The sequence below is a fragment of the Urocitellus parryii genome, chromosome 2, assembly GCF_045843805.1.
Source record: "Urocitellus parryii isolate mUroPar1 chromosome 2, mUroPar1.hap1, whole genome shotgun sequence".
Classification (NCBI taxonomy): Eukaryota; Metazoa; Chordata; class Mammalia; order Rodentia; family Sciuridae; genus Urocitellus; species Urocitellus parryii.
The window spans coordinates 58171950-58244038 of NC_135532.1; positions in this window are offsets into that span (position 1 = coordinate 58171950).

Sequence of the window (72089 nt, forward strand, 5' to 3'; positions counted from 1 at the left end):
AGAAGAAATTGATTCAGAATATCCTTTAATATTGGTGCAGTTCTTTATTCAAGTGCCCTTAGGTATTCTGAGATCTGTACATTGTACCAAACAGCAGGCCTCATGAGAGTGCTTGTGAGCTTTGATTAGGAGCCAGTATATAGTCGTTTTCATTTAATGCATTCCTATAGCAGAAAACCTAAAATGAGCGCACACTGTTATCTGCTCTGAAAACAACATACCATAATAACCAGAGGTCATCTTCCAGACAAGTCTATCAGCAGGAATGTTGGGGTCCAATGAGAATCCGACAGAGAGGCAGTCACGGCATGCAAACCGCAAGCTGAGAACTTCTTCAGTTAAGTGTACTACAGTAGATGTGACCTTGCCTCTGGGTACCAAAATCCCATACTTTACATGAGCTATTTTATGTTAAGCACAGACTCAGTGATTCTCATTGTTTGGTTTAGAGTCTTAATGCTTTTGTGCAGCATATTTCCTTTAAAAGACGTGATTATACAGCAGCAGAATACATTTGGAATACACATTAGAGTGGATACCTGAGATGCAGTTTTCTTTCCATAGTGATAGTGCCCTTAACTTTCAAGTTCCTCGTGAATTTCAGTTACCTTCATGTCTACTGCTGTGCTATTGTAAAAAAAATGATGAATTTTTCATCAGTGATATTTTATCATAGCATAGGTAATGGGTCGCTGGAGTAGATATCAAAATAAATTACTACTTATTTTTTTTATTTTTTATCATCCATGTGACCTTGGGAAATCTCTGACCTACAATTTCTTAGTTTATATGAAAGGGACAGTAATATCTGTTTTGTTTATGTCACAGAGATATGATAAATATTATTTTCTTTGTAAAATGTTAACATATGTGAGGTATTTGAAATACAGTTTTCATTTTTCACTATCTATGCATGAGTGTCACATACATAAATATATTCCTCGATTGAGTAATAAAGTGTAATGTCTTTCAAACATAAAATGTATTCACTTGTTTCAAATATTACCCAGTGCTAACTTGATGAATAACTTCCACAGACATTGCGCTCTGATGCCAGCATTAAATATCTGATATTATTATTACTAATTATATTAATACTTTTTAAAAATATCATCTTGAATAAACAGATGAATACTGAATTAAGATCCTCATGGTTAACTTATGCAGTATCTACCTATCTATGTACAAAATTGTGAGTAAATATTGTTGAATTCATGCATTAGTGAAGCAATTTATGATAATTTCTACAAAGAAATTTGAGGTCTACTACATTGAACTTTTGGCAATATGACCATTGTTTATTTTTTGGACTAGGATCTCAACTTTGATGTATTTTTTAAAACCTGTTAGAGGTGTTTTCATTTAATAAAACACACTGTCTGACTGTCTAATTTCCTGTACTCAAAAACATTTAGGTGGGCACCTCATAAATCTGTGCTTTCTTAAGTTTTTATGTGGCTATATTAATCAAAGTAATTTATAGATTCCAAAGATACCTAAACAATATTTTTTTCTAATGCATTCACATAATCTGTAAAATAAATAAATATGATGAATAATATCTGCAGAATGTGAATTGTGCTTTACATAGATAGTTGAGTAATTCTTTAAAATATTAGATGATTTCATTTTTTGTCTCGAAAGTTTATATAATAGTGAATATATCTGTCTCTTGATGACTAACAGAAATTTATTGATTAAAGGACAATATAAATAAATCTCAACAAAAGTATAGTGAAAAGGTACTCAGAGTTATCCCACTGTATTTGTTAATGTGTGTGAAAATAGAGAATAAATAGTGTTTGTAGAAGTTAATAGTTCTGTTTGACTCCGGAAAGGGTTTCTTTTCTATTGACTATTAACTTTGAAATGCAATATGATGTTTAAACATAATAATAAAATCATCTCATAGTTCATAGTACTTTGCAGTATTTCCATTTTTTTCCTTTTTATGTGAGTAAATTCATCTGTTGTTTTAATTAACTACAAACAGTGATTACTAGGAAAGACCTAAGGAAATATGACTTAATATCTAATTGAGGCTAATATAATTTTGTCAAAATCTGTATTGTTTCCAAATCTATATAAGCTTTAACTTGGCCATTCACAAACTCACATAAAGAATTGTCTTTGTGTGTATATGTGTGTATGATCTCTCTAGAAACATCTGCTTGTTCCCAAGAGTGTAATTGTGACACATGCCACATGTCACCTTCAGTGATTGTGTCCCAACAGTATTGAAAATTAAGAGAACTGGAAGACATCCATATGTTAGCTGAAAGAGAGGCAGAGATGTTTGAGCAGTAATAAATAATTTGTTTAATCCTATTTAGTTATGAGGACAGCTGGTTCAGATTCTAAGCTGATCTCTGAATTCGTTTTGGTGTACTTAGATAAATTAGCTTGGAAACAGCAGAAATAGTTGCCAAAACCTCTAATATAATATTCGTTTCTCTCTAATACTTGCTTCTCTCTACAGGTATTAATAGTAATAGCAATACTTGAAAAAAATCTTCCTTATTTCTTATCTTCTAACATTGAACTCTTTCTCTAGTTATTTTAGTATTTTTATTTCTACTCTGAATTTCTATTAGACCTTCACTATTTATTAGTTTCTCAAGTTTTAAAATGCACAGGAAATTCAGTTTGTTATTCATTACCCATTATGTTATTTATTACACATATTTTACTTCATTATGCTCTCAATTAACAATCATTATCATGGAATAAAAGTTAGATGATTTCTAAAATTATAAAAGTCTATAAATCACTTAATTATTCTTAAATCTTCATTAAATATTAAAAGTTCTGAGCAAAATGTTAGATAAACTTCAAGTTTATTTAAGATATGAAAAAGGAACAGGTGAAACAAAACTGCTTAGGAATATAAGAAATGCACAATTTTTTCTGTATTAAGCAATATAATAGCAAGTTCTTTTTCTAGTCTATGAATTTGCTGAAAAGGACAGAATTGGGTCTGGGATTGTGGCTCAGTGGCTCGCCTAGCATGCACAAGGCACTGGGTTTGATCCTCAGCACCACATACATGTAAAATAAAGATACAGAGTCCACCTAAAACTAAAAAATTAAAAATAAAGGACAGAATTTTATATTTTTTCCCAAATGAATAATACTAGTTACTTGTACTTTAACATACATAGACACATACTTTTTACAAAATATTTATTCTAATAATATGAACAGTATTGTTACTGCATGTATGTATGAATTATTCGGGTGATGAAGAACTGAAGGTCCATACATGTCCAGACCAGCATTATATTGTTTCTTCAGTGTCTGAAAGGGCCAAGCAACACTTCAAGTTCAAAGACCTATGACAAATTGAACACCTTGAGTTTGAAAATGAGCTACAGATTCCCTACTCATGTAAAATTTGAGCATCTTATAATTAAGAGAAAGGGAAAAAAAGTCACAGCCCATATGTCTTTTAAATGCTAGTTACCAACAATTACTAACCCCAAATTAGATGCCCTTCAATAGATGAATGGATAAAAAAAAGTGGCATATATACACAATGGGATATTACTCAGCAATTAAAGTGAATAAAATCATGGTATTTGCAGGTAAATGGATGGAGTTAGAGAAGATAATGCTAAGTGAAGTTAGCTAATTCCCCCCCCCCAAAAAAATGCTAAATGTTTTCTTTGATATAGGGAGGCTGATTCATAGTGGGATAGGGAGAGGGAGCATGGGAGGAATAGACAAACTCTAGATAGGGTAGAGGGGTTGGAGGGAAGGGTGGGGACATGGGGTTATAAATGATGGTAGAATGTAATAATTATTATCCAAAGTACATGTATGAAGACACGAATTGGTGTGAATATACTGTGTATACAGTCAGAGATATGAAAAATTGTGCTCTATATGTGTAATAAGAATTATAATGCATTAAAAATCAAATCCTAGATGTTAATATAGTAAATATAGTAATAATTATCTTCAATTTATTAAGTCATTATCCATTTCTGTCATGTTATCTACTCACAATAAATATAAGCAATAGTCTTATTAAAAGAAGAAAAATAGCTGCACATATAAGGTGCAGTTATGTGTGGGGATACATAGACAAAATATGTGAAAAAATTCAATACATTATAAAAAATCAGTAAACCAATACTTAAATGAAAATATATTATCCCTTAGAGATTGTCTTAATATCTCCGAAATTATGTCAGTTTTTATAATTTCTTTTATGAACGATTTATATTTAAGAATACTTAAACATTCTGCTTTAGTAACTTTCCCAATTTAAAGAGTTAACAAATGGAGATTGTATAGTTTTGTTCTAAAAGCTGGATTTTTTTTTCAACAAGAATTTAGTGAAATAAATAACCATTGTTAAGTCCTTAGTATTGTAACAGCAATCCCATTTGTGAAATAAATTTATGTAGTTCTGGAAATTAATTAAGAAATCTAAATTTGTCATAAAACTAGAGAAGGCTGGGAAGTTATTTTTTAAAATAAATTTTTTTTTCAAATTTCAGTATGGAAGTGTGTTCAGCATTCTTACCAAGCCATCTTAATAAATGATTTATTATATTTGATAATAAAAATTTATTCAAGGAAGAACTGTTGAACTCTGCTACTGGGATATGTATGTTACAAAACTTTTTTTTTTTAAAGTCATACACCAAAACTGTTTTGTCAAGTAATAAAGTGCTTTCCATATGATTTAGCCCCAAAAGTTGTTGTTAATATAAACAGTTACGATCTCCTCTTTATAAATTGTCATGTGTTGAAAATTCTTTAGTGTTTATCTATCACAATTTATCAGAGAAATCAATTACCCATTGTTTTTAAACATACACATTTAAAATGCAATCATTAAAAACCTTGAGCTATTAAATTTGTTGAAGGTTTCCTCAACTTAATAAGTTTATAAAGATGATTTACTAATGATTGTGGACTATTGTATTCAAAGTGAATGGATGTAATCCAGAAAGTTTTCTGTGTGTTTTTATGTTTTTTGTTGAGCAAAGACAACACCCCACTAACAACATCTGGATGCTTTTAATTAAATAACATTGCCTTAAAGTAATTTGTTTTCTTTAACATCCTCCACCCCCAGAGACCACATGTATTTTCCTTTTTTTTTTCACAATAGTTCAAAAATATTTTCCATGGTACATAAATTCTTATAAATTTCCCATAAACCTGAAAAAAATATTAAATTTACAAACTATGTTTTTTAAAGAATATGCCTTGAGGCAAAAATGTAAGCCTATTCAATTTTCCTGAATCTGGAGAATTTTTTTTGCATAATTTTTCCTAAAATACCTTGTGGTATTGGCTGTCATTTTGCATTTTGAGTTTGTTGTGTGAAAACTCAAAATTTGATTCCTCTAATAGATCCTCTCCAGATATTTGGTTGCTAGTAATTTGCATTTATTATACATAGGGCCCAACTTTTGCATAAAATTCATATATAATATTCTGCTAATGCTACATTTTGGAATATTATTTTATTCTTGAATGTCTTGAATGAATATCTTCTAAATAATGATAAAACCTTCGTTAAAATGGTTGACTATTATGTTACTACAGAAAATTGACTTTAGATATACCTTAGAATATTTTTTTATCAGTTTAAGTATCTGTCATTGTTGTTCAAATTTCTTTAACCTCCCTCTTCATCCATATAGATATATTCCTTCCATCAATTATTGTAAAACCTCTGAATGTCTACAATGTAGGAGGATTGATAAGACTATCTTGAATTTCAGTTTCTTTTAACTATTAGTCTGGACAATATTATGAGCCATTTGTGATGGTTCTATTACCCATGGTAGGCTACAGAAATAAATTCCAGGTATTTTCTCTCAAATTATGTGCTTTAGAGTCCAGTTTCCATCTCTGTCTCCAAATACATTTAAGTTAATTCTACTGGATTACATATATATTATAAAATATAAAATGAAAATAATTGTTATCTTATATAAAGATAATGTCTCTAAAACACCTGAAATAGCATTTCATATATTTTTTCTCATTTTTCTCCTAAATTGAACTGAATTTTGCTCTAATCTGTTTTCTTAGTATACAGTAGCCCTCACTCTTACATATAATTACAATGCATCGGTAAAATTACATCATGTCAAAAGAAAAAAAAAGAAGAAAAAAAGGGAATGTCTTCAGACCAATGAGGTTGAGTTTACTTAAGTAGTACAAGTATCTCTTAACTACTTTGGGTATAAATGTGAAGATAAATAAAATATAGATGGAGAATAACTAATCATAGCTGTAATGATAGTGTTAATCACAGAAATGTGAGTGACTCATTGGAAGTCTAAAGTTAAAATGAATTAAATATATTATATGATGCACATTAGGCAGGGAGACATTTTATATTTGTACATTTTTCTGTGTTTTTTTTTCCTTGATTTAGTAATATTTTGGGGATTCTTACAAAGCGCACTCTGAAATTGCCTATCAATGGTGATTTTAAGGGCTGGGGATGTGGCTCAAGCGGTAGCGCGCTCGCCTGGCATGTGTGCGGCCCGGGTTTGATCCTCAGCACTACATACAAAGATGTTGTGTCTGCCGAGAACTAAAGAAATAAATATTAAAATTCTCTGCCTCTCTCTATATCTGCCTCTCTCTCTTTAAAAAAAAAATGGTGATTTTAAGGGGTATTGTAAGCATACAGTACTGTCAAAATAGCGGGAGAACTGCTTTCAGAATGGTATTGTGTGGAGTTCTGTGGATCATTCCCACAGAAAAACAAACTTAGCTGATGAAAGTTATTATACACTCACACAGACATTTTACATCTATGTAATTATTTCTAAGGATATACAGCAAATTAAGAAATATATATTCAAGAGAATCAACTAAATACCAATAGTAAGAACTGCAAAAAATGGTGGTATCTGAGCCACTATGGAGCCCAAACCCATCCCCCATCCATTCATTGTAACGAAAATTCAAGAGCACAGTCTCCTTCTTTGTCTACATATTAGGCAAGAGCTAATTTATCTCAAAGGGTTGAGGGGTACATTGTCAGTTTTTCCTACTCTCCAAGCCCAATGTTATAAATATTCTAAGCAATAATGTCTGAGTTATCTAGGCTTCCTCCTTTCTATACCCAGCTCCTAATCATAAGGCAGAAAATCCAGGCACTAAGAGTACTAAGACCCCAATCACTTGCTCTAGCTTACTGATAGTACAGAGTAAAATCTGAGTACACTAGAACCTAATAACCCAGCCCATGAGAGAAAAGGAAAAATATTGTCATATTACATTAGAACAGAGGATTTTCCCAGAGTGATAGGCAGACTATAAATAAATAAACAAACAAACAAACAAATAAATAAATAAAGTGAGAGACAGACTATGTAAATATCCCCTCATAAAAACTGAATAGGAAAGTTTGAATACAAGAGCATTTTCAAGAAAACAATAGTTTGTTGAAATAGATGTTGAGGAGGTGGCTATTCACTTTATAAGAGCATGAAGCTATACTGTGGACCATCCAGAATTTTAACAAATATAATAAAAGAAAGTGCTACATCAAAGAGAAGTCCCTCCTGAAGTTGGAATAAGTTCTAAACACTCTTCTGAAAATTTCCCTTGTAAAGGGACTAAATTAAATTGGACCACATTTCAAGGAAATTGTGCTATCAGGAAACTGTCAAAACAATCATCGAGTGATTAGTAGGGACTAACAATTTTTTGTAAAATTATCAGAGTCAGACAGTTTAACACACCTGTAAGAGAAAGAGACAAGCAAATATAACAATGCTGCCCAAAGGTTTATCCCAACATAACAGGATGATGGACAGGACTTCTCCATCCAGAGTAGAAGACAAGAAGGTTCTCTCACAAGGGAAAATGAACTACATTAAAATAGCATGTTCAAATAATGGGTTTAAGCAATCAAAGACCAACCATGGGAAGCCACAATGGGGATGGGGAAACAACATCAGTTGTTACAATATATTACCTCAAGTGTCCTATCTTAAAAAAGAAAGACTATGAGATAATCAAAGAATGATATAGTATGATGCATACACACACACGCACACACACACACACAGACACACACGCCCCAAAACAAAAACAAAACAAACACAGGCAATAGAAATTGCATTTGGAAGAGAAAAGAGTTTGGATTAATTATTAAAAAATTTTTTTTCCTTGCTTAACCAATTTAAAACAAAAGAGATAAATGGAAGAAAGAGTGTACTGAAATAAAGAAATAAAACCAGATAGTAACTTGAAACTACAGTAATGATAATGAAACAACAAAGAGACCAAAATGGGATAAGAATACTAAAATAAAAAAAGTGTGTGTGTGTGTGTGTGTGTGTGTGTGTGTGTGTGTGTCTGTGTGTGTTTGTAGATATTTTGGATCTGTAATGTCTCCCAAAGAATCATTGGTCCTAAACGCAGAGGTGGGGCTTCTGGGAAATCATTGTTTCATGAAGGCTCTGTCTGTTTCATAGATGGATTCAGGAATTCCATTAATGTGTTGATAGCTACATGGGCTTTTAGGAGGTAGGGCCCAGTTGGAGAAAATAGGTCCTTGAAGGGTATGTCTTATCTTACCTCTCCCTCTTTCTTGCACTCCTTTGGATTTCCATCTGCCATCAGTCAGCATTTGTACTCAACCATACCTTTCTACCATGATGTTCTACTTCACCACAGGTCCAGAAACAATGGCATCATCTGAACATGGCTGAAACTTTTAAAATTATGAGTCAAAATATATATTCATTTTAAGTTGTTTATGTCAGATATATTAACAAAGCAACAGAAAACTAATACAATTGTTATTATTATTACTTTGACTAGATTTAAAAAATAAAACTTTGTCTAGCTACGTGGTATCTGAAGGAGACACACTTTAGATGCAAAGATATAAATACGTTGAAAGTAAAACTATTTTTTAAATTCATAAACAACATCCATAAAAGTATATGTACATTATAATATCAAACAGAATAAACATTAAAGAAAAGCATTACTACATTTGAACAGGAACATGTTATAATGATAAAATTGTCTGTTGTTTGAGAAGTGATAATAATTATACACCTATATGTACCTGACAACAAAACTATAAACACATTAAGTAAATTAAACAAAAATAAAAGGGCAATTGATAATCCAACATTAAAGATTATAGGATTCAATACTCTAACTTCAATAGTGGACAGGAAACTAGACAGAAAATGAACAAGGAACTAGATGATTAAAAACTATAAACTTACTGGATCCAAAAGACATCTATATAAAACACTCTACTCACCAACAGCAGAATGCACATTTTTCTCAAGTTAATTTGTAATAAGGGATATACTCCAGGATTTCCCACATATTAAGCCACAAAACACTACTAAATATATTTAATTAGATGCAACCATGAAAATATATTCTTCATTTGCAACACAATGAAATTATATATTAATAAAATAAGAAAATCAAGAAAGTTACAAATATGTGAAAATTAAGGAAAACACATCCCTAATCAGTGATTCAGTGAAAAACCAATGCAAAATGTATGACATGTAAACTATGTCTTTATAAATTAAAGAAGGCAGGGTGGAATAACTATTTCAATTTAGTAAGAGCAGACCTTAAAACAGATCTATTTATTAATGTGTAATTTTTACTAAACCACTTTACTCCTCTAATTACTTGAATTCCTTCAGACATCTACTCATTAAAAGAAAATTTATAACCACTTAACAGAAGCATAATAAGTGAATATTAATAGAGGAATGATTAACTATAGTGATTGAAATTTGATAACCATTCTTTTGAACATGGAAATAAATAAACTGACCCATAGATAAACAAATGAACAAACTGGTCCATACTGTTCCCTACTCTCATTCTATAAAGGAAAATTGTTTCTTTGAATATAGTATGGAACCATATGTCCCATCATTGAGAGTGGCCGTATTGGAAGTGTATGCTGGGCTAAGCATCAACATATCATAATGATGATGATTGTTGCTGGAATTTAGGAGTGAAATGTAGATTAAATGCTGGCTATTGATTAAGTTTCAGACAGCAGAAATTAAGTAATTTATTTGAGTTTTAGGTGACTACCACTGCTCCAAATTAAAAGAAAATCTCACCCTGGTGTTTTAGCTATTGATTCCAAGTGCTAATAATGACAAGGGTAGACTGCCTTATCATCATCCTTTCCATTCAATTATTAGCACTAATGGTAAAACTGCATGTATTAATTTTATTTTTCTCATTTTATAAGGGGATATATTTAACTAAGTTTTAGTGTGTCCTATGGCACCATGAAGGGCAAACAGAGCTAAAAGTCTATCGAACTCATTACTGGACAATAAGTATAGAATTGAAAAGTTATCTCCCTAAAATGCTTCTTAGAATACTAAGCTTGTCCACTCAGGGAGAAAGGTTAAAAAAAAAAAAAACAAGCATAAAGGAACAAGTAAAAGAGTCATTGAATTACAAATAACAATAGAATTTTTATTTCCATGAAATAATCATTCTAATCTCTTCTTCAAATCTCCTCAGATGTCACCCAACATCCTGACCAATCTCCAGGGATAAGACTAACATTTCCATCCAACCTTTCAATTATATATTTTTTTCCAGTCGAACATTAAAAAAAAAAAATCTGTCACATTTCTCTCAATACACATAGTAAATTGGAAATCTGCCTCTGGTCACAATCATAGTATTTTAAAATATTTTCATGTAAAATGCATGATTTTATATAACAAAGTCCTGGTCTTTTTCTCAAAAAAATCTCTGAAAATAGTTTTTATCTATTTAAACTTATTCATTAAATGAGACTCTTTAGAAAGTGTTCATAATGTTAGGTGAGATCATATACAGGATGCATTAAAAGAAGAAAGCCAAGGTTCTTCTTGATATCTGGTAAGAATATTGGCCATTATTATATGCTTAAAAAAATAAAAAGTCATTGAAGTTTTTAAAACATAACAGAGACAATACCCTGGAAGTATTGACATCTAGCTAACATTTTAACTGAATTTCTAAAGGCTAATTCACTGCTTTATCAAGCCAGGAGGGTGAGGAACACAGTAAAAGACAGTAAATCCTTGAGCATAAACCTTTTCCCATACCTCTTTGTCTGTGAAGGAAATTTCTTGGTTAGAAGTAATGTGTACAATACAAGGATGATGGATAAAATATTTTGTTAGTATATAAGTGGTAGTTTTGACAGAAGCATTGTGTTCAGGGAGAAATATATATATATATATATATATATATATATGTAAAAATTTCTATTTCAATAGGCCTAAAGTGCTGCGATCTTCCATGATGGATGGAAAGATAACAACCTGCCACCAAGTGACTTGCTGGTCACCCTGAGAAAGAATGCCATATTGGGAGCCTAGTGTTGGCCTCTGCTGCTGCTGGCAGACTGTACACTTAACAATAGCCATACCCAAGTCAGCATTTATGAGTAAAAGTCCATACTATTAATTCTGTGAATTTCCTTCATTGTATTTTTATGGAAACTTTAATTATGAGTTCACTGAGAAATAACAGGCATGACTACTATCCATATTACAGATCATAGCTTTCACTTTATTATCAAAATCTTCCTCTGTGGAGATTACCATTTAAGGAATATTCACATAGAATACAAACATCTTTACATTTTTTCTCATTCCTAGTGATCTATCCACATATTTCTTTCTCTAAATGTTTGTCATCAATTTTCATATTATATATTTTCCAAGTGCTTGATAATTCAATGAACAACAAGATAATTATACATATAACCATTTGTCCTTCCAGAGTTTACAACTAGATGTATTGCTTGGATTTCTTCTGGGAAGATTTCTTTTTATCATTATCCTGTAGGAAAGTCTCAGATAGGTAACCATAATACTGCAGCTGTACATTTTTTGACTGATTCCAGCATATCAAGAAGAACCATCTGTAAACAAGACCCAATTCTTTCCTTCCTTTCAACTGATCATAAATAACCCTCCATGAAATTAAAAGTACTTGCTGGGGTGAAGAAGGTAGTGCAGAAGAGTTAGAAACATAGATATTTTAATCACATTTTTCTATAACTTATTAATGCCTTCAGTGTTATTTAAGCCTGATTATATATACAATACTTTCATTGCATAAGGCATTCTTGACATATATTATGCCTTGGATTTGAGGTTTCTCCCAAAACTCCAATTAATGATGTAATATTTAGAGGTGAAATGATTCAGCTATGAGCATTCCATCCTAATCTCTCCATTCGAGTTTCAATGGACTGACTGGGTACTAACTATAGGCAGGTTGGGTATGGCTGGAGGAATTGGGTCACTGGTGACATGCCATAGAAGACTGAATTTTCCTTATGGCCACTTTTCTGATCTGCTTTCCGACCCTACCAAGAACTGAGTAGCTTTCTTTCACTGAGATCCTCTCCCCACTCCATGATATATTGCTTCATCTTGGGGCCTTAGTGATGAATTTTGCCAATATGAATGGAGACCTCTGAAACCACATGCTCTGAATTTTTCCTCCTCTGATTTTCATTGAGTGGTTTTGTTCACAGTGATGAAAAAGTAACTAAACCAGAAATTGGTACCGAGAAGTATGGTCAATGTGTGACTAATCTGACTGTGGTTAGAAGACTTTGGAGATAGTTTGAAGTAAGAAATTTGAAAGTTTAAAGATGCAAGCTAAAAAAGGTTTAGAATGTTATAATCAAAGCTTAATGCCCAGTTCTCATGGAAACTCAGAACACCAAAGTGCCTACAGGAATATGAACTGTGCTCATGATGTTGCAGAGGGAAATGAGTATCTTTTGGGAATTGGAGAAGAGGCTACTTGTGTCATAATCTGGCAAAGAATTTTATTACATTTCACCCAAGTTCTGAGACTTTGTGTGAGGCTGAAAAGGAGTGTGATGGGAAAATTAAGCTGGCAGAGAAAATGTCAAGGCAGTAGAGTATTCAGGGATTTCCAGGAATATAACCAGCAGATTTTACCAATTTGTTGTGAGAAACAGGAATGAAAACAGAGTTAAAGAATTTAACTTTCAGTTTGTCCAGAAAATGGCTTGTAGAGTTGGGTCCAAAAGAAGATGTACTTGTTGAAGAGATTATAGCCCCTAAAGAGATGCTAAGTATTTTTCACAGAGATAGTAGAAAAGAAACCTCAAGGACATCTCAGGAATTTGCAAGACCACACCCACTAAAGGTTCCAGTTTACAAAAGAGAAAATTCTTTTGAGAAGTTATTATAAGGTGTGTTCTGCTCACACAAAGGGGTCTAGGAAGTTATTTCACCCTGTTGAGCTGCACAGCCACTAAGAAGCTACAGAAATCATTGTTCCTGGGAACCCAGTTACTTCATGAGCTGCCAGCAGACCTTGACATCACCCACATGGTTCTGGTTCTGCAGAAATGGAGAATACTCGAGTTAAGGGATCATGAGGCTTTCACCTTGATTTCAGAGGAAGGCCCAGGAGGCCAGGCAGAATGTGGCAGAGATGGTAGCCATGCTGGCTGTCCCTGAATGGACAATGTGTGAAGCCATGAAGGTGAAGCTGAAGCCGGAATAGAGAACACCAGGAAGTAAGAAATGCCAGAAATATGCACTGTTAGAAAAAACAACAATGACAACAACAACAATAAAACAACCACTGGTTTCAGAAACAGCCAGGCTAAAATAGAGTCCATATGTCGTGAAACTGGTAAGGCTGAAGAGGTAAGGCTTCCCATGTTTTTTGGGGAGCACACTTCAGACCCATTGTGTCCTAGATGCTGCACATGGAATTACTGGAAGAATTCTGGAACCTGTTTTTCTAACTGGGTTTCAGTCTTGTTTTGGTCCCATCCCTTATTACAATGTCTCTATTCCTCTGTTTTAGAATGGGGATGTCTGCTCTATGACTCTACATTTTGGATATAAGTGACTTGCTTTTAATTTTTGCAAGGTCTGACAGACCTTGCCTGTGTCATATAAGAGACTTTGAATTTGGACATTTGTGCAATTCCAGAATTTTTAAGACTCGTATACTCTTGGAGATGGACTAAATGCATTTTCATTTTGTATTATTAAATGGACATAAGCTTTTGGGGGCCAGGGGCAGAAGTTATGTTTTGAATGTGATGTGCCCCCTAAAATTTCCTGGTAATTTCAGAGGTGAAATTATTAGATTATGAGAGCTATAGCCTCATCTGTCCATCCTAGTATGAATGGACTGACTGGGTGGTAAATATAGGCAGATAGGGTATGGCTGGAGGAGGTGGGTCACTGGGAACATAGCCTATAATTTCTTCCTTATGGTGTCTCTCTCTCTCTCTCTCTCTCTCTCTCTCTATCTCTATCTCTCTCTCTCTCTCCATTTCCTCAGCCCACCATGAGATGAACAGCTTTTCTTCACTGGGCCCTTCCTCCATGATGTGCTACCACATCTTGGACCCAGAGCCATGGGTATGGCTGTTTATGGAATGAGACCTCTGAAACCACAAACTCAACATGAACTTTTCATCATCTAAGTTCTTAATCTGGAATATTTTACTCACAGCAACAAAAATATAACTAAAACACATAAATGTTTCACTTTATTTCCTGGTTTTGTAGATAACAACCAGTTTGTAATAGACCATTCGTGTATGGTACGTTGCTGCCCTGGTCAAGTGTTTAATTTCTACTAAGGCACATTTGAAAGTCAAGAGCTATATCTCAAAAGGTGAGTAGTTCTTTACATAAAATGGGAAGAAAATACTCCAAAATTTTTTTAAAAAGCCTCACTGCAGTTGACCTGGGTGGTAGTGTCAAAGGCTCTAACTAGCATCCCTATCTACTACTAATAATTCAAGCATCATTGGATCAGATGGATCTCAGACACATAACAGAGAAGATTTAACAGCAGACTCTAAGTATCAAAAAGCTTTATGTTTTCCAAGCCTCACTCTAAGCTATATGCTTCTCAATTTACTAAATGAAACAAAAATAGGCTTAATAAGTATTGTACTTCTTTCTTAGTGCAAAAGAGTCTTGATGCAATAATTTATCCTTTACCTTAGAAGCGATAATTTACATATTATTAGACCTTTAGAAATTTCACTCAGGTAAATGGCCCCTGAAATTTAGGCATTTTCATATCCCAACCTCTGACAAGAAACTGTCTTGCCAATACATCTAGATCACTTGCTTCTCATTCATTTTGTCTAACCAGCAAAATGTCATCAATATAATTAACCTGTGTGACACACGGTAAAAAGGAAAGATACCAAGATGTTTACTATATAACTAGGTAATGGCATAGATTTAGAGTTGATATATCTATGAATTAAGACAATGGAGGTGTGTTGTTCACTTTGCCAGCTGAAAGTAACTATTTCTGATGGTTCTTATGAATAAGGATAGAGAAAATGATATTTTCCTGGTCAATAGCTATGTGTAAGTTACCAAGAGAATATGTGAATTTTCTTAAGCCATGAAATTACATGTAGTGTTATGGCTGAGATTGGAGTCAATACTTGGTTAATCTTAAAATAACATGTAGTACTTGTTTTAGTCATCTTTCTCACCACTGGGAGTAAAGTATCTGAGCAGAACAATTTTAGGGGAGGAAAAGTTTATTTGAGCATTCCTGTTTTCAAAGGCCTTAGTCCATGGAAGGCTGGATCCATCTCTTGGAGCTTGAAGTAAAACATAGCATCATGGTGAAACAGTGTGGCAGAGGGAAGTAGCTCACATGGTGATCAGGGAGCAGAGAGAGAGAACTCCACTCACCAGATACAAATATATATGCCCAATGTCCCACCTCCTCTGGCCACTCCCTACCAGCCTTTAGTTAATACTCAGTTAATTCCTATCAGGGGATTAAGTCACTGTGAAGGCTCTCACATCCCAATCATTTATTTTCTGAACCTTCTTGCATTGTCTCACATGTGAGATTTTGGAGGACACCACATCTAAACCATAACAGTTGTTTTAAAAATCCATCTATCTTGGGGCTGGGGATGTGGCTCAATCGGTAGCGCGCTCGCCTGGCATGCGTGCGGCCCGGGTTCGATCCTCAGCACCACATACCAACAAAGATGTTGAGTCCGCCGAGAACTAAAAAAAAAAAAATAAATATTAAAAATTCTCTCTCTCTCTAAAAAAAAAAAAAAAATCCATCTATCTTGTGCATAATAGATATATTGAATGGGAATATAGTGAGAATCATTGCCCCTGCATCTTTCAAACCCTTTGTGGTAACACTGATCTCTCAAAGCCTTCCAGGAATGTATTACTACATTTGGTTTACTACTTTCCTAGGTTGAGGGAGTTTTAATACTTTCCATTTTGCCTTTATCACCATATAATAAATGTTCTCATTCCACAGGTCAGGAAACTAATGTGGGGATTCTGCCAGCTTGTATGTGTCTCTATTCCACTTATGACTTCTGGAACCAGGACAATAGCAACATGATGAGTTTGGGGCTCCACTATGAGATGATCCTGAGTTAAAAATTTGATTGAATTCCATAAGCTCTTGTTGTGAATGGAGGGCGATAATGTTTCTCAGTTTTTCTGGAATCAGTGTTCCAGTGCTCTACAGCACAGTGATTGATTACAGTTAGTTCACAATGACCTATTATATTTTTTTGTATAAGTAAGTGGAGGTTAAACTTTGCAAACATAAAGGAGATAGAAACAGATGAATGATTTTTTTTCCTGTAACTGCTGTATAGAATATTCTGTAAATATTATTTAGATCACATTGATTTGAAGTGATATTCTGGCCATCAATGTTCTTTATGCCTTTGTTAGAAACATCCATGTTTGAGGACTGTTTTAGTCAACATTTTGTTCACTGCGACCAAAAAGCTTGTCAAGAACAATATTAGAGGAGAAGAAGTTTATTTGAGATTCATGGTTTCAGAGGTCTCAGTCCATACGTGGACAGCTCCATTGCTCAGGGCCTAAAATGAGGCAGTGCATCCTGGCAGAAAAGTATTGTGGAAGAAAGTCGGTTAGGACATGGCCCCAAGAAACACAAAGAGAACGAGAGCAGCATTCTCTCACCACAGACAAGATACATAACCCAATGGCAGGTCCCCAGTTACCCACCTCTTCCAGCCAAACCTGCTTACAGCTACTACCCAGTTAATCCCTACTAGGGGAATTAATGTACTGATTAGGTGAAGACTCTCATAACCCAATCATTTTACCTCTAAATTTTCTTGCATTGTCTCAAATTTGAGCTTTTGAGAGCTATATCACATCCAAACCATAGTAGGGACTGTTACTTATTATAAGAAAATGAACTTCTATATCATTATATAATGCTTCTCTTCCTTGATGATATTCCAAGTTTTAAAAATGTCTTTGATTGAAATTAATATTGTTAATATTAGTTTAATATTAATTGTTTTCACCTGAAACCAATATTACTAAAGGACTTTTGTAAATTTAAGCATTGTATAGATCTCTGAATTACCTTTCTTTTAATTTCTATGGGGTTTTATATTGAAAAAGATTTACACAAGACAGAATATACTTGAGTTTATATTCATCTACTTTGAAAATCTCTTTTATATTGGTACATTTAGAAACAGTCTACATTTATAATTTTTATGATATAGTTAGAATAATAACCATAATGTTTATAACTCTAATTTTTTTTGCATCTGATCTTTATTTTTACTCCTCACTTCATGTATTATGTGGTTTAATTGTGCCTTCCATATGATCCATTTATTCTCATCACTTAACTTATCAATTAAACAACTTATTAGAGTTTTTAGTGGTTTCTTTGGGTTTACAATATATTTTAGAATGAACATATCCATTTTCAAATATTTCTACAACATTTTATCTGCCACAGAGGAAACTTATAGCAATATATTCCTAGTTTATTTTTTCCCATTTTTTATGTCACTGTTCTTACCTATCTTATTTGCTCTGCTTCTACAATCATGTACATGATTACTCAATGTTTTAAATAAATATTACATTTTATATATCATATAGGCATAACAAGGACAAAAGATTTTCCTTCACCTTCATTTATTTTTTCTATAATACTCTCCCTTTTTTAGGTAGATACTAATTTCTTACATTATTGCTACATCAAGAAATTTTAACATTTCTTGCAAGGTAGTTCCACTAGTAATACATTTCTTCCACTTTTAATTATATCAGAAAGTCTTTATTTCTTGAAAGATATCTCTACTAGATGGTGAACTCTAGATTCTTGAGTATTTCCTTTCAGTACTTTAAATATTCCATTTCACTTTTCTCTTATTTAGGTGGTTTCTTTTCTTTTTTTTTTTTCTTTAATGTGGATGGGTTCTGATGAGCATTCTGTAATTTTTATACTTTTTCCTCAGTAAGGAAGCCTCTTGCTACCTTCTTTCAAGATTTTCTCTTTGTAGTTAGTTTTCTGAAGCTTGAATATCATATTATTTTTCTTTTTTGAATTTTTTTCTGCTTAGTGTTTTCTGAACTTCCTGGATCATGATTTGCTGTCTGTCATTAGTTTTAGAAAGTTCTTGATCACCATTACTTGAAATATTTCTTGTCCTTTCAATATTCCAATTATTGATATGACAATTCTTGATATTACTTTGGTGGTAACATTCATACACAATAAAATTGATATTATCATACCACCCAGCACCAAGAGTTGCTTGTTGTCCAACTAGACCACATGTAACCTAGGGGAATTTATCAAACTACCAATTAAATGTCCCCACTAGCTTTTGACTCCAGTAGATTTTGCTGCATATAAGATCTTGATTAAGACTATACTTTCTAGATTTTGATACAGTATTTTTTTTTATGACTTCAGTTCTTCATCAATGACAAGTAATTGTTTTCTAGCATGTTTAACTCTTTTTTTATAGTAATGATGGGAATATTGACCTCCAAGTATTTATAATTTACAGGTAAAACAGGCAGTTCTTGAGAATAGAGTTTTGAACTCTATTAGAAAATCCTAAGGAAACTGTTGTAACACATAAGAAAATTATGGATAAAGAAAGGACCCAATCACTGGTTAATTCTGAATAAAAATAGCAGGTACCAGATATTTTACCTGCATCAATTTCCCAATGTAACACAGGAATCAGATTACTGGAAATTGTGTATTTTCTGTTGGAAAAGTTGAAAATAAATTGACTGAGCAAGTTCAACTCAGTTGACTAAATCACACAGTTCAGGATTGATGTTATACTATAGGAAGCAGAGTTGAGATATGAATCTCGCCTTTAAGTATATTCTCATTGCATTATAGCATGGTTTTCATAAGTTTGGGACTCAAATAGCACCATGAAAATAATCTAACAGCTTGTTAGAAATGCAGAGTTTGGATCTAATCCCAGACATATTGAATCAGAAATTCTGGGAGACAAGCCCAGCAATCTGTTTATTAAAAAGTCCTCCAGGGCATTCTATTGTAGGGTAAAGATTGAGAACCAAGTCACCAGGCCATTATTATAGAATGATTTCAACTGCAGTATTCTCCTAGAAGATCAAATGAACCCCAAACTAGTAAAGGCTCCTCCCCAACCCTCACCCATGTACAGGACCACAGTGGAAGCAATCTTCACTCTGCTTGCCATGGGTTAGAAATATATGATACATTATTATGACAGTATTAGTCCATTAGAAAGGCACTTCCAAAATATTGATCAATCAAGATGTCTATTGGAAATCTGGTTTAGGAATCACTTGAATAAAGAAGGTAGGTTAACATCTCCAGAAGATGGTGACTTCAAATATACTATGGCCAGTACAATAGTCTCCCTGTGAAAAAGGAGAATGAGACTGAATGTAGAGATACTTCAAACAGGAACTGAAACAAATATCTTTCTGGCTTCTCACCTGTGTTCTGGCAGTGGTTCTGGTCTACTTCAGACATAAAACTCAATTCCTAACATTGGGTTTTTTTGTGAGACTTGCATATCCTTATAATTAGATATTAATTTTGCTTAAGGTATCATGAAAGGTATTCTGTTTTGGAAAACAAAATATATCATAACCATCCTAACAGGTAAAAGATTTTCTCATCATCAAGAAGTATTTCCCTCATGCACAATACTTTCTCAGAGTTATTTACCAAATTATAAGATATTTTGTATCCAGTGTCAAATGAAGAGCTCAGACAAACATTGAAGACCAAGAGAGTGTACATCACTATGTATTTGTTCCAGTGAAAGGGCATATTGTAGAAAAAGCTACATCTTTGTATAGTCTATGAAGTCATAGGACCAGCAGCATGGTGGCGTGTGTACAGTTATGCATAAGCTACTTTGGATGTACAGCATCTTTGGGCACACTCACATGCCCACATGTTCATATACACTTGCTCATTTTGTCTTCTACTGCCTGAAACACAAGTTGGCTTTATGCATAAGACCTGTAAGTGCTGGAATATCTGACTTTATCCCAGATAACTGTATGAAGACTTAGATGAAGAATTAAACACACACACACACACACACATATATATATATATATATATATATATATATATATATATATAAAACAAGTCTAAGCAAAATTTAATATAGTGTGGAAAACATTTATTTTTTATTGTGCTTTATATTTATAGTAATGCCTAAAAATCCTGTAAATAAAGAATGCTACCAAAAATGTAACTAAAATTTAATACATCAGAAAGTTTAAATAACTATCTTGCCACTTATAAGAAAGCTAAATAGAGACATTTATTTATTTTATCTCTCCTTTAACATCTGTTTTATAAGTTACTTTCAATGAAGCCCAACAAAAGAAAGGCATTATGAATTGATATTTATTGAAATAAACCAAAAGTCCTCCAGTCTGTTTCATGGAGTATTTTGAATGCTCAGGTTCAATCAGAAAAGATCAGACAAATAAATAAAAGCTAAAGTATAAATTAGCTTGTGATGTTATTCTTGTATTTTCCTAATAACCTAGCTAATCAAAAAAATTGAGGCGCTTTTTCAATTAAGTCTATGAATTTTGCTTCATATATTTGGAAGTTCTAATTTTAGATGGATTGATAGATTTATGTAAATATCATCCTTCTTTTGTGACCATTTTCATCTCTGTCTGTTTTGTTTCATGTAAGTATGAACACTCCTGCTGTTTTTTTGTTCGTTTCATATTTACATGAAATATTTTTTTTCCATCCTACTAATTTCAGTTCATTTGCATTCTTGGATTTAAACTTACTTTTTATAGAGAGCATATAATTGGATCTTAGTTTTTGTTTTCTTTGCTTATTTTTTAATTCACTCAACCACACTATGTCTTTTAATTAGGGACTTTAAATCTATTAATATTTATAGTAATCCCTGATAAGAGAGAACTATTACCATTTATTTTATTATTTCCTTTATGAATTGTAGGTTTAACATCTATATTTTTCTCTTACTTCCTTTGTGTTCCCTTGATTATTTTGCAGTGACATGTTTTGATTCCCTCATTTCCTTTTGAAAATATTCTGTAGCTAATTTTTTGGTGATTACCACTGCATTACATAAAACATTACAAAATTAGATCACCTTTAAATCAATAAGAACTGAACTTCAATCACATACAAAAATTTTAGTCCTTTATATATCTACCCCTATCACTTTTATGTTATTCATCACACAAATTATATTTTTTTATTTCTTTTTATCTTGTGTTAGCATAGGTTTACAGTTACCTTTTTGACTTTCTTTTTATCAAGCATAACAGATTTAAAAGCACTTTTCATATATGCATAATATTATAAAATTCTATATTTGTTTATACATTTGACTTAGGAATTTTATATTTCCTAATGACTTTGTACTGCTATTTAGTATCTTATGGTCTCAACTGGAAGGATCCCCTTTAACATTTTTTGTAGAAAATATTTAGCTGGGATAAATTCTTTCTCTGGCAATTCATGTCTCATTTATCTTAGGCTGCATTTCTGCATTTTTTTCCTGATTGGTCCCTGTTTCTTTTTCTTTATATATCTTTTGTAAAAAAAAAAAAAAAAAGCCACTCCTCTCAGTTGTTATACTTAAGTTTCATACAGGTGTCTTTCTATATATACCATCTTTCAGATAAGAATTGCTTGTTTCTGCTTAGGACGGCCCCCTAATATTTGTCTGTGGTACTGAAGCCTTCTTGGTGTTAGACCAAGCCAGATGTTTTTCCTTTTCTTAGCAGCAATCAACCTGGTCCCTGATCAAGTCAGCATTTAGAGTCATAAAAACAAAACAGTCCCTCAGGGAGCACCTCCACCTTCAAAGTTGAACTTATATTCCACATAGAGTAGTTGAAAGTTTTATCCCGATCAGACAATGCTATGGAGGAGAAGGGGCTTTAAAAAGTAAATGCATTGAATCTTCCTGCCAGCATTGATGTGGCTTTTCTTGGTTTTCCTGCTATGCAGGAACATTTACAGTGGTTTCTAGGTTTCCCATAAAGATAACTGGTCCATGTATCATTGTTAAATCATTTTTTCCATGAAGAACTGAGCATCTGTGTCTTCCTATTCTGCCATCTTGCTGGTGTCATCCTTCCTTGGAGTATTTTTTTAAATTCATTGTACAAAAGGTGGATTTATGTATAGAAATATTAATCTCATAATATTTTCTCCTACTATACGTTACATCGCAACAACAAAAAAAAAGAAACTCATTTTAACAGTGGTAGGTTATTCTCAACAATAATAGGTTATTCTCAACAACAGAAGATGAAAGATTATGGGTAGTATTCTGGTAGAAGCCATCTCATCTGGGCTAAAATAAGTGCTACTTTACAACCTTTGATCCTACACTGCATTCATTATTATAAAAGAATTTTGATTTTTCTAAAACTGTATTGATTTATCATTCCAAAGGAATCCATTTGATCTGGAAAGACGATAGCTCTGAGTGACAGCAGAGGATAAAAATTCCTAGAAGATTGGTAACTGATATTATGACTTTTATAATTTGAGTATATTTTGTAGGAACTGCTGTGGCCTTAGCAATGTTGAAATAGGAGTTTCACACAGTTTAATACATATTTATAAATCTTGTCTCCATGATTAGATAATTCTGAGTTGAAAAACTGCCACTTCACTACAAATTTTGGTCATCTTTGCAAGTTATTTCATTTCTCTGAATCTCCATTTTCTGAATATCTACAGTATTGTAAGGATAGTATCTAATAAATAGGTTTATTCTGAAGATTAAGTAGTACTTTTAATAGTAAAAGTAGTAGCAGCAGCAATAGTAATAGTAATACCAATACTAGTTGCCAACATAAATTGACAGCTTATCATCATGTGTTTGACAAAGTGTTAAGAGATTTACATATATTAACTCATAACACATTTTCTGAAACATAATATTAGCACTCAATAAATGTTAACTCATTGGCAGTATTATTGGGCTTTTCATGGAAAGCATCAAATTGAATTTGGTTACAAAATTACATGACAGGTCACTAGAAAATGCCTAGGAGCATTGAATATTGAAGGAAGCAATAGAAAATTATAATTTTAGAGGACAAATATTTTTTTATATATAATAATAATTTTTTTAATTTTTTATAAACAAAAAACAGATGTGTACATTTCATATTTGGACATCAGAATTTATTTTAAGAATTTGATAAGAGCAAAAAAATAATTTTCATATCCATTATTGTCTACTTCAAGTTTTTTTAGTAGGCACCTCCATTCTATTACTGGTATTGTGATTTCTCTACTGTCAAGCTTTTTCTGATCACTCAAGATTTTCCATTTTATAGATATTCCAAAGATTTATTCTTATTCCTTCATCCATACATCATTTAAAATTTCAGCATCCAAGATGGTGGACTGGAGGAGCTGCATTCTGTGTCGCACCATGACTCAGGATTCAAGCAGAGAAAATACTGTTTCTCTGCAAGGCAACCATTGCTGCCCACTGCATCCCTGCTGCCCTGCTGTTTACCCCTATTTGTCTGTCACGATCTACCAGCACATTGCCCGCCTTTTGAGAACATATCGCTCACCGACTATGACCTGTCATCCTCCAGTTTACCTGCCTTTTGCCTGCTCATCATCTGCCATCCGTTATCAATCCGCAGATCACCCACAATTAGCTTGCAGACTGTCCAGTCTGCCAGAAGATCGCCTGTTGCTCACTGTCCTCTGCTGCCTGGAACTTCATTGTCATAGTATCTGCAAGTTTGGTTACACAAGGCCACCATCATCTTGGGATACCAGCCACCTCAGAGCACTGCACATCAGCGTGGGGACACAAGAGAGGACCCAGAGATACATTGGTAGGGTACCTGCATGTCTGGTTGCACCTGAGGTCTTTCTGCTGGATATGCTAGTGGCCACCATCTGGCTGCCTCTTTGCAGAGTCACTCCTTTCTGTAAATGCATCCCTGGTAGGATGGTCTTCCTGAAAGTTGAAGTGACATTGAGATCCTAGGACTGTGGCAAGGCAGAGCCTGGGGAATCTGAAGCGAGAGTCTGACAGCTTGCAGCCAGGCTTGTGTGGGCAAGTCTGTGTCTAGCAAGCCTGTGGAAAGCTGAAAACTAGGGGCAGTTTCCTGGGGAAAGTTCAGGTTGGAGAAACTGGAGAAAACTGAGCACTCTCTTTTCTCCTGAAATGCACAGGGATGGATTTGGCTGGCTGCAGTGGGTGTGAAGACTGGAAGAGGGTGTGAGAGCATCCTGCTTTTGGCTCACCCACCCAATTGTTTCAGCATCCACTGGACTGGAGCTACCATTCAACTTCAGAAAACCCACCTATTGGCAGAGAAGGGAAGCGGAAAAAATTTTTGAAAGCCAGTGGAAGGTATCGTTCAATTTTCCATTGAGACTTTTTTTCTTTTGCCCTCTCTGTTAAATTTCTACCATCTTTGAATCCAACTATTTTTCATGCATTAATTTATTGAGGAATGGTATGTCTCAATAGTATATTACAGTTTTGTTGTGTATCCTCATATTTTAATTAAAAAAACTGTATATATGGTTTGTCACACCTATCTATCTCCATGGATTAACTTTCTCACTTCTCTCATACTAACACCAACCTCTATTAATAACTCTTACTATAAATTTTTTCTCTATATTTTCTCTCTCTCCCTCATAAACATTACATCTTACAGTACTTCTGTTCCTTTATTGTCCATCAATAGAAATGATAAACCCTTTTAGCAAACTTACTGTTTATATTATGGACAATAATTGAACACATCATACTGTAGACTCCTTAAGAGGAGCTATTTGGTTTAAAGGTGTCTATTTTTTTGCATTGTGTGATATTAATATTGGTTTCCCCCTTAAAGGTGAGGTACTGAAAGCCTTCAGGGACACTATAAGACTACAGGGTAAAAATTATACTGCCTCAGATTCATACCACTTGATGGAAAGACACACAAGCAACATGAAAAAAACAAGGGAACAAAGCATCTCAAACAAACCAAGATGTTCCAACTATAGAATCCATAGAAAACACAGTAGAAGAAATGTCAGACAAGGAGTTAAGAAGATTCATAGTTAGGCTGACATTGAAAATAAAGGATGGTATCAGAGAGAAAATACAGGAAGTCAAAGATCACTTCAATAAAGAGGCAGAGTTTTTTTTTAAAAAAAGAATCAAGCAGAAATACTTGAAATTAAGGAAACAATAAATCAAATTGAAATTTCAATGGAAAGTATCACCAACAGACTAGACCACTTAGAAGACAGAAACTTAAAGAATGAAGACACAATATATAACTCTTGAAAATAAATTCAACCTCACAGAGAAGAGGGGAAAAAAAAAAACATGAACAGAAGTTCCAACAAATATGGGATAGCATGAAAAGACCAAATTTTTAAGATTTATAGAAATAGACTAAGACATATAAACCAAAGGACTACACAATCTTTATAAAGGCAAAGGCATAATATCATAAAATTTTCCAAATCTAAATAAATAAATGGAAAATCAACTACAAAGAAGCTTACAGAATCTCAAATGTACAAAATTACAGCAGACTTAAATGAAAGCACATTATAATGACTAGCATACAGTACAAGGATAAAATTTTAAAGGCTGCAAGAGAGAAAAATCAAGTTACATATAGGGGAAAACCAACTCAAATTTCAGCTGATTTCTCAACCATGAAGTCCTGAAGTAAAATATATCAAGCTTTAAAAAAAGAATGCCAACTGAGAATTTTATATCTAACAAAACTAAGTGTCAGATTTGAACATGAAATGAAACCCTTCCATAATAAACAAAAGTTAAAAGAATTCACAACTAGAAAGCCTAAATTACAGAACATTCTATGCAAAATATTCCATGAGGAGGAAATGAAAAAAGAAAATCAGCAAAGGGAGGAGCTTCCTTCCCTAAAGAAAAGGTCAGTAAAAGGAGAAACTAAGTCAAGCTAAAAATCAAAAATAAACTAAAATGACTGAGAATACAAATCATATCTCAGTAATAACCCTGAACATTAATGACCTAAATTCATCAATCAAAAGACTTAGAATTGCAGACTGGATTAAAATAAAAGATGCAACAATATGCTGTATTCAAGAGACTTACCTTCTAGGAAAAGATATCCACAGATTGAAGGTGAGAAGTTGGGGAATAACATATCCCTCACGTGAACAGAGTAAACAAGCAGGACTTTCCATTCCCATATGAGACAAAGTGAACTAGAAACCAAAATTAAAAGGAACAAAGAAGGACATTTCATATAGCTTAAGAAAATTATACATCAACAAGATATAACAATTATAAATATTTACACACCAACAATGGAACATCTAGGTATATCAAACAAACAGTTCTCAATTTCAAAAATCAAATAGACTAAAAATAATACTGGGTGACTGTAACACACCTCTCTTACCACTGGATGGAAGAAGAAGAAGAAGAAGAAGAAGAAGAAGAAGAAGAAGAAGAAGAAGAAGAAGAAGAAGAAGAAGAAGAGGAAGAGGAGGAGGAGGAGGAGGAGGAGGAGGAGGAGGAGGAGGAGGAGGAGACGACAACTATAGAGCTCAATAATAAAATCAATGATTTTTAATTAACAGGCATAGAGAGAGTATTTCACCCATCATAGAGAGAATATACCTTCTTCTCAGCAGCACAAGGGTCCTTCTCTAAAATAGATCATATGTTATGTCACAAAGCAACTCTCAGCAAATAAAAAATAGAAATAATACCCTGTATTCTATCTGATCACAATGGAATGAAATTAGAAATCAATGATAAAACAAAAAATATAAGCTATTCCAACATCTGTAGTCTAAATAGTATACTATTGTGTTAACAATGGATAGCAGAAGACATTGAGGAGGCAATAAAAAAATTCTTAGAGGTAAAGGAGAACACTGATATAATATCAAAATCTCTGGGACACTATGAAGTCAGTGTTAAGAGGAAAGTTCATTGCATTGATCTCATACATTAAAAGAATATAAAGTCAACAAATTAATGACCTAACATTACATCTCAGAACCCTAGCAAAAGAAGGAAAAATCAACACCAAAAGCAGTAGAAAACAGAAAAAACTTAAAAATCAGATATGAAATCATTAAATTGAAACAAAAGAAAAACTTAAAAAAAATTTAAAGAAACAAAAAGTTGATTCTTTGAAGATAAAATCAATAAAATTAATAAACTCTTAGCCACATCAACAAAGAGAAAGAGAGTAAATACTCAAATTACTAAAAAATTATGATGAAAAAATCACAATGACATTATTGAAATACAGAAGATAATTAGAAATTATTCTCAGAATTTGTATTCCAATAAAATAGAAAATCTTGAAGACATTGACAAATTTCTAGAGGCAGATGATTTACTCAAACTGAATCAGGAGGACATACACAATTTAAACAGATCATTTTCAAGCAGTGAATTAGGATATGCCATCAAAAAGCCTACCAAAGAAGAAAAGCTCAGGACTTGATGGGTTCTCAGCCAAGTACTACAAGAACTTCAAAGAAAAAATAATACAAACGCTCCTCAAATTTTTACTTGAAATAAAAAAGGAGGGAACCTTTCCAACCTCATTCTATGATCACCCTGATACCAAAACCAGACGTAAACACATCAAAGAAAGAAAACTTTAGACCAATATCCATGATGAACATACATGCAAAAAATTTTAATAAAATTATGGAAAATTGCATTCAAAAATATTAAAAAGATAGTGTACCACAATCAAGTGGGTTCATCTCAGAGATGCAAGGTTGGTTCAACATATGGAAATCAATAAACATAATATGCCATATCAATAGACTTAAAAATAATAATCATATGATCATCTCAAGAGATACAGATAAAATATTTGAAAAAACACAGCACCTTTTCATGTTCAAAACACTAGAAAAATTTGGGCTAGTAGGAACATAACTCAGGATTGTAAAAGCCATGGATCTAACTCCAAGGAAAACATCATTCTAAATGGAGAAAAAGTGAAAGCATTCCCTCTAAAAACTGGAATGAGACAGGATAACCTCTTTCACCCCTTCTATTCAACATTGTTCTTGAAACTCTAGCCAGAGCAATCAGACAGATGAAATAAATTAAAGGGATATAAATAGGAAAAGAAGAACACAAACTATCACATTTTGCCAAGGACACGACTCTATATTTAGAAGTTCCAAAAAAATCCACCAGAAAACTTTTAGAACTAATAAATAAATTCAGCAAAGTAGCAGGATATAAAATTAATATGCATAAATCAAAAACATTTCTATTTATAAGTGATGAATCCACTGCAAGAGAAATTAGGAATACTACCCCATTCACAATAGCCTAAAAAAAATACTTGGGAATCAATCTAACAAGAAAGGTGAAAGACCTCTACAATGAAAACTACAGAAACTAAAAAACTTGAAGAAGACCTTAGAAGATGGAAAGATCTCCCATGCTCTTGAATAGGCAGAATTAATATTGTCAAAATGGACATACTACCAAAACTGTTATACAGATTAAATGCAATTCCTATTAAAATTCCAATGAAATTCTTCATGAAGAAGTAGAAAAACTAGTCATGAAATTCATTCAGAGAGAGAGAGAGAGAGAGAGAGAGAGAGAGAGAGAGAAAGAGAGAGACCCAGAGTAACCAAAACAATCCTTAGCAAGAAGAGTGAATCAGGAAGCATCACAATACCGTACCTTAAACTATACTACAGAGTAATAGTTACAAAAATGGCATGTATTAGCACCCAAATAGACATGTAGACCAGTGATATAAAATAGAAGACACAGAGAAAAACCCATATAAATACAGTTCTCTTATACTAGACAAAGGTGCCAAAAACATACATTGGAGAAAAAGATAGCCTCTTCAAGAAATGGTGCTGGGAAAACTGGAAATCCATATGTAGCAAAATAAAATTAAACCTCTATCTCACCCTGCACAAATCAAGTCAAAGTGGATTAAAGTCTTAGGCACTGGAATGGAGACCTTTTGCCTAATAGAAAAAAAGTAGGTCCAAATCTTCATCATGTCAGCATAGGACCTGACTTCCTTAACAAGAGTCCAAAAGCACAAGAAGTAAAATTAAGATTTAATAAATGAGATGGATTCAAAGTAAAAATTTTCTTCTCAGCTGAGAAGAGCAAGCCTACAGAATCGGGAAAAAAAATTCTTACTATAGGCACCTCAGATAGAGCACTAATCTCCAGGATACAAAAGAACTAAAAATCTAAACACCAAAAAAAAAAAAAAAAAAAAAAGAAAAAGAAAGAAAGAAAAAAGAAGAAAAGAAAAGAAAAAGAAAAAAGAAAAAAACTCAGAAAAAGAAATATAATCAATTGACAAACATATGGAAAAATATTCATTATCTATAGTAACTAGAGAAATACAAATCAAATCAAAACTACTCTAAGATTTCATCTCACTCCAGTCAGAATGGCAATTATAAATAACAAAAACAATAATAAGTGTTGTCAAGGATGTGGGGTGATATGTACACTCATTCATTGCTGGTGGGACTACAAATTAGTGCAACCACTTTGGAAAGCAGTATGGAGATTCCTCCGAAAACTCGGAATGGAAAGACCATTTGACCAATCTATCCCACTCCTCAATTTATACCCAAAGGACTTAAAATTGGCATACTAAATTGACACAACCACATCAATGTTTATAGCCATTCAATTCACAATAGCTAAGCTATAGAACCAACCTAGATGTCCTTCAACAGATGAACGGATAAAGAAATTGAGGTACATATACACAATAGAATATTATTCAGCCTTAAAGAAAAATAAAATTATGGTATTCACAGGTAAATGTATGGAACTAGAGAACATCAGACTAAGTGAAATAAGCTAATCCTCAAACAACAAATGTTTTCTCTAATCAGTAGATGCCGATCCATAGTGAGGTAGGGAGAGAATGAAGGAATGCTGGATTGTGTAGAGGGAAATAAGCGGTGGGGTGGGGCTGTGGGGATGGGAAGGATAGTAGAATGAAACAGACATAAGTACCCTGTATACATGTATGATTATACTGCTGCTGTGACTGCACCATGTACAGCCAGAGGAATGAGAGGTTGTGCTCCCTCTGTGTACAATGTTTCAAAATTCATTCTACTATCATGCATAACAAATTTTAAAAAGTTAAAAAAAATAAATAGAAGAGGTGCCAGTAGACTAGAAGAAAGGGAAATGGGGAAGGGAGAGGAGGAAAACGGGAGGTACTAGTGAATGAAATTGATCAAATTAACTGTTTTATTGTGTGTATGTATGAATATATTATAATAAATCTTACTGTTATGTATAATTATAATGTGCCAATAAAAAGGTTAAAAACAAATAAAAATATTTTAAAAAAATAATTAAAATAAAATTTAAGGACCTACTATGTTAGAGTTCTTATCTTTTCCAGGAACAAATCAATCCAGTGATAATATTTTATATACCTTTTCAGCTATATATTGCTAATGCTCATTAACGACTCAATTTACATTCACACAAATATGCACATACATATGTATCAACTTGAACATTGAACCATCCAGGTTATGAGTGAATATTTTCTGTGATTTCCACATCCTAATGAATGACTTTCTTCAGAAAGGATTATGGGTTATGAAAATACAAATATTTACAATCTATCCTCAGATAATGATTTAACACTTCAGTCTGGAGAACATACCTATTCTTTTTGTGGAAAAATAAGGCACAGTTGATTTAGAAGGGCAAATAAGGTTGAGCAATATTGACACACAGGAATTAGGTGCAGCGAATAATTCTTGCTTTCATCAGAACTCACATAATTGCAGTGTCTTTTTAAGATTAAAATGTAAGTCAGAACTGTCCCAAATATCTCAGTAAGAAAATATCAACTTTAGTCTTTCTCTTTTAAGTTTCTTCACATCAGTGCTTCTCAGATTTTGGCGTTCCTGGGAGTCACCTTGGAATTCAGTGAAAACTCAGATTCTTATTGTCTAGGTCAGATATGAGACCTGATTTTACCTCTTTCATCAGTTCCTAAAGGAGCAGCTACCAGACTTCAGACCATATCTTGAATTTTCTAAAGAATAAATCATATAAACTCAAGTAAACTTTATAATGTCAACTTAAAAGTATTCAATAAAAGCAAAGACAGCTAAAATTCTCCTAAATAATATAAAATTAATTCTCATATAAATCCAGCATTTAATTTAGATAATGCAACATTTTTAAATTAATAAGTAATTTCAGGAGCAGAATATATCCTTTTTCATCCATTTTCCACAAACAACTGGACTCACTTTTTTTCAAGGCTGAGTAATATTCCATTGTTTATATGCACTCAATTTACTTTGTACATTTATCTGTCAATGGACATTTGTGCTGCTTCTCTGTCTGGATTATTGTGAATAATGCTGTGATAAATAGGGGCCTGCAGCTGTTCTGTTTGAGATCCTGATTTCAATTCCTTGTATATATAACCAGAAGAAGAATAACCGAATCATGGGCAGTTCAATTTTTAATTTTCTAAAGATAAATTTGTATCATTTCTGTTCCAGTTGCACTATTCTACATTATCAACAACATACAAGAATTCTAATTTCTCCATATCTTCACCAACTTTGTTAGTTTCTAATTGTTTGTGGTTCAATTTGTTTTGGTGCTGGATTTTGAATCCAGATCCTCCTAAGTAAGAGATATACTAAGTCACATCTCCAGCTTCATTTGCGCTGCTAGTTTTTGTTGTTGTCTTTTTATTGAAATTTTTATTTTTTTGATAATAGCCATCCTAATAGGTGTGAAATAGATGAGGACATTCAATTGAGAAAAAAAAGCATGTGACAGAACAAATATTAGATAAGTCCACCTAGAAGAGGTACTTAAATTAATCAAGCTCTTAGAAGCAGAAATGAGAACTGTGGTTACTATGGGCTGTTCAGAAGAGGAAATGAAGAGTCATTCAATTAGTATAAGTTATAGTTATGCAACATGAATTAATTCTATCTCCTATACCTCATCATGCCTATAGTTAATAATGCTGTATTATGTTATGCACAGAAATTTTAAGAGGGTAGAATTCATGTTGAGTATTACTGCCACACACAAAAAGGAAGATGATTGACATGTTTATTGCTTTGAATGTGATATTCATTTCATGGGTGTTTGCCTGAGTCCAAACTCAAAAATTGTGCATATTAAATAGACACAGTTTTTTATGTGTACCAACTATATCACAATAAAGCTATTGAAATGTACATTCTTACTGTAAACTTACATAAAATATCTCAACTAAGCATGGTACACCTCAAAATTTCTTCTAAGTTTAATTGTCTTTTACATTAAATATTACATTATAGTGAAATTTTGTGTTTCCCTAAAAAGGTAACAATGTTTAGATGATCCATTGCCAGGCATATTTTAAATATTGTCAATGATTATATCACTATAATTAGAAAAATCTAATTAGAAAAAATCATATTCCTTTATAACATGGGATTTATTTGAAGTATTTCAAATCAAAATGATCACCATAGCTTGATTATGTAGCTAAACAAACTTTTTAAAAATTTCTTTTTAAAAATTGATTCTATTTTTTAAATACATGACAGTAGAATGCATTAAAATTCTTATCACAATGTATAGCACATTTTTTCATATCTCTGTTTGTATATAAAATATGTTCACACAAATTCATTTCTTCATATATGTACTTTGAGTAATGAAGTCCATCACATTCCACCATCATTGCTAACCCCCTGCCCCATCTCTTCTCCTTCTACCCCTCTGCCCTATCTAGAGTTTGTCTATTCATCCCATGCTCCTCCTCACAACCCAACTATGAGTCAGTCACTTTATATCAGAGAGAACATTCTGCATTTGTCTTTTTTGGGATTGGCTGACTTCACTTAGCATTATCTTCTTTTTTTATTTTTATTTTTTTTATTGTTGGTTGTTCAAAACATTACATAGTTCTTGATATATCATATTTCACACTTTGATTCAAGTGGGTTATGAACTCCCATTTTTACCCCGTATACAGATTGCAGAATCACATCAGTTACACTTCCATTGATTTACATATTGCCATACTAGTGTCTGTTGTATTCTGTAGCCTTTCCTATCCTCTACTATCCCCCCTCCCCTCCTCTCCCCTCCCCTCTTCTTTCTCTACCCCCTCTACAGTAATTCATTTTTCCCTTTCCCCTCATTTCCTCTTGTATGTAATTTTGTATAACCCTGAGGGTCTCCTTCCTTTTCCATGCAATTTCCCTTCTCTCTCCCTTTCCCTCCCACCTCTCATCCCTGTTTAATGTTAATCTTCTTCTCATGCTCTTGTCCTTACTCTGTCCTTAGTTACTCCCCTTATATCAAAGAAGACACTTGGCATTTGTTTTTTAGGGATTGGCTGGCTTCACTTAGCATAATCTGCTCTAATGCCATCCATTTCCCTCCAAATTCTATGATTTTGTCATTTGTTAATGCAGAGTAATACTCCATTGTATATAAATGCCACATTTTTTTTATCCATTCATCTATTGAAGGGCATTTAGGTTGGTTCCACAGTCTTTCTATTGTGAATTGTGCTGCTATGAACATCGATGTAGCAGTGTCCCTGTAGCATGCTCTTGTTAGGGCTTTAGGGAATAGACCGAGAAGGGGAATAGCTGGGTCAAATGGTGGTTTCATTCCCAGCTTTCCAAGAAATCTCCATACTGCTTTCCAAATTGGCTGCACCAATTTGCAGTCCCACGAACAATGTACAAGTGTACCCTTTTCCCCACATCCTCGCCAGCACTTGTTGTTGTTTGACTTCATAATGGCTGCCAATCTAACTGGAGTGAGATGGTATCTTAGGGTGGTTTTGATTTGCATTTCTCTGATTGCTAGAGATGGTGAGCATTTTTTCATGTACTTGTTGATTGCTTGTATGTCCTCCTCTGAGAAGTGTCTGTTCAGGTCCTTTGCCCATTTATTGATTGGGTTATTTGTTATCTTATTGTCTAATTTTTTGAGTTCTTTATATACTCTGGATATTAGGGCTCTATCTAAAGTGTGAGGAGTAAAGATTTGTTCCCAGGATGTAGGCTCCCTATTTACCTCTCTTATTGTTTCTTTTGCTGAGAAAAAATCTTTTTAGTTTGAGTAAGTCCCATTTGTTGATTCTAGTTATTAACTCTTGTGCTATGTGTGTCCTATTGAGGAATTTGGAGCCCGACCCCACAGTATGTAGATCGTAGCCAACTTTTTCTTCTATCAGACGCCATGTCGATGATTTGATATCAAGCTCCTTGATCCATTTTGAGTTAACTTTTGTGCATGGCGAGAGAAAGGGATTCAGTTTCATTTTGTTGCATATGGATTTCCAGTTTTCCTAGCACCATTTGTTGAAGATGCTATCCTTCCTCCATTGCATGCTTTTAGCCCCTTTATCGAATATAAGATATTTGTAGTTTTGTGGGTTGGTTACTGTATCCTCTATTCTGTACCATTGGTCCACCCGCCTGTTTTGGTACCAGTACCATGCTGTTTTTGTTACTATTGCTCTGTAGTATAGTTTGAAGTCTGGTATCGCTATACCGCCAGATTCACACTTCCTGCTTAGCATTGTTTTTGCTATTCTGGGTCTTTTATTTTTCCATATGAATTTCATGATTGCTTTCTCTATTTCTACAAGAAATGCCATTGGGATTTTGATTGACATTGCATTAAACCTATAGAGAACTTTCGGTAATATCGCCATTTTGATGATGTTAGTTCTGCCTATCCATGAACAGGGTATGTTTTTCCATCTTCTAAGATCTTCTTCTATTTCTCTCTTTAGGGTTCTGTAGTTTTCATTGTATAAGCCTTTCACCTCTTTTGTTAGGTTGATTCCCAAGTATTTTATTTTTGTTGAGGATATTGTGAATGGAGTGGTTGTCCTCATTTCCATTTCAGAGGATTTGTTGCTGATATACAGGAATGCCTTTGATTTATGTGTGTTGATTTTATATCCTGCCACTTTTCTGAATTCATTCATTAGCTCTAATAGTTTCTTTGTAGACCCTTTTGGGTCTGGTAGGTATAGAATCATATCATCTGAAAATAGTGATAATTTACGTTCTTCTTTTCCTATTTTTATGCCTTTAATTTCTTTTGTCTGTCTAATTGCTCTAGCCAGTGTTTCGAGGACTATGTTGAACAGAAGTGGTGAGAGAGGGCATCCCTGACTTGTTCCAGATTTTAGAGGGAATGCCTTCAATTTTTCTCCATTCAGAATGATACTAGCCTGAAGTTTAGCATAGATTGCTTTTACAATGTTGAGGTATATTCCTGTTATCCCTAGTTTTTCTAGAGTTTTGAACATAAAGGGATGCTGTACTTTGTTGAATGCTTTTTCTGCATCTATCCAGATGATCATATGGTTCTTATTTTTAAGTCTATTGATGTGGTGAATAACATTTATTGATTTCCATATATTGAACCAGCCTTGCATCCCAGGGATGAATCCTACATGATCATGGTGCACATTTTTTTTGATATGTTTTTGAATGCGATTCACCAGAATTTTATTGAGGATTTTTGCATCTAGGTTCATTAGAGATATTGGTCTGTAGTTTTCTTTCTTTGAAATGTCTTTGTCTGGTTTAGGAATCAGGGTGATGTTGGCCTCGTAGAATGAATTTGGAAGTTCTCCCTCTTTTTCTATTTCCTGAAATAGCTTGAAAAGTATTGGTATTAGTTCCTCTTTAAAGGTTTTGTAAAACTCTGCTGTATACTCATCCGGTCCTGGGCTTTTCTTAGATGGTAATCTTTTGATGGTTTCTTCTATTTCCTCAATTGATATTGGTCTGTTTAGGTTGTGTATATCCTCCTGACTCAATCTGGGCAGATCATATGACTTTAGAAATTTATCGATGCCTTCACTATCTTCTATTTTATTGGAGTATAAGGATTCAAAATAATTTCTGATTATCTTCTGTATTTCTGAAGTGTCTGTTGTGATATTGCCTCTTTCATCCCGTATGCTAGTAATTTGAGTTCTCTCTCTTCTTCTCTGTGTTAGCATGGCTAAGGGTCTGTCAATTTTATTTATTTTTTCAAAGAACCAACTTTTAGTTTTGTCAATTTTTTCAATTGTTTCTTTTGTTTCAATTTCATTATTTTCAGCTCTGATTTTAATTATTTCTTGCTTTCTACTTCTTTTGCTGTTGTTTTGCTCTTCCTTTTCTAGGATTTTGAGGTGAAGTATGAGATCATTTATTTGTTGGTTTTTTCTTTTTTTGAGGAATGAACTCCAAGCAATGAATTTTCCTCTTAGAACTGCTTTCAATGTGTCCCATAGATTCCGATATGTTGTGTCTGTGTTTTCATTTATCTCTAAGAATTTTTTAATTTCCTCCTTGATGTCTTCTATAACCCATTGATCATTCAGTAACCTATTGTTCATTCCCCAAGTGATGCATGATTTTTCCTTCCTTCTTTTATCATTGATTTTCAGTTTCATTCCATTATAATCAGATAAGATGCATGCTATTATCTCTACTCCTTTATATTGTCTAAGAGTTGCCCTGTGACATAATATATGATCTATTTTTGAGAAGGATCCATGTGCTGCTGAGAAAAAGTGTAACTGCTTTATGTTGGGTGGTATATTCTATATAAGTCAATTAAGTCTAGGTTATTAATTGTGTTATTGAGTTCTATAGTTTCCTTATTCAACTTTTGTTTGGAAGATCTGTCCAGTGGTGACAGAGGTGTGTTGAAGTCTCCCATGATTATTGTATAGTGGTCTATTATACTCTTGAACTTGAGAAGAGTTTGCTTGCTGAACATAGCTGCACCATTGTTTGGGGCATATATATTTATGATTGTTATGTCTTGTTTGTGTATGGTTCCCTTGAGCAGTATGCCGTGTCCCTCTTTATCCCTTTTGATTAACTTTGGCTTGAAATCTATTTTATTTGATATGAGTATGGACACTCCTGCTTGTTTCCAAAGTCCATATGAGTGATATGATTTTTCCCAACCTTTCACCTTCAGTCTATGTATATCTTTTCCTATCAAATGCGTCTCCTGTAGGCAGCATATTGTTGGGTCATGTTTTGTGATCCATTCTACTAGCCTGTGTCTCTTAATTGGTGAGTTTAAGCCATTAACATTTAGGGTTATTATTGAGATATGGTTTGTTCTTCCAGCCATATTTGTTTATTTATGTTACTAAGCATGGTTTGTTTTCCTCTTTGATTATTTTCCCCCCTTTACTGTCCTACCTTCCAGTGTTGGTTTTCATTGTTATTTTCCATTTTTTCTTTCTGTAATGTTTTGCCAAGGATGTTTTGAAGAGATGGTTTTCTAGCTGCAAATTCTTTTAACTTTTGTTTATTGTGGAAGGTTTTAATTTCATCTTCCATCCTGAAGCTTAATTTCGCTGGATACACGATTCTTAGTTGGAACCCATTTTCTTTCAGTGTTTGAAATATGTTATTCCAGGATCTTCTAGCTTTCAGAGTCTGTGTTGAGAGATCAGCTGTTATCCTGATTGGTTTACCCCTAAATGTAATCTGCTTCCTTTCTCTTGTAGCTTTTAAAATTCTCTCCTTATTCTGTATGTTGGGCATCTTCATTATAATGTGTCTCGGTATGGATCTCTTATGATTTTGCACATTCGGCGTCCTGTAGGCTTCTAGGATTTGGGATTCTGTCTCATTCTTCAAGTCTGGGAAGTTTTCTCGTATTATTTCATTGAATAGATTGCTCATTCCTTTGGTTTGAACCTCTATACCTTCCTGTATTCCAATGACTCTTAAATTTAGTCTCTTTATGTTATCCCATATTTCTTGGATGTTCTGCTCATGGTTTCTTAACAGTCTTGCTGAGCTGTCTATGTTCTTTTCAAGTTGAAATACTTTGTCTTCATTGTCTGATGTTCTATCTTCTAAGTGTTCTACTCTGCTGGTAGTATTCTCAATTGAGTTTTTAAGTTGGTTCATTGCTTCTTGCATTTCTAGAATTTTTGTTTGTTTTTTATTACCTCTATCTCCCTGTATAGTTGATCTTTTGCTTCTTGGATTTGTTTATGTAATTCATTGTCAAAGTGATCTTTCAATGTCTGATTTTGCTGTCTGATGTCTTTCTTGAGACTCCAGATCATCTGAAGCATGTATATCCTGAATTGTTTATCTGACATTCCATCTGCTGCAGCTATTACCTCTTCTAAAGTTGAGTTGAACTGCATTGCTTGTGGTCCTTTCTCTCCTTGTCTTTTCATACTGCTCACATTTCTTTCTGCTTGGTGAAACTGTTGTGTTTTTGAAATTTTCTCCCTATATATTTATATTGCTCTTGTATAGTTGAAAAGTCTCCCTTGCAGCGGCTGTGCCCCTCCTCCAATTGGGGTGATCTATCTACCAGGCTGGCGGGCCGCTGGGTCTGTTCTGCCGGTTGGTCGCAGGTCTGCCTACTTTGCAGGCGCGGGCGGCAGCTCTGCTCTTCCCCTCCTCCAATTGGTGTGACTTGTTTACCATGCCCTCGGACCCTTGGGCCTGTTCTGCCGGTTGGTTGCAGGTCTGCCTAACTTGCAGGCGTGGGCGGTGGCTCTGCTCTGCCCTTACTCCAATTGGGGTGACGTGTCTACCACGCAGGCGGGTTGCTTGGCCTGTTCCAGGTGTGGGAGGCGGCTCTGTTCTGCCCCTACTCCAATTGGGGTGATGTGACTACCACGCCGTTGGGGCCTCTGGGCCTTTTCCGGGCGCGGGTGAAGGCTCTGCTGTGCCCCTACTCCAATTGGTGTGACGTGTCTACCACTCCGGCAGGCCGCTGGGCCTGATCCGCCCGTCAGTCACAGGTCTCTAGCATTATCTTCTCTAACTACATTCTTTTACCTGCAAATGCCATGATTTTATTTTCTTTTATTGATGAGTAATATTCCATTATATATATATGCCACATTTTTTTTTTATCCATTAATATATTGAAGGGCATCTAGGTTGGTTCCACAGTTTAGCCATTGTGAATTGTGCTGCTATAAACATTGATGTGGCTGTGTCCCTGTACTATGCTGTTTTTAAGTCCTTTGGGTATAGACTGAGGAGAAGATAGCTGGGTCAAATGGTGTTTCCATTCCCAGTTTTCCAAGGAATCTCCATATTTCTTTCCATATTGACTGCACCAATTTGCAGTTTCACCAGCAATGTATGAGTGTACTGTTTTCCCCACATCCTTGCCAAAACTTATCGTTGCTTCTCTTCAGAATCACTGCCATTCTGACTGGAATGAGATGATATCTTAGAGTAGTTTTGATTTTCATTTCTCTAATTGCTAGAGAAGATGAATAGTTTTTTATATATTTGTTAATTGATTGTATATCTTCTTCTGAGGAGTGTCTGTTCAGGTTCTTGTCCCATTTATTGATAGGGTTATTTGGTTTCTGGTGCTTAGCTTTTTGATTTCTTTATGTACCCTAGAGATTAGTGCTCTATCTGATGTGTGAGGGGTAAAAATTTGTTCCCAAGATGTAGGCTCTCTATTCACCTCACAGATTGCTTATTTTTCTGAGAAAAAAAACTTTTTGGTTTGAGTCCATTCCATTTATTGATTCTTAAATTTAATTCTTATGCTATAGGAGTCTTATTAAGAAAGCTGGGGCCTAATCCCACACGATAGAGATTAGGGCCTACTTTTTCTTCTATAAGATGCAGAGTCTCCGGTTTAATTTCTAGGTCCTTGATTTACTTTGAGTTGCGTTTTCTGCATGGTGAGAGATAGGGGTTTAATTTCGTTTTGTTGCTTATAGATTTCTAGTTTTCCCAGCACAATTTGTTGAAGAGGCTATCTTTTCTCCAATGCATGTTTTGGCTTCTTTGTCTAATATAAGATAATTGTAATTTTGTGGGTTAGTCTCTGTGTCCTTTATTCTGTCTACTAGTCTGTTTTGGTGCCAATACTGTGTTGTTTTTTTTTACTATTGCTCTCTAATATAGTTTAAGGTCTAGTATAATGATACCACCTGCTTCACTATTTCTGCTAAGAATTGCTTTATCTAGACTGGGTCTCTTATTTTTCCATATGAATTTCATAATTGCTTTTTCAATTTCTATTAGGAATGCCATTGAGATTTTGATCAGAATTGCTTTAAATCTGTATAGTGATTTTGATAGTATGGTCATTTTGATTTTTCTCTCAGAGGATTTGTCACTGATATACAGAAATGTCTTTGATTTATGGGTGTTGATTTTATATACTGATACTTTGCTAAATTCATTTGCTAGTTCTAGAAATTTTCTGGTGGAGCTTTTTGGGTCTTCTAAGTATTGAATCATATCATCAGCAAATAGTGCTAATTTAAGTTCTTATTTTTCTATACATATCCCTTTAATTTCTTTCATCTTTCTAATTACTCTGGCCAGTGTTACAAGAACTATGTTAAATAGAACTATGTTAAATAGAAGTCTTGTTCAAGTTGTTAGAGGGAATGCCTTCAATTTTTCTCCATTTAGAATGATGTTTGTCTGGGTCTAATTGTAGATAGCCTTTATGATGTTGAGATATGTACCTGTTATCCCTAGTTTTTCTAGTGTTTTGAACAGGAAGGGGTACTGTATTTTCTCAAATGGTTTTTCTTCATCTATTGAAATGATCACATGATTCTTATCTTTGTCTATTGATGTGATGAATTACATTTATAGATTTCCATATGTTGAACCAACCTGTTATCCCTGGGATGAATCCCACTTGATTGTGGTGCACAATCTTTTTGATATGTTTTGTATTTGATTTGCCAGAATTATATTGAGAATTTTTGCATCTATGTTCATTAGAGATATTGATCTAAAGTTTTCTTTCTTTGATTTGTCTTAGCCTCTTAGAATCAGGATGATATTGGCCTCTTAGAATTAGTTTTGAAATGTTTAATTTGGAAAATTTAGTTTGGAAATGTTCCCTCTTTTTCTATTTCCTGAAATAAATTGAAGAGTATTGGTATTAGTTCTTCTTTAAAAATCTCGTAGAACTCAATTGTGTATCCATCTAGTCCTGGCCTTTTCTTGGTCGGTAGGCTTCTGATAGTATCTTCTATTTTATCACTTGATATTGGTCTGTTTAAATTGTTTATATCTTCCTGATTAAATCTGGACAAATTGTATGACTTAAGAAATTTGTTGATGCCTTCAATATTTTCTATTTTATTGGAGTATAAGATTTCAAAATAGTTTCTAATTATCCTTTGTATTTCTGTAATGTCTATTGTGATATTATCTTTTTCATCACATATGCTAGTAATTTGAGTTCTCTCTCTACTTCTCTTCATTAGCATGGTTAAGGGTCTGTCAATTTTATTTATTTTTTCAAAGAACCAACTTTTGTTTTGTCAATTTTTTTAATTGTTTCTTTTGTTTCAATTTCATTGCTTTTAGCTCTAATTTTAATTATTTTTTTGCCTTCTACTGCTTTCAATATAGATTTGTTCTTCTATTTCTAGGGCTTTGAGATGTAATATGAGGTCATTTACTTGTTGACTTTTTCTTCTTTTAAGAGATGAACTCCACGCAATAAACTTTCCTCTTAGAACTGCTTTCATAGTGTCCCAGAGATTTCCATATGTTTTGTCTATGTTCTCATTTAAGAATTTTTGAATCTCTTCCTTGATGTCTTCTGCAACCCATTGTTCATTCAGTAGCATATTGTTTAATCTTCAGCTGTTGGAGTAATTTTTTAAAATTTTGTCATTGATTTCTAATTTAATTCCATTATGATCTTACAAAATTCATGGTAGTATTTCTACTTTTTTGTATTTGCTAAGAGTTGCTTTGTGGCATATTATGTGGTCTATTTTAGAGAAGGATCCATGTAAGAAAACTGACACTGAGAAGAAAGTGCATCCACTTGATGCAGGTTGAATTATTCTATATATGTCTAAGTTATTGATCATATTACTAAATTCTATAGTTTCTTTATTCAACTTTTGTTTGGAAGATCTATCCAGTTGTGAGAGAGATGTTTAAAAGTTACCCAAGATTATTGTGTTGTGGTCAATTTGACTCTTGAGCTTGAGAAGAATTTGGTGAACATAGCCACACCATTGTTTGGGGCATATAAATTTATGATTGTTATGTCTTGTTAGTGTATGATTCCCTTGAGAAGTAGGTATTGTTAATCTTTATCCCTTTTGATGAACTATGGCTTGAATTCTACTTTATTTGATAGGAGGATAGAAACATATGCTTGCTTCTGCAATCCATGTGAGTAGTATGATTTTTCCTAACCTTTCACCTTCAGTCTGTATATGTCTTTTCCTATCAGATGAGTCTCCTGGAGGTAGTATATTGTTTAGTCTATTTTTTAATCCAATCTGCTAGACTATGTCTTTAGATTGCTGAGTTTAATCCATTAACATTCAAGGTTATTATTGAGACATGATTTGTATTCCTAGCCATATTTGTTTATATTTTTTAAATTTAACTTGACTTGATTTTCTTCTTTGTTTAGGTTTTCCTTTAGGGTACTACCTCTCTTTACTGATTTTAATTCTTATTTTTTGTTTTTCTTCATGGAATATTTTTCTAAGGATATTTTATAGTGTCAGTTTTCTAGCTATATATTCTTTTAACTTTTGTTTATCATGAAAGGTTATTATTTCATTTTCAAATCTAAAGCTTAATTTTGCTTGATACAAGATTCTTGATTGGCACTCATTTTCATTCTGGGCTTGACATATGTTGTTCCAGCATCTTCTAGCTTTCAGGGTCTGTGTTGGAAAATCTGCCATTATCCTAATTGGTTTCCCCCTATATGTAATCTGATTCCTTTCTCTCATGGCTTTTAAAATTCTTTCCTTATTCTGTATGTTGAGCATTTTTATTGTAATGTGCTTTGGTGTAGATCTGTTGTGATTTTGTACATTTGGCATCTTGTAGGATTTTTAAATTTGGATTTCCAATTCATTCTTCATGTTTGGAAAGTTTTCTGATATTATTTCATTCCTTTGGTTTGGACCTCTATGTCTTCCTCTATCCCTGTAACTCTTAAATTTGGTCTTTTTATGTTACCCATATTTCTTAAATGTTCTGATCATGGTTTCTTACCATTATCACTATGCTATCTATGTTCTTTTCAAGATTATATATTTTGTCTTCAACGTCTAATGTCCTAGGTGATGCTTTCATTTGAGTCTTTAATTTTGTTTATTGTTTTTTTTAATATTAAGGATTTCTGTTTGTTTGTTTGTTATGTCTTGTTTTTTTAACCTCTATCTCCCTGTTGAGGTGATCTTTTGCTTCCTGTATTTTTTTTATGTGCTCCTTGTCAAAGTGATGTTTAACTGCCTATATTTGCTCTTTTATATTTTCCTAGAGTTCACAGAACATTTGGCCATGTACATCCTGAATTCCTTCTCTGTAATTTCTTCTGTTGTGGCTGCCAATGATTCTAATGATGTGGTGTCTTGATTTGTTTGGGGCACTTTTCTTGTTACTCATGTGTCTTCCTTTCCAGCTCTGTGGGTCGAGGGTGTTATTGCTATTACCCTATAGATTTATAGTGCTCTTGTAGGATTCCAGGACCTCTCCTTTGTGGGCAAGGACAATATTAACAGACCCCAATATCAACAATATACCACCAATAAAAAGTTTATTGTTATTAAGATGTAACAGCTTAATATCAATGTATAAAAATGTTGGATTCAATTATTATATAATATAATCAGCAGTTTCGTAAAACGGTTTATAGATTCTGACAGTGGACAATGAACTGGGGAAGAGGTGTAGGACTATATGCTGAGGAAGTAGGATGTGAGGATATAGAGTTAATATATCATATGACATGTGAAAGAGAAATCTAATGAAGAGGGTTAGTAGCGAGAGAATAGACAGGAAGTAATTTAGGGTAGACAAGTATGTAGGATGACTGTAGAATACATAAAACAAATACACATATATATTTAGAAAACTACAGGATGTTAAAATAGTAAAATTTGGAGGGGAAAATAGAAACTAAAGAATAAAAGGAAAAATAAAAGGGAAAAAAAAGGCATATACAACACCTCTCTTACATTATTTAGATGACTTAGTCCTTTCAGTCCTATTTCATGCAAAGTTCCTGGTTTCACATATATTGGGGATGCCACAGCTGGGGGATAGAGGGGTAGAAAGGGGGGAAAAAACACCTTGGAGGAAAAGCCAGGTTTGTTGGTTGGGTTGTCTGTTGCAAGTTGGTGTCTGCCCTAAGGATGGTGGAGATAACCAGGGTGGGAAGAGTGGTCCTGGTGCAGGGCTCCTGTAGGTGGGGAGTGGCACACACCAGTCCCTGCAGGAAGACTGAACCTCAAGGGTCTTATGGGGGACTGCTCTATGACTTGGGTGCCTAGTACTATCTCCCTATCCTGCCTGGAGGTTTCCCAGTTCCTGGTCTCTTTGTTAGGCTCTGAACTTTAGCCCTATCTCCCTCTCCCCTAGCCATTTCTAATTGAAAAACGTCTCACACAGGGGCTCCCATGGGCCGTGTCCTGGTTGCACTGAGCACCTGTGTTGGGCAGCTACTGTGTTGGGTTATCGCCGCTGAGTTAGAGGGGGAGGTTGCAAACCTGGAACCTGGCCACTGGAGATTTGATCTGGGAGTTGCCCCCACCTAATATGATGAGAATGTAGAGCGAAGATGGAGGCAGTCTGCTTTCAGTGCTGGGGTGTCTAGTGGGGTGTGTGGGGGGGAGCTGGGAGATGGCACTGTGCTGTGGGTAGGTAGCAGCTGAGTGACCTGGTTGGAGTGGAGTGAAGTCTAGGAGATTTGCAGATGTGTTGATAAGTGATTCTGCTAAGGCACTTGCAAGCCTTGCGTGGCTAGAACTTCAGACTTTAAGTATTGGGAGCCAAGAGTCCTGCTCGAATGCCCATGTCCTGCTGGAATGCTGAGGCCCAGATCCCTGAGCGGGGTCACATCGCTGGTGATTTCTGAGGAGAGCAGCTGTATAGGTGTCTTCTAACACTCTCAGAAATGCAGTATTCCACACTAAGTGAGATCTGGATCATGGAATGACACAGAATGCTGCCCCCTTCTGGCACACTATCTTTGCTCCCTAAACAAACTTTTATTGTATCTACATATAAAATTAAACTGAATGTAATAAAATATTTGGGATACCAAGGTATCTGAGTAGCATCAAGTAATGCAAGATGCCCCAAAATGATTATTTAAAAAGGCATTCATTTATTTAAAATATACCTGGAAAAAAATTAAACAAAAACTTTTAACAGCCTAGGTACATAAGAAACTTTCTTTTGAATATGTTTTATACTTCTCTATTATCTACATTTTAAGCCATTGACAATCATAGTGAGTGAGCTGATCTTTTAAATCACTCATTATACATGATATTCTATTATCTTACATCCATTATAACTTGTTAGAAACTTTTAATAATGCATGACTCCAGAAGGCAATTCTCCATAATAGATACAGATACTTAAATATTACTCCATCTATATTTTATTATTTTATGAAGCACACTGGCAACTGAGCCAGTAATTTTGTCAGAAATGAAGGGATACTAAGCAGTTTCAAAATTATCCAAAATATTAAATATGACAGCATAAAATTGCCCATCAATTTCATTTCCCTTTTTAACTTTTATTTTCCCAGTATAAAAAAGGAAAGTGTTTTTTGAAGGATTCTTATGAACTGTAAAATCTAATAAAAAGGTAAAATAATTTAGATGTGATTAATATCCAATACACATTATATTATCTCAATTGGAATGCTATCATTTAGTGATTTTTATATTAGGAACATTCAGTTTTGGCAGAATTTCTTCCATTATCTTCTCTGATAATCATAGTATAAAAAATAATTACATACTTGTTGAATTATTGCAATTAGATAAATAAATTCCAATTACTTGAATTTTCTCTCAGTTAAAAAAAGGAAGAAGTTCAAATTTAATTCAGTTCACAGAGACAAAATCATTTCCAGGTAGAGGTACTTGAGGAAATACTTACCAAAAAGTAATAACATGAACTGCACTTTTTCTATAACATTTTAACTCATCATGAATTGTTCTTGTCTTCCCAACATAACCATTTGTTTGTCTCTGTGAAACTCTTTTTTTTTCTTTTTGAATTTTAAGTTTTCATGGATTAAGTTATGTAGAATACTTTAGGTTACCTTTGTAATATAGTATTAATGTGAGAATACAGTAAAAATTTGCTCCTTGGGAATTTAAAAGAAGTCTTAAACCAAGATAAATAATTCCTAACAAAATACAAGCAGTACAATCTCTTTTGACACCAATGCTCAGTTATCTGGTTATAACAATATTTGTATTATACAGTTTGTATGCTTAGTGTAAAATAGATGCTCTATGCTAGACCATGTATATAAAATTTATGATGCCTAGGTAAAGCAATTTATCATATTTTATTTTATGTTTATATAAATTTTGGAGTATTATAATCTAATGGTCTAATGTATTATAATAATTACATCATATAATTATTGATCTTAAGCAGTGATTACTTTAATCTAGACTTCCATTTGATTCTACACATGCAAATGAATAGTTGTGTCCTAATTATTTTTCCATGAGTTGGATACAAAAAAATTTTTTAAAAGTCTATAAAAATTTAGTACACATCTCAAAGAATGACAAAAAATAAGTATGAGATTATTCATACATCTTTATGAATTTCCTGGTATTACAATTTAATTCAATTATGCAATTGCCAACAAAAATAATGAGAGAAAATATACAGTTCGTTTAGCTTTTTACATTTTAAGCCATTACATTACAGTGTTTGTCCAGTCTTAAAATAAATACTGTAGAAAACTTGGTTCAATTTATGTTTTTAGAGCTATTTTCTTTTTGTTTTTGTTTTTGCTAGCAAAAGATAAATAATCCAACTTTTAAATATTAAATTCATACACTAGTAATGGGAGGTAAAAAAGAGTCAAGTGGTACGTTTCTCCAATTCTTTAAAGCTCATAAGCTAAATATATGAGAGCTATTGCTCTTTTCTTTCTTTGCTTTACCCTGAGATTCAAGTTGCAGATTTTCCATGTCTAAGTGCTACTAGAAAAATGTGTGTTATGTTCAATAAAATTGTACTACATTATTGACTGTGAACAGCATTCAATAAATGGTTTTAATATTGAGCATGTTTAGCAAATATGCATAAAATTATATTAATCTGAATTATTCACAGAGGACTAGTTTTCTAAATTTGAGTAAGATACATTAAGGTACCAATTTTGGAATATACCTTCAATTTCTCTTTCCCTTGCTACACAATTGGCTTGTTCAGCAGCAATAAGGAGATTGTGTTCATTGTTTTAATAATTCTGGGAAAGTGAACAACAAAAGTATTCATTAAGAATATGAATTAGAAAACATTACACACACACACACACACACACACACGTGCGCGCGCACACACACCCTACATATTATTGATGACCTTGTTAATTGTTATTATATAAAAATCTTATTAATTAGCAATGGCTTATTATCTACCAATAGTTGTTTTTGGAAATTAAGACAATTTTAGGATTATTAAATTATTTTACTCCACAAATTATTTAAAGAATAATCAATAAAAAGAGATTTTTTGGTCCCTTCAAAACCCAAGTGTAGAGAAGATGGCGGCGAAGGGACTGCATCACCCCAGGGCACCGCATCACTAAGTAGGAGAAAGACGATGCAAAACGGCTGAAGGATATCTTTGGGAAGTTCAAGTGAAATTGAGGTGCTCCAGAATCTAGTGGACAGATTTCCATCGTGCGAAGTTCGGCTCTGAGAGCTCCATTTCCCCGCACGGAGGGTCGCATAGCCTGACAGGCGATCGCCCGGAGGCTGCAGTCTGTGGCGCGCACCGGGGAGCGGCAGGGTGCCGGAGCGGGGGAACAGCGATACGGATCCGGGGGGGCTCCCGCCAGTGGTACATCGGAGCCCTTAGCGCTGAGTTCCGGCTTTGAAACAGAGGAGAGAAGAGGCCCAGTTTGGCTCCAGACACCGGTCGGACCACAGTGGAGATCAGCAGCCACCATTTCAGAGAGATGATGTAATCATCCCCGTGTTCTACTGATCTCAGCCCATTCAACTACGAACAGGTGATATCAGGCTGGTATTTGCCTGCGTCTAGCAGACAGATTTTCTGCTCAGGCTCGGGGCGGGGGTTCTTGTGGAGAATACTCCTAGAGGCTCGTGCCTGGCAAGGCGTGCGCCGGGCACTGAGCAGCTGGATTCGGGTTCCCGGGGCTAACCTGGCCCAGGTCTGAGGAAACTGTGGAGACTGCCGGCGGAGGCCAGCTCCAAGTGGAGCGTGCGCTGAGCTTGGGGCGACTGGGTTCTGACTCCTGGAACAGTTTTGGCCTGGGGCTGGGGAACCCGTGGGGTCGCTCCCTGGAGCCAGCTCCCAGCGGAGAGTGTATCAGATCGGAGAGGCGGGGTTCCGGCCACCTAAGCTGCTTTGGCCCAAGGCTAGGGAACCGGCGGTGACTGCTTCTCAATCAGGGTCCGGCGGGGTGTTGTAGGGACAGAGTGGATCTTCCTCCTGCGCCCAGAGCAGGCTAAGTGACCCGCCGGCGTGGTGCCATGACACCCCAAACGCAGCTGGGGCTGAAGAGAGCAGCCGCCCACGCCTAGAATAGGACCAGCGATTCCGCGGCGCAGTAGCCAAGTAACCTCATTTGGAGTAGGGGCTGTGCGGAGCTGCCATCCGAGCAAGCAGGGCAGGCAGACCTGCCGCCAACTGGCAAGGTAGCTTGCCAGCGGGGTGGACACGTAACACCGAGGCAGTCGCGTCACACTGGTTGGAGTGGGGGTGGAGCAGGGTCGCCGCCCGGGTCCGGAGGGGGCTCAGCGACCCGTTGGAGAGGTAGTTAGGTACCCCCATTGGGAGTGGGGGCTGTGCAGAACTGCGACCCACCAGCCTAGAGGTCTGCCAGCGCGGTAGACTCGTCACACCAATTGGAGCGGGGGCCCAGCTGAGCCGCCACCCACATCCAGATCAGGACCAAGGATCCCAGGGCGTGGTAGTTACATTACCACAATTGGAGTGGGGGCAGAGCAAAGCCACCACCCGTGCCCGCAGCGGGGGCAGACCTGCGACCGATCAGCGGGGTAGACAGACCACCATAATTAGAGGAGGAGCACAGCCAATACCCTCCCTGCAAGGGAGACTTCCCAACTATACAAGAGCAACATAAATAAATAGGGGGTAAATTTCAAAAACACAACAGTGGCACCAAGCAGAAAGAAATGTCAGCAGTATGAAAAGACAAGGAAAGAAAGGACCACAAGCAATGCAGGTCAACTCAACTTTAGAAGAGGTAATAGCTGCAACAGATGGAATGTCAGATAAAGACATCAGGATTTATATGCTTCAGATGATCTGGAGTCTCAAGGAAGACATGAGACAGCAAAATCAGACAATGAAAGATCACATTGACAAACAAATCCAGGAAGTAAAAGATCAATTTCACAGGGAGATAGAGGTAATAAAAAACAAACAAATAGAAATTCTAGAAATGCAGGAAGCTATAAACCAACTTAAAAACTCAATTGAGAATACTACCAGCAGAGTAGATCACTTAGAAGAGAGAACATCAGACAATGAAGACAAAGTATTTCAACTGGAAAAGAACATAGACAGCTCAGCAAGTCTGCTAAGAAACCATGAGCAGAACATCCAAGAATTATGGGATAATATCAAAAGACCAAATTTAAGAGTCATTGGGATACAGGAAGGCACAGAGCTCCAAACCAAAGGAATAAAAAGTCTTTTCAGTGAAATAATACGAGAAAACTTCCCAGACTTGAAGAATGAGACAGAATCCCAAATCCTAGAAGCCTACAGGACGCCGAATGTGCAAAATCTTAAGAGATCCACACCTAGACACATTATAATGAAAATGTCCAACATACAGAATAAGGAGAGAATTTTAAAAGCTGCAAGAGAAAGAAAGCAGATTACATTTAGGGGTAAACCAATCAGGATAACAGCTGATCTCTCAACACAGACTCTGAAAGCTAGAAGATCCTGGAATAACATATTTCAAACACTGAAAGAAAATGGGTTCCAACCAAGAATCGTGTATCCGGCGAAATTAAGCTTCAGATTAGAAGATGAAATTAAAACCTTCCACGATAAACAAAAGTTAAAAGAATTTGCAGCTAGAAAACCATCTCTTCAAAAAATCCTTGGCAAAACATTACAGGAAGAGGAAATGGAAAATAACATTGAAAACCAACAATGGCAGGTAGGACAGTAAAGGGGGGAAAGTAGTCAAAGAGGATAACAAATCAGGTTTAGTAACATCAATAAACAAATATGGATAGAAGAACAAACCATATCTCAATAATAACCCTAAATGTTAATGGCTTAAACTCACCAATTAAGAGACACAGGCTAGTAGAATGGATCAAAAAACAAGACCCAACAATATGCTGTCTACAGGAGACGCATCTGATAGGAAAAGATATACATAGACTGAAGGTGAAAGGTTGGGAAAAATCATATCACTCATATGGACCGCGGAAACAAGCAGGAGTGTCCATACTCATATCTAATAAAATAGATTTCAAGCCAAAGCTAATCAAAAGGGATATAGAAGGACACTTCATACTGCTCAAGGGAACCATACACCAACAAGACATAACAATCATAAATATATATGCCCCAAATAATGGTGCAGCTGTGTTCATCAAGCAAACTCTTCTCAAGTTCAAGAGTCTAATAGACCACCATACAATAATCATGGGAGACTTCAACACACCTCTCTCACCACTGGACAGATCTTCCAAACAAAAGTTAAATAAGGAAACTATAGAACTCAATAACACAATTAACAACCTAGACTTAATTGACATATATAGACTATACCACCCAACATCAAGTAGCTACACTTTTTTCTCAGCAGCACATGGAACCTTCTCAAAAATAGACCATATACTATGTCACAGGGCAACTCTTAGACAATACAAAGGGGTAGAGATAATACCATGCATCTTATCTGATCATAATGGAATGAAACTGAAAATCAATGATAAAAGAAGAAAGGAAAAATCAAGCATCACCTGGAGAATGAACAATAGGTTGCTGAGTGATCAATGGGTTTCAGAAGACATCAAGGAGGAAATTAAAAAATTCCTAGAGTTAAATGAAAACACAGACACAACATATCGGAATCTATGGGACACATTGAAAGCAGTTCTAAGAGGAAAATTCATTGCTTGGAGTTCATTCCTCAAAAAAAGAAAAAACCAACAAATAAATGATCTCATACTTCATCTCAAAATCCTAGAAAAAGAAGAGCAAAACAACAGCAAAAGAAGTAGAAGGCAAGAAATAATTAAAATCAGAGCTGAAATTAATGAAATTGAAACAAAAGAAACAATTGAAAAAATTGACAAAACTAAAAGCTGGTTCTTTGAAAAAATAAATAAAATTGACAGACCCTTAGCCATGCTAAGGAAGAGAAGAAGAGAGAGAACCCAAATTACTAGCATACGGGATGAAAAAGGCAATATCACAACAGACACTTCAGAAATACAGAAGATAATCAGAAATTACTTTGAATCCTTATACTCCAATAAAATAGAAGATAGTGAAGGCATAGATAAATTCCTTGAGTCCTATGATCTGCCCAGATTGAGCCAGGAGGATATAGACAACCTAAACAGACCAATAACAATAGAGGAAATAGAAGAAACCATCAAAAGACTACCAACTAAGAAAAGCCCAGGACCGGATGGGTTTACAGCAGAGTTTTACAAAACCTTTAAAGAGGAACTAACACCAATACTTTTCAAGCTATTTCAGGAAATAGAAAAAGAGGGAGAACTTCCAAATTCATTCTACGAGGCCAACATCACCCTGATTCCGAAACCAGACAAAGACACTTCAAAGAAGGAAAACTACAGACCAATATCTCTAATGAACCTTGACGCAAAAATCCTCAATAAAATTCTGGCGAATCGGATTCAAATACATATCAAAAAAATTATACATCATGATCAAGTAGGATTCATCCCTGGGATGCAAGGCTGGTTTAATACACGGAAATCAATAAATGTTATTCACCACATCAATAGACTTAAAAATAAGAACCATATGATCATCTCAATAGATGCAGAAAAAGCATTCAACAAAGTACAGCATCCCTTTATGTTCAAAACGCTAGAACAATTAGGGATAACAGGATCATACCTCAACATTGTAAAAGCAATCTATGATAAGCCACAGGCCTGCATCATTCTGAATGGAGAAAAATTGAAGGCATTCCCTCTAAGATCTGGTACAAGACAGGGATGCCCTCTCTCACCACTTCTGTTCAACATAGTCCTCGAAACACTGGCTAGAGCAATTAGACAGACAAAAGAAATTAAAGGCATAAAAATAGGAAAAGAAGAACTTAAATTATCATTATTTGCAGATGATATGATTCTATACCTAGCAGACCCAAAAGGGTCTACAAAGAAGCTATTAGAGCTAATAAATGAATTCAGCAAAGTGGCAGGACATAAGATCAACACGCATAAATCAAAGGCATTCCTGTATATCAGCGACAAATCCTCTGAAACGGAAATGAGGACAACTACTCCATTCACAATATCCCCCAAAAAAATAAAATACTTGGGAATCAACCTAACAAAAGAGGTGAAAGATTTATACAATGAAAATTACAGAACCCTAAAGAAAGACATAGAAGAAGACCTTAGAAGATGGAAAAATATACCCTGCTCATGGATTGGCAGAACTAACATCATCAAAATGGCGATATTACCAAAAGTTCTCTATAAGTTCAATGCAATGCCAATCAAAATCCCAACAGCATATCTTGTAGAAATAGATAAAAGAATCTTGAAATTCATATGGAATAATAAAAGACCCAGAATAGCAAAAACAATACTAAGCAGGAAGTGTGAATCAGGCGGTATAGCGATACCAGACTTCAAACTATACTACAGAGCAATAGTAACAAAAACAGCATGGTACTGGTACCAAAACAGGCGGGTGGACCAATGGTACAGAATAGAGGACACAGTAACCAATCCACAAAACTACAACTATCTTATATTTGATAAAGGGGCTAAAAGCATGCAATGGAGGAAGGATAGCATCTTCAACAAATGGTGCTGGGAAAACTGGAAATCCATTTGCACCAAAATGAATCTGAATCCCTATCTCTCGCCGTGCACAAAAGTTAACTCAAAATGGATCAAGGAGCTTGATATTAAATCAGAGACACGGCATCTGATAGAAGAAAAAGTTGGTTATGAACTACACGCTGTGGGATCGGGCTCCAAATTCCTCAATAGGACACCCATAGCGCTAGAGTTAACAAATAGAATCAACAAATGGGACTTACTCAAACTAAAAAGTTTTTTCTCAGCAAAAGAAACAATAAGAGAGATAAACAGGGAGCCTACATCCTGGGAACAAATCTTTACTCCACACACTTCAGATAGAGCCCTAATAACCAGAATATACAAAGAACTCAAAAAATTAGACAATAAGATAACAAATAACCCAATCAATAAATGGGCCAAGGACCTGAACAGACACTTCTCAGAGGAGGACATACAATCAATCAACAAGTACATGAAAAAATGCTCACCATCGCTAGCAGTCAGAGAAATGCAAATCAAAACTACCCTAAGATACCATCTCACTCCAGTAAGACTGGCAGCCATTAGGAAGTCAAACAACAATAAGTGCTGGAGAGGATACGGGGAAAAGGGCACTCTTGTTCATTGCTGGTGGGACTGCAAATTGGTGCAGCCAATTTGGAAAGCAGTATGGAGATTTCTCGGAAAGCTGGGAATGGAACCACCATTTGACCCAGCTATTCCCCTTCTCGGTCTATTCCCTAAAGCCCTAACAAGAGCATGCTACAGGGACACTGCTACATCGATGTTCATAGCAGCTCAATTCACGATAGCAAGACTGTGGAACCAGCCTAGATGCCCTTCAATAGATGAATGGATAAAAAAAATGTGGCATTTATATACAATGGAGTATTATTCTGCATTAAAAAATGACAAAATCATAGAATTTGGAGGGAAATGGATGGCATTAGAGCAGATTATGCTAAGTGAAGCTAGTCAATCTTTAAAAAACAAATACCAAATGACTCCTTTGATATAAGGGGAGTTAACAAGGACAGGGTAGGGACGAAGAGCTTGAGAAGAATATTTACATTAAACAGGGATGAGAGGTGGGAGGGAAAGGGAGTGAGAAGGGAAATTGCATGGAAATGGAAGGTGATCCTCAGGGTTCTACAAAATGTCATATAAGAGGAAAGGAGGGGTAAGACAAGATAATACAAATGGAAGAAATGATTTACAGTAAAAGGGGTAGAGAGAGAAAAGGGGAGGGGAGGGGAGGGGAGGGGAGGGGAGGGGGGATAGTAGAGAATAGGACAGACAGCAGAATACATCAGACACTAGAAAGGCAATATGTCAATCAATGGAAGGGTAACTGATGTGATACAGCAATTTGTATACGGGGTAAAAACGGGAGTTCATAATCCACTTGAATCCAACCATGTAATATGATGTATTAAGAACTATGTAATGTTATGAACGACCAATAAAAAAAAATCAATAAAAAGACTGCATGTGGTTACTATATGTCATTAAGATATTAACTTGTGTTTGGAAAAAATAATTTCTTATTTATGAAGCTTAAAATATCCACGAGACTTAATTAAACTGTTTGTAAGCCTTGTTTTTTTGAGGAGGAACAATGGGGGTTTTAGTGGGTTTTGAACTCAGGGACTGAGCCACATCCCCAGTGCTATTTTGTATTTTATTTCAAGACAGTGTCTAACTGAGTTGCTCAGCCCCTCACTTTTGCTGAGGCTGGCTTTGAATTACTGATCCTCCAGCCTCAGCCTCCCAAGCTGCTGGGATTGTAGGCATGCGCCAGCCAACAAGATTATGTTCATGCAAAATAAAATAATGTAAATGAATTCCTATTTTGCAATGTGAATAATATATGCAAGTTTCAAAGTAATCATTATCTGAATGTGTTGTTTTTCTCTGTAATCAGATTGCATCTCTTTTAAAATTTTGATTATTGTGAATTATATTTAGTTGATATTCTATCAACAATATTTAGAAATGTAGTTTTAAAATCCTTTCAAAATTATTCTGTGTGAAAGAAAATTCTATTACATAACAAAATTTTATTACCAAATTGTGTCTCATTTGAACTTTTAAATTTTTCTTTGAGATGGTTGCACTTCTGAGAAGTAATTTGTTTTTGTTTTAAGTCATAATGAACTCAATAATAATCATGTTAGGCTTTTTTTATTGACTTCTAGAAAAATAGCATTGAATTTTTAGCAAAATTCTTGTCTGATTTTATCATATGATTGGTTTATTTAATTACTTTCTCTTATTACCTTACTTCAGAAATGTTTAGGGTGTCATACCAGATTTCAAAAATTAGATCATGATAATATGAATAATAACAGGAAGAAAAAGGAAGAAATAAAAACAAAGTAAAGATAATATTAGACTTCTAGAGAAGCCAACTTTCAATATTACTCAACTTACTACAGATATAAATTTAAAACTAGATAATTGCTTAGTCATGACTCTAAAAATTTAAAACAAAAAATACCTTAGACTATAAAAGGAAAAAAATATCAGTGCTGTAATGAACATCATCTTTATTGGAAATATAGTGACTCTCTTCTTACTACTATGTCTTAGATGCTTTCTCCACATGTCCTGAAAGCATAATTTGATCAAAGAATATCTACTACAGGAACAATATTATATACCAGTATCAAAGTCTGGGAAATCCTAGAGGTAGATTTTATAGAAATCAGAGGAGCACATGAATTTTTACATCCTTCAGGCTATCCTCCACAAATATTGTTCCTTTGAACTGAGCTTTTGATAAACATTGAATGGTTGTAAGCTTGAAATTATCCCCCTTGGCTAATGCCTGGAGTGCAGTCCTCTCTACTGTTTGTTGGTTGAAATCTGCTCATGTTGCTGCCCAGATATGCTGGTTTTATAAAGTTAAAATACTCTTTTACAAAAACTGAGGAAAGTAACAGGGCATAGGAGGGAAAGCCATGTATATTTTCATATTATCTTTGTTCAGAATTAAGTCAAGGAGAGTTTGCATACACACACACACACACACACACACACACACACACATCACTTTCATTGAAAAAAAAATCTCTTACCAGTAGACAAGGATCCATATAGCTTAACTGTATGTAGCATGAACAAAATAATTGTACTCTAATTTTGATTAAGAAAGTGTGAAATAAAGTCTTAATTCTATATCAACTAAAATAAAATCTCAAGAACATTCTAGCATAAGCAATTTTAAAAAGAAACACAATAGTGGACAAATAAATATGGAAATAACTATCATAAAAAATGAATGCAGAAAAGAACAAAGGAACATGGACAGGGCTACCTAACAGTGATAGAAAGTGCAATTCTGTCATCAATACTGCCCATGTTCAAACGTAAATGTATTTAGTTATGGAAAATTCCCTTAGTCTTATTAAAATGCAATTCCTTCATCTACATATAAGAATGATAATTTTGTGAGGTTAAACCAAAATAATTTCTGAAAAATATTTAACATTTAATTACTCTATCTTATTACCTTCCTTGTATTTCTAATTTTATTTCATATTTTCTGGAAGGAATTGCTGCACATTTGTTGTGTTTAGAGTTATGATATACTTAAGGTGGACAATGAGAGAACAAGGGAATTATAAAATATGAAAGGTTAATGTGTACATCAAACCAAAATTAGTGAAATGATCACAAAATTAATTAGAGAAACACCTGGTGAGAAACACCCCTAAAAAACTATTATTTATCCTAAAACTACCTGATTCTAAAATTTGGAAGGCTTCTCAGTTATCATTATTGGAAAATCTTCTCTTATCAATCTAATTTAGAAGTATATCAGGTAGTCCATATACATACATAACTCAGTCATCCTTCTCGTTTTGTTAAAATGATAATTGGAAATAAGACCCACTTGTACAAAAAGGAAATCATACTAAATCTTCATCAAACAGTATGCAACTGAAGAAAATTTCAAGAATAAAAATAAATTTCAAAAATAATGAAATGAAATACCAAATGACAAAAATATGAGAAAATTCAGAGCCAATTGCTATCTATCAAATTGTAGGAACAAACAGAATAAGAAAACTACTTGAGAAGTCTTTTAAAAATGTTTATTACCAATAAATACAGGAAAGTGAACAGGGGGCAAGGATGGAAAGGGGATATACTGGGGACTGAATTGGAGCTATGTACATTCATTGCTTGTATAATTATGCCACAATGAACTGAAATATTATGTATATCTATAATGAGCTAATAAAATAATTATATTTTTTACTAAACTGTTTCAAAACTATAGTTTTGTTGTCTGTGCCATAGATTAAATTTTATACTATTTCTTAGAAAACAGAAAAAATATATATATAGTTGGAAAATGTGAGATAAAATTAGAAATACAAGAATTATTTTGGACACACAACAATGATCTAAAGAGTGCAATAAATGAGAGAGAAAATGGAAGCAAGAAAATGGAGAGAAAACCAAGGCAAGAGTAAAAACTTTCCCAAAGATGAAGAACTTGTGCATCTCCAGAATGAGAGAATCCATTGAAAATAGAACCAATAAATAATATGAGAGCTAAAATTAATCTTGAAAATTTGGGATGTCCGTGAGTTGTTAATATTATAAAATGAGCAATACAAAATAAGTAAGACACAATCTGTACAGAGTAGCTAAAAAATAAGTCATAAATAAGTTCTTAAAGGAAATATTTTATACATTATGAGCCAAATTATGAGCTAAATATATGGAAAAATCCACTTTTATACACATAATGAAGCAGAAATTTAACACACATAAAAATTTCTTCAGAAAGATCACGTACTTAAAAGATCCATATGTGTGTGTTTATATGCCATAAACACAAGGTAATTTGTTTAGAAAAGTTTAGATATAGCTATTTATTTATTTGCTTAGGTACTAAAAATTGAACCCAGGGGTGTTTTTACCATGAAGCCTCATACCCAAACATTTTTGTATTTTTATTTTGAGACAGGGTCTCATAGAATTAACTATGGCCTAAGTAAATTGCTGAGGCTAACCCCAAGCTTATGATCCTCCTGCTCAGCCTTCTGAGTCACTGGGATTACAGATGTGCACTATGATGCCAGGCAAAGTTCTTTTGATCAAATTACTTGATAATGTACCTCAGTAAAATGGAACTGAAAACCAAGATGGATCTTGAGCTTCAAGAAATAGTTGATTTGGCTCAAAGTATGAGTAAAAGTATTTCAACATAAATATCTTCCTCTAAATAGGAGGTAATTTGTCATAAAAGGTTAAAATTTTCATTAAGAGCAATTAGAGGGCTGGGGTTGTGGCTCAGCAGTAGACCACATGCCTAGCACATGCGAGGCCATAGGTTGGATCCTCAGCAACACATAAAAATAAATAAGGTAGGGGTATTGTGTCCAACTACAACTAAAAAAACTAAATAAATATTTTAAAAAGAGCCATTAGAAAAAACTAGATATTTAAAATCTCATATTTTAGAGACATTAAGTTATTGTGAAAACAGCAAGGAAAATATGAATTAATATGTCAGAAAAAATCGTAGATAGTCCCTTTTCTCCAGTGCAGGGTTTTCTGATTAAGCATTATGTATGTTATGTCCTTCCTATTTGCTGAAGGAATAGATAAAGTATTTTCATAAACACTTGCCAGTGTGTCAGGGTCATAATCATTTCTACTGAGGATCTAACATCCCTGTTAGGTATTGTGCTCCATGGATGAAAACTGGTTCTGGCCCAGTAATTTGACTTTTGCAGCTTTCCCTTGATCTATCAAATATCTTATATCACATATCTTATTTATTCATTTATTTATTGCCACACTGCTCTGTTCTGAATATGTCTCCTAAAATTCATGTGCTCAAACTTACTTGCCAATCAATAGTATTAACAAGTGGATCTTTAGGAGGTGGCTAAGTCATGAGGACAGAGTCTCATTTGCATAAAACAAAAGGTCAGCATTCTTATATTTTAAATGACACATCATAACAAGTATCTAATTTGATAATCATCTACCATCCCTAGAATCATCTACAGAGAGAATGCAGGGACCACTGGGTGTCTCAGTGGCACATTCCTCTTCCCAGGGCATTTTGCATTACTCTAATGAATGAATTGCCTTCCACTTCCTCAGATATTCACTAATGTGGGTGAGATGTCCTACTTTCCTGAGCTTTTTAATCCCTGACACTACTACATGCCCTAGATTCTGACATTTTACATCATCTAATAAAGGACATTGCTTTCTCTAAACTTCCAAAAACTTTCTGTGCTAGCACAGGTTTCTTAGATACTTGTCAAGAAATTAATCCTATATAATGGGAAAGTTCTTCCACATCAATAAATTTAAATTTATCATTTGACCCAACACCTTCAGACCCAGTGCCATATATAGACCCCTGGCTACTGCTGCTACCTATTAATTATGTTCTAAACTTCTTCCAGGATACAGTTAAGTTTGTCTTTTAGTAGCTGTGGTATGTTAGGTTATATGGTATGTGATCTGGCCTGAGTATTTATGTGACTTAACCAAGATTTCATGGCCAGGAAAGAAGTGGCTTATACTTTGAGGAAAGTACATGTTGTCTTGCAAGCATGTACCTTACATCATCCTCAAGGTAGCTGGGGAGCACCAGTAAGGGGTTTGGGTCCTTTTGTAAGCTCCCACATGTATAAGAAAGCCAAGCATTCAATGTTTTCATGTGCACATACTCAATTGTCCATATCTCAGGGTCTCCTAATTCTCCAATCAGACCTCAGTGTTAAGAGTTTGCTAATATCAGGAGCTCAAACTCCTTTAGATCTCTATAGTTACACAATTAAATCTTGGGCTTCAACATCAACTTCTGCTTTTTTGCCCTCCAGCTGGAGAAAATGATGATCCTTTATAAACTAAAGAGATTATTAAGAAAAGCCTCCTTATTTTCACGGTTAGTCTTTAATAGTGATTAATCTTTCTTAAATTTTATTGTCTTTCTCAGGCAATTACTATCTAATCACTTACTTTTTTAGAAATAGAGTTTTTATTGAAGTTCCTATAGGCAAGGTTTCTTTTGTTCACCCCATTATGTCTTTCCAATTGATATTCTGCATTCTGGTTCTCCATGAATAAAAATTTTAGGAATTAGATTATTGCCACAAGCGAAGGTTTATCATTGCTCCACCTACTACTGGTTTGTCTTTATCACTGCTGGACCATTGAGATCTCTTGCTCCAAATTACCACTTTTTACTTAACCTCATCAAGATCACTTTTGCGTTCAGCATTTTTTAGATGTGGTTCCTAAAGAAGCAAAGAGACAGACTTTATTACAAGAAGTTTTGGGGGAAATACTCTCAGGGTCAGTATATGTGAGTGAATGAATAATAAAAATATAGCAGAATTGGGCAGAGAAAGAAGTTGCCTTGGGGCAGAGTTGAACAAAGGCATCATCCAATCCCACTGGTATCCCTGAATCTGGGAAGCTTTTCAGAAATTCTCCAAATTGAGATAATAACTTCACATCAAATAGTCTTTAGATATGTGACACTTCCAAATGTAGATACAGGCTACTGCCCAAACTTTGGATGTGGTTATTGCAAGATGAATAAAGGAGAAGGATTTTGCAAAAAGCTCTTGTTTGACTACTGTGAAGGTCTGGAAGGGAGATTCTTGGTGGCCCACCAACACATTACTACAGGTCATCACACTTACATAGATTTAAGGTTCTTAAAAGCCAACAAACTCAAAAGACTTAAATATAAGTATCTACCTCTAGCATAGGAAACCAGGATCTGTGGCAATCTGGAATCAATGATATATTTTGCCTTATCTATTTGATTATTTTTTTCATATGAAAAGGCATTTGTATATCCTTCTTGTGATAAAATGTCCATAGATTAAAAGAGATTTTTACTTTCCACTTGTAGATATTTGAAAAGAAATGTTTTCTAATGAAGTTGGTATGAATTTGTCACTAAAATGAATGAATAAATGTCTTGACAATCTTACAAATATTGTAAAAGTACATCTTTGTTTTTTCAAGTTAGAAAAGCATTTAATAGCATATGAAGGGAAAACAAAAATCAACCTCCGTATTTGTAGAAGTTGTCACTCAAATATAGAAAAAATGATCTTGAATGACTGATTATTTTCAGAAAAAAATTACCTACTCTTTGAAGATTTCTCCTTGAAGAAATGTTTTTTTTTTCATTGAATGCACAGAAGACCAGGTTTAGTCTTTGCCATTTTCATTGTCTTTTCTATATATTGTTTTTAAATAATATAGATGACATATGTTGGCTTTTAATGGACATTTACAGTGCAGTAAAGGCAGATAAAGAAGACTCAAATGAGGTTAATAAAAATAAGTACCATTTTATTTTTATCTTATTACAAATTTATTACATTATTTCTTTTATTACACTATTGCAATTTTATTACATTGTTAGTATTTTTATTTCGTCCATACAGAGGTAAGAAAAATTCTAGTTATGAATTTTAGTAACAACAAAAGTGAATTTGAATTCAACTTCCATTGTGTGAAGACATGGATGTTGGACTGAAGAACAGACAGTTTTAAATATGTCTTTTACCTTTTTAAATCATTCAAAAATTTGGGGCAGGGGATATAGCTCAGTTGGTTAAGTACTTGCCTTGAATGCACAAGGCCCTTGGTTAAAACCCCAGCACCACACACACACACACACACACACACACACAAAGTAAAAACAAATCATTCAAAAATTTTAAAATAAAAATGAAATTATTTTCTAGTAATTCAAGTTAAAGAAACTGGAGTAGTGCAATAGCTAAGGATAAATCTTGTGTAGAATGCACACAATAGAATCCTCGGATCAAAATTCAGCAATCTAATCATCTAATTTGAAATGATAAGAAATCATGAGAAGAACCTACACACATAGTAAAAATGAATAAAATTGATGATTAAGAATGGGGCTGCTGGTGGAGAAAAGTAGGCAGTGACTATTGATTCATATTGAAATCCTTATTTGATATTGTTTACAAAGTACATACAGTACTTTCAGTAAGACAAACAGTTTATTTGTCGGTTTCTACAAATAAACTATTATATCCCTGTGGTGGAGGCGTCATTCAGCTGCTCTCTTAGGAAATGCTTATATGTCTGAGTGTTTTGCAAGGATTGCAACAATTCAGGATATTTATTGAATATGTTCATTTCATCCCTGGCTTCATTTAAAAAAAAAAATCCATCTTGACTCCTCTGTCTCATTATCTAACTTACTTCTTTTTCAAGAAATCTTGCTAATGTTTATCAACATATGTAAGATGACTTAAGTATATGTTGGCCAGTGTAACTAAACACTTTTTTAATTTTGTCTACCTGAATTTCTTCTTTGATATTACAGCATGAAACATAGTATGGGTTTCCTATCTGCACAATCCAATAGATAATCCACTATTGTTACATTAATAATCATTAAAGCAAACATGAAGCATCACAATTTCTTGAGAAACTAAAAAATAATCTTGATTCATATTTTAAATGTACTCATGTTACAGAGCTGGGCCTTCCGGGAAACTGAGGCAGCATGAAGACTTCCCACTCCAAACCTGCATTCTTGGGATCAAGTCAGAATGATTTCAGACATGTCTTTCAGAGTAATGGGAATGACTTTTCTGCAGGGATAGGTAAAGGAAAAGAGAATACTCTCAAGGGAGAGAATGGGTCTCTCAGAGAGGAGCGGGACAACATGCTTCTCCTGCACTCCAGTTTTACTGGGGATCCCAGAGAATTTTCTACATAGTCTTATTCAGGTCCATGTCTTGACTGACAGTGGAATAACCTCAGACTTCCAAGTACCCACTGCCAAGACAACTCTTAAGTCACTGAGGTTTATGTTGACCCATTATAATTGGATTCTTAAACATAAATTCTTACATATTTTATTGTTAGGAGGAATTATCCTTATATCCTTAGAGCTTTAGGATCTGGTCTGTGAAAAGGGTCACAAAAGTCTTCCCCTTTAGGGTAACATGGGTATCTCTTATTGACATTATTCTATTCCTTCCCTTCTCCTGCTGATAATAGGTAGTTTGCTAAAGAATGGGACATATATCCTGTCCACCAGGCAAGGCTGCAGGTGAATTGCTTCTTGGATAAGACAGCATGTGGGGTTCAGCATAGTGGACCCATTTTGTAGAATTATTTTCTTAGCTTCATGTTCCCACCATTCACATCTGTCTGTTCCTAACAGTAGATTAATTTACAGAATATGTGTATTTAACATTTTGTACTACCAATTTAGTTTTTTTTTTTTTAGTACACAACTTCCTTTGATAAAGGAAGTAAGTCTTGTATTCAGTTGAAAGATGTTTTAGTCAACTTTTTCGCTGCTGTGACTAAAAGGATCTACCATCACAATTATAGAGGAGGCAAAGTTTATTTGAGGGCTCACGATTTCAGAGGTCATGGTTCATAGAAGACTGGGTCCATTCCTCAGAGCTCAAGGGGAGGCTGAAACATTTTGACTGAAGAGTGTGGTGGAGGGAAGCAGCTCACATCATGATCAGAGAGCAGAGGGGGAGAGAAACTAAACTCTCCAGATACAAAATATATACCCCATTGCGACACCTTCAATTAACCACTTCTTCCAGTCATACCCCACCTGCTTCCAGTTACCAACCAGTTAATCCCATCAGGGTTAAAACTCTCAGAACCCAATCATTTCTCCTTCATACTTTCTTGCATTTTCTTACATGTGAGCTTTTGGTCAACACCTCACATCCAAAGTGTAACAAAAGACTACATTAAAAACTGGCATTCTGTTTTGGAAGAAGAGAGTCAATAATTAGTGTTCCTTAATTAATGTTTCTCAATTAAACCACCTTATTCCTTGCTAAAACTCAACTCTGTCAGAAGACGACGCAACTTTGGTAAACTTGCTCAGCTGAGGCTAACACCCAGCACTTTTTAATCCAACTTTTGCTAATATCCTTTTGCTGCCATTCTGGATGCAGAGTGAGGGCTGCTACACAAAGGATGTGGTAAGAAATTACTGGAAAGAGTACAATGACATACTCCAGGCTGTTTGCCTAAAACTTTATTTCCTCCAAATTAAAATATATTGATCATAATTTTATGGTTTTTTAAAATAGTTTCTTTTGTACGAAAATATATATTCTATTTTTCCATATTTTATGCCAGTTGTTTTCCTAGCATTTCCATACACAGTCCTGGAGTAATTTCTGAATCCATTCAAGGAAGTAGCCAATCTAAACTCTCCTGATTCCATAAAATTCCCAAAATACCAGTATTGTTTCTTTAATGTTGTTTTGCTAATCACATAAATCTACCTGTCTAAAGAAAACTTCTGAACCATTTCTAACAATGGTTTGACTAAACCTGATTCTCCTTCACTAATTGTGCTTTAATGATATTTTTCCATTTTGTGGATAACTGTGTTTAAATATTCAGAGAACAGATTATTAAATTTTTTGCTGAATGACTCATACAGAACACTAATTAGAACAAGAAAAACAGAGTTGCAGTTTTCCAAAATAGTAACTGTGCCAGGTGAACTCAAGAAATGCTGCAACTGAAAACTTTTATATAGAAACTGGAAAATAATACATGTAATAATGATTAATGGTTTTGTTCTGGATATTTTAAAATGAATTGCATATTACAAGTCAGGACTGCTTGTTCTTATTCTATGGTCTGTCACTCACAATTTTACTGATTGACCTTTAGCAAGTGTTCTGACTTATTTTTGTCTTAATTCTTTTCTCAAAGAATAACCTTGGAATTATAATTAAAAATAAACTAAAATATGCTTGATAAACTGACAAAATGAAAAATATCTTCTATTTAACAGGGTCTGACTTAGGATAGTTTGTTTTCCACATTTGGTATTAATTAGATCCCAAAGCAGCAACCACTGTAAATAAAATGTCATGCCATCAAAGGAACTTAACACTAAATAGGAAATAACCTTGGGTCCTTTTTCCTTAAGTCATTTTCTTTTTAAGAGAATAAAGAATTAATATATGTCATGAGTTCCAAAGTTCCAAGTAAAATCTGAATCTTAATAACAGATGTTTAGAGGCCTCTAACTACTTACTGAAGTATATAGAGGGAAACATTCTATGCAACTCTGAGAAAGAACACAGAGACATTACTATACCTCTGTGATTATTTAAATTTTGACTTAAAATTCAAATTATTATATATAAGATTAAAATTATTATACATAAGATATATCTTTTATATCTTAAAATTAAGATATAAAAGAAATAGAGCACCTACCTAAAAGGTTTCCTTTAATTTTTTCATTTATAGCACACTAGATTTTTTTTTTCTGTTATGACAAAGAATCATTTCAATTCAAATACCAGCATATCCCTCCCTTAGGTGTTACTCTGTTAACAATTAAGCATCACTCTCCCACCTGTCTTCTTCATTTGTCCAGTTGCCTTTTTGAGCCTTAAATAATGTGCTGCCACCACGCCTGGCAATTGTGTCTGTGCTCATGACATTTCCAAGCAAACACTTTCAAAGAGCATTTCTTCCAACACAAACATGGGGGTTTACTTAAGATCACACTGCCCCTTGTTCAATCTTTGCTAATGCTGCAGTATTTGGAAGGCTTCCTGAAAATAAATTGTCTGATGTTTTTCTATAGTATGCAGAAAGTACCATACCTGAAAGATTGTACTAGTCAACTCAGCACATAAAATTTCTTTTCTGGCACCAAACTAAGCTCCAAGGAAATAAAATGACCTGCCCTCTTTACAGTGCCTTGCACATATAGATGCTCATTAACTATTGGGAGCTACGGAAACTTTTCTTCCCTATCCATATTGCAGTGGCACTGCCCCTGCCATTGAATATTGGGTACATCTAATTTTTCACTATAATTCTCAAGGCCATTAAAAATACCACCTGCCAAGTTGTAACATATTTGTAGTTTTACAGTAAATTCAATATCTTCTTCATCTATTAGGAGATGCTGAATTATTCTGGAATAGACTGATACTTTGCTGTATCTTGCAACAATTAAAGTTGTAGTGATTTTTCAAGATATTGAAATTTCTGATTTTTCATTTACATAAATATTTGTTCAAGTCAGAGTTTCCCCAAATCAAATATTGCACAAACAATATAAGGAAATAAAAGAACATTAAGTAACTAAGCAACTGTGTAGTTAAATTAGAAACAGTTATAACTATTTATAGTTAATCCTGAATTTAATTTAAATTTCAGACATTCAGATGATAGAGATTTTCTGAATTTAATTTAAACTTATTAACAGCTTAGATTTTCCCATATCATGTAAGTGAAGAAAAGCAAGGACCATTGAAAAGAAAACTGCATTTCTGAATCACAAAAATAAAGGAAAACAGTGTTTTTTATAACATCAAAACAATTATCCTCTTTAATCATTTGATTTTGTTTTGTTCTTGTTATTATTTCCCCATCTCTGTTTTTTATGTTGGAGATTAAACTATAATTCTGGAATTTTTCATCCTCATGCACAGGAATATAAACCAGCCAACCACCTGATGATTGTTCTCATCCCCAGGAAAGATTAATATAAAAAAACTCATGAGTGTTTATTAAATATTCTTTCTAAACATGGGCACACCCACTGTCTTAGCATGTTCATATACATTTAATGCTATAGCATGGACAGAGGCACTTAATCCTGAGCAGGGTCCTGCATACTCTGTAATTACACACATTTAAACTCCATTTCTTAGCATGACCATACTCATTCGTTGCCTCAGCATGGACATACCCACTGAAACAAAAATTTGTTAAGTACAGATTTGTTGGAACACAGCCACAACAATTCATTGATGTATTTTCTGTTCTGTTCAGTTACAAAGGCAAAATGCAAAGCTGTGATAGAAATACACAGCTATGCTTCCTTCATTTATTTACTTTTGTTTTGAGTGCTTTACACTTTGGTGCTTTGTGCTTCCTAGAAAATAAATAGTGTCCAATTATATTTTTCTGATGATTTGATGATCGTTTCCTGAATCTAGCAATTTTATTAAAGGGTTAAAATGCTAAAGACATATGCCAGCTGTTTTTGTCAGTAGCATGACCTAAAACTATTTCCTGATATCTGAATTTCATAAGGTATCTGCAAATATTGTACTAGAATAACTCATTGCATTTTTATAGGGAGAGAACACGGAAGCCTTTTGGAAAAGAGTAGACTGATGAAAAAATTGAAAAGTGAATTGGATTTAAATCCCAGCTTCAGAAATGTAAGTTCTTAATGTTGTTGAATATCAATTCCTGAGTGTGTTAAACAGAAATATCAGAAACTGCGTAGCATGGTGAACACTCAATAAGCATGATAAAGACTCAATAAATGTGAGCTACTGACAGTACCATATTTCATAAAAAAGTGCTTTTCTCACTTTTTAACAACTGTTAAATTGGACTTCATTAGAGAACTGATGCATCTTAAATTTGATAAAATATGGGAGTGGTGGTATAAGTATGGTAGGTGTTTTTTGCATAAATTTTTCGATTCTGGATTGATGCTCTTACAGCTGAGATAAATGTTATTTGAGACAGAATTTTCTTTACTGCTCAAATGCTGATATGAACTTCTATTGACCAAAATTTAATTTAGTTCTCTGTTCTAGTATTTTACTTAGTATTCTGTGTGTCCTCTTCAGATAATGAAGGTGAATTTTTTTTAAGAGTTACATATTTTATTTTTTATGCTTCAATTTTTGCATCATTTGTAAATAATATCAGCATTCATTTTTAAGTAATAATACATGCATGGAATATAATTTGGTTCCCTTCAGTACCCAGTACATCCTCTTTCCCTGTTCCTCTTCCTCTACTCATCCTCCTTCAAATTTATTTATAGATTGTTTTTAGATTGGTGCTTTATAGATATACCTTAAGGTGAAATTCACTGTGGTGTTTTCATATATGTGCATAGCATAATTTGTTGAAATTTGACATTCTGTTGTCACCAGCCATGTGATGTGTTATGTTCATGGATTTATCTCTCTCTCTCTCTCTCTCTCTCTCTCACATCCCAACACTTTGTGTGTTTTACAAGAACACTGGAGTTGGAAGTTCATCCGTTTGGCATATTCAAGAGTAAGCAGCTTAACTGCTTGGTTGTAGTTTTAATCCTTCTGGGATATTCTTAAAGTCAAGCACTATGAATCTAAGCAGATCTCTCTTTGCTGTCCACACAGAAGAGGTTTTGTTCCATGCATACATGATTACTTTTCTAATTACTCTGGGACAGAATTTTAGAATACTACTACTGGTAATAATATTAGAAAATACCTACATATGCTTCCTATTTTCCAAGTACTATTAAAAGTACTTGTATTATATTACTTTATTAAAATCTTACAAAATTTTATGAGTTTATTTTCTAAATGGGAAAGATTTAGGTTATATATGAAAAATCTCACAGATAAAAGTAATGGAGCAGAAGTGTTACATATAACTAATGTATCTCTTCTTTTTTAGGGTAATAGATAAAGGGATTATTTTTCTATGCCTGTTTGTTTCATTTTGCTTTAAACAAAGCAGAGGTATTGCTTTAAGCCACAAAGCTGTGGAATAATAGGAGTAGCTATTGCTGTCTATATTCCCCAGGCCAACAGGGATTCAGGGATACCAGATTTCAACCTGAATACTCAGTGAGAAAACTAAATTTAGAAAAGAAAACCTCATTAACCTTAGCTGAGTCCTTATGGATTTCTCATCCCATTCTAAGCACATAGAATGAGAGCAACCCTATCTAAACTTCACACCCTCAATTTTAATCATGTGATTGACCAATAAAAATGATCAAGAATATGATCCCCTTCCAATGAGAGCATTTGTGATCCAGGATAAATTCTCCACTTAACTTTTGCTATAGCATCTTGCAAGGATCCTTCTGTCAGTCTATGAATGAGAGCCATATGATGCATGGACAGCTGCTAAAATGTAGGAGACACATTTAGTAGGAACATGATTGAATCATTAAGTTCATTGTAGTTTGATAGTTATATATTCTCATGGAATAACCTAGTTTATTCTTACTAGTCTAGTATGAGGAATATGAGTTACTTTGTGTCAACATAGAAATAACCTAGAAAGCCTGTGTGATTTGGCCTTGCTCAATCAGACCCCAAATGAGTGATGAGTATTCAGTGTCAATTACTTTAATTAAACTTATCACTATATATATAAATATATATCCCACTTATCACTATATATAAAAATATACATACATATATAAATATACATACATATATAAATATACATACATACACACACACATATAATATACACTTTCCAAAGACAATCAAGGAAAATTAACATTAACATATTTCTTCAAAGTTTGTTATTATATCAGTGCATTTACTTCTCCTTTATATATCAGTAGTATTTATAAATCAGAGTATTATAAAGGTGACCAATTTTACAGATATTTTTTTAAAAGATCTACCTGACTTATCTTTAAATTACTGTGCAAAAAAGTGTCCTTTTACATATTTGAAAAATAATATAAATTTCAATATTCAAATGAAGTAACATGTTTTGTTTATTATTTTTGAAACTCTTGTGCTTTTCTTCTCTTAATACAGAATGTGGATTTAACTTAGTTCTGTTATCCTCTAACTTCAATATGTACTATTTTCCACCTACTACCCCATCCTTTAAGGTTAATTATAACTTTGGTTTGATCATTATTTTTATTTGTTGTATGGTTGCTATATACATACTATCTGGAGGTAAGTAATTAACTTATTGCTTATTTATACATATAAAATATTTATGTTACATTGACAATGACAATTTGATTATGGATCTAATTAAATTTCAAATTTCTTTACAAATTAAGAAATTTTATAAATTTGTCAGTATCAAATATTTGTAAAAATAGTGAGATTATGCTAATGATTGAGTTTTCATATGACTGTTTTTCCTCCTTTGGAAAACTGTAGAATCTTTTCTTTGAATCCAATATTCTGAAATTTCATAACTAGGATGAGAAGGATTCAAAAGAATCCTACAGATTCAACAAAATCCATATTAAAATTCCAATAGTCTCTTTGTAAGAAGAAGAAAAAAAAGACCCTTAAATTCCTTGGAATTGCAAAGCACTCAAATAACAAAATGATCTTTAAAAATAAGACCAAATTTGAGATTCACATTTTTCAGTTTCAAAACTTGCTATGAAATTATAGTAATTAAACTGTGTTGCGCTGACATAATAATAGAAACATATACAAATGGAGTATAATTGAGAATCCAGAAATAAACCAATAAACCCATATATTTATAAACAACTGATTTTTGACAAGGTTTCCAATCTATTCAATAAAAAAGAAGCGAACTTGAATCCTTACCTTACACAATATAAAAATTACTCTTGAAAAATAGATGAATGGCTTATCAACTATAAGAGCTAAAACCATAAAACTCTTAGAAGAAAAAAAAATCTTCATAACCTTGGATTTGGCAATGGACTCTTAGATTTGTCAAAAAAGAAGGACAGAAATAAAGAAGAAAAAACATGAGCTACAAAATGAAAAATTATTAAAATTGTTCTTTGTTAACAATAAACATTTATATACCTCAAAAGGCATCATCAAAGAAGTGAAAAAATAAACTACAGAATGGTAGAATAAAATATGTGTAAGTCATATATCTAATAAGCATTTAATATCTAGAACAAAGAACTTTCATCATTTAACCATAAAAAGAGCAATAACTTGAGTTGGGGCATAGCTAAGTGGCAGAGTATTTGCCTACTAGTATGAGTCTCTGGATTCAATCAGCACCAGCACAAAAGAAAAAACAAAAAGACTAAGAAAAACGAGAGAGAGAGAGGAAACAAGTAATTTTAAAACTTGGCAAAGAACCTGAATAGACTTTTTAGTAAAGAAGATATATGGATGGCAAATAAGTGCATGAAAAGGCGATGAATATCATAAAAAAATATAAGTCAAAATCAAAATGAGATACTACTTTGTACTCACAAATGAAGCTACAAAAACAAAAATAGAACATAACTAGTATTGGCAAGGATGTGCAGAATCTACAGCATCTGTATAACACAGGTAGGAATGTAAAATGTTACAGCTGATAAAGAAAATATTTTGGTGTTCTTTCAGAGGCAAAAAAAAAAAAAGGAAATTATTATATGCCCTAGAAATTTCACTCCTAGGCATACATCCCATACTTGAAGATAGGGACTAAGGCAGATGCTGTTAGGTCAGTATCTATTACAATTTTATTTACAATACTCAAATGTAGTAATAAAACTATTTGCCTATCAACACATGATTGTAGGAACAAAATCTGGTGAAGTTTTGATATATGCTACAACACAGATGGGCCTTGAAAATCTTGTGTTAAGTACAATCAGCAGGACACAAAAGACACATATTATTCTACTTATATGGAATACCTAGGGTAAAAAAAATTCATAGACACATGAAATAGATCAGAATTTGGGGGGGCTGGGGAGTAACAAGGAACAGTGATTTATCACTTAATGGTAATTATTTCTGTATGGGATAATTTAAAAAGTTTGGAAATCAGTTGAGGTGAGGATTAGCACAATTAATTACAATATTTAGTTTAATTTTACTCTGAAAGAAAGATTTTATTTTGCACATGTATGGTCATATG